At 40.5% G+C, this 72,089-nt stretch overlaps 1 protein-coding gene, 1 non-coding gene and 2 pseudogenes across 3 annotated transcripts; all 4 read right to left on the bottom strand.

Annotated features, from left to right (window-relative positions):
* Window positions 1–28,248: 28,248 nt before the first annotated feature.
* LOC147463302 (callose synthase 11-like) lies at window positions 28,249–36,654 on the bottom strand. 2 transcript variants are annotated; one of them, XM_086487956.1, is made up of 4 exons: window positions 36,330–36,654; window positions 35,990–36,039; window positions 29,248–34,768; window positions 28,249–29,004 (listed from the first exon to the last, which is right to left on the bottom strand). In XM_086487956.1, the coding sequence occupies exons 1-3, from the start codon at window positions 36,648–36,650 to the stop codon at window positions 29,410–29,412; spliced, it is 5,730 nt and encodes a 1,909-aa protein (XP_086344082.1). In that variant the 5' UTR covers window positions 36,651–36,654; the 3' UTR covers window positions 28,249–29,004; window positions 29,248–29,409. The 2 variants fall into 2 exon arrangements, with proteins under 2 accessions (XP_086344082.1, XP_086344075.1); XM_086487949.1 differs by lacking the exon at window positions 36,330–36,654 and having other exon boundaries at window positions 28,249–28,925; window positions 35,990–36,327.
* Window positions 31,674–31,754, bottom strand: LOC147463303 (small nucleolar RNA J33). The gene has a single exon (XR_015186174.1). It is a non-coding gene; the product is annotated as a small nucleolar RNA J33 (small nucleolar RNA).
* A 19,947-nt stretch (window positions 36,655–56,601) lies between the features above and the next one.
* LOC147463301 (uncharacterized) lies at window positions 56,602–58,130 on the bottom strand (annotated as a pseudogene).
* A 2,363-nt stretch (window positions 58,131–60,493) lies between these two features.
* LOC147463300 (uncharacterized) lies at window positions 60,494–61,837 on the bottom strand (annotated as a pseudogene).
* Window positions 61,838–72,089: the final 10,252 nt, after the last annotated feature.

Below are 72,089 nucleotides of genomic sequence, written 5' to 3'. Positions count from 1 at the left end.
TTAGGCCTAGGGTTGGCAATCGTGGAGAGAGAGAGAGAGAGAGAGAGAGAGAGAGACAGAGAATGGAGGAGAGGGAGAGGGTGATGCCAAGAGGGGGGGGGAGGGGTGTTTTGTGGGCGCACGAGTCAAGGAGGGAGGGGTGGTGGCATGTATGAAAAAAAACATTTTTTTGTTTTTTTTCTTGTATTATGCTCCCCCTCAAGTGGGGTTGGTTCCCACAACCATGACTCCAAAAGCCGGCTCTCAGTAGCAATCGAGGCGAATCACCTATATGTCCTTTGCATGCTTCAGCCAACACCTTGATAATGGGGGGATGGCCCCTCTCACTTTTACCATTTCCTTTTGGGTTATATGCGGTAGTGAGAGATGACTTAATACCTACAAGAGCAAACAATTATCTAGCCTCATGAGCATCTAGCTCTCCTCTATCCACAATAATTTTACCAACACATCCATATCTACATATCAAATCTTCAAGTAAAAAAAACTTTCATACCGCACTTGTAGCTTTGGTTCATAAAGCCCCCCCTTCAACCTTGTTTGTCAAATCTTCCTTGGCAAGTACAATATACCTCAGTTTCCATAATCTTGAAGGCATTGCACGATCAAATTGACTACCCATTTGAAATGCATACACACTGGATATGTTGGATGTAACCCATCATGGTGCTTTAAATCTAAGTACATTTGACATGCATTACAAGTTTCAACAAAGTGTACCACATCTTTATACATTCCCTTCCACCAATATCGATCTTTGATTTTAGCAAAAGTGGCCCCAACTCCCCTGTGTCCTGCCCATAATGACTTGTAGAATTCTTTAAGTACTTGGAGTTGTGTCACCCTATCACAAACCACTCGTTGAGGGGTTCCTCTTTGCTTCTTTGGATGTTTCCATAAAAGCCCATCCTGTAAGAAATACACATAAGCCTTCTTATGGATTCGTTTAAACTCTTGTTTGGTCCAATCCGCCTGTCTCTCCAATGTACTCAAATATTTCCCAATTAGTTAGAAAATTCACCTTCATATTTATCCTCTGCAAAAGAGACTGTATTGCAAAAACCATGCTTTTACATTCTACATGCAATTTTGAAGAGGTAAAGAACCTCAAGCCCACGTCTTCATTTTCAAAAGTCATAGTCTCCTCATCCTCAAACCCGGTCCTGGACAGCATTTCAACTACCGGATTATCCTTACCTGCAATGTGATAAAACACATGATTTAATGACTTTATATATGCAATCCAACATAGCATAGCTATATCTGGTGTAGAAAAACTTGTGATCATCCCAAGTAATTGCAAGCAATCTGTCTCCATTATTACATAAGCGCCAATAAAGTACTCCTTGTCGCATCTTAGAACAATTGCTATGTCCCAAAGTTCCCTTTTTACTTGTAGATATGCTCTCTGCCAAGCACTTAATACTTTGGCACAAAATTTGATAGCATACCTTTTCCCCTGCTCGTCATCTTGTTCAATAACCCACCCAATACCTGTGGGACTCATGTCAACATCACAATGATTGGCTTTCCACTTTTGTAGTCTGTTTTCCTTGATGTAGGAGCCTCTTGTAACATCTTCTTCAGTTTACAAATAGCCATTAAGTGTTCTTCTTTCCAAATGAATTTTTGTCCCTTCTTGAGCAATTGGTATAACACCTCTGCAACATGTGAAAAATGGGGTAACCATATCAAGTAAAAAACACATACACCTAAAAATATTTGCACTTTTGTAATTGAATTGCATGTCTATTTTATCTTTTGAATAGCATCCACTTTGACAAGGCTTGCTCTTCTACCAATTGGTCCACGTAAGTGTCCCACAATCGAGACTTATTTTACCCCAAACATAGAATTTTGGCATGAGAGTGTAAGATTGACCTCTTCAATCCTTGATAATATCCTGTCACAATCAACAACATGGTTAGCTACAAACTGTCTACACCCCCTCTTATCTTTGGGCTTCATCTTTTTCACCCTCTTCACACCCTTTTATCGGCACACCATCAATAAAAGGCATGGTAACCTGAGGAATGAAATCCCACAACACTTTATTCATCACATTCATCATGTGAGCAGCTGAATTGGTTGCACCCTGTGGCAAAGTACACATTCTTAATAATCCCAAAGGAGTACGCAGGGTTGTCAGATCCCTACTTTCCATAGCCAGTTGAAACTGATCATAGCCTGAATACAAGTCTCCCATGGAATAGATGTCTCTTGCTGCAAAAGCCTCTACAAAATCATCAATAGACTTATTTTCACACTTTTGATAGTAACCTTGTTTAATGGCTGCATATCCTGTATGAACCTCAATGTACCATTCTTCTTGGGAATCGTAAACTACCTGTTAGAGTAAGGAGCACAAGAGGGCTCCAAAATGCCCATCTTAATCTTCTCCTTCAGCAAATAAACCAACTTAGGAAGATGAGCCTTTGAAATAGGAATAGGCCGTAAATTCCAAGGCAAGTGCGGAATAGTAAATATCACCATGGGAGCTACAACACTAGGATCAACACAACTGATCTCACTTGGTTGGAAAGTCAAAGCCTTTCCATGATTCTTTAACATTTCTCAAAAACATTCTATCTCTTTTTTATTTAGAAAATCTGCATCACAAATCTTTAATCCCTATAGAGTTTCTTCAGTAATGAGTGCCCAATGGATCTCGGAGGATAGGTTGTTGAGATGCTTTCTCCATAACTGTATCACTCTCTTTTGGCAACGGAATGGCCACTCGTCTGACCTTCTTTGCCACTGTTTTGTATTTTGTATTCACTTGTACCTCTCCTGCATCTAACTATTCTTTGAATTGCAAAATAAAATCATCCATGTTAACAAAGTTTACCTTAACCATATCTATCCCAACTTGATCGTTAGATTGTATGATTATATCCAATTCCCCCATTGCATCCGCAAATGCGTATTCTTCAAAAGTACATGAAATTACTTCATTTGGGTCCAGTATTTCACATCCTTGAAGTATGCCTTGGAAATTACAAACATGTTTCCTCTCTCATTTGCACAAATCATTGAATTTTATGTAAGATACCAAACCCTCTGAAGCCAATCCCAAAAATCTTGAAGAAAAAGTATCCTTGTAGGCATCTGCTTTCAGCAAGAACCTATCCTCCAAAGCACCATCGTAGTCTCGCTTTACAATGGCACTTGGAAAAATCCTAAAAACCCTTGTTCTCTTTGAATTCTTTCATCAACCTTGGCAATGGATGATCTCTTAAGGTATCCATGTTCCTGGCATGGTCCACACAAACAATTATAAATTGTACTGCTCTCCTACCATCACGACTTTTGATCCTAGCATACGCAGATCCATCATCCAAAACCTTGGTTTCCATCCGGACCGCTGTATTGTAAGGCTACCCTAAATTAACTAGATATGTAGAGTGATCTTGTATGAAAAAAAAATTGTTCATCACTTACATCCCCTATTGTTAATTTAACATTAGGGCATGCACCATACAAATCCTTTGATTGTGCATTGGAAACTCGGATATGCCACCCATGTTTCACATCAACAGGCCACTTTCCTTTCAAGAATAAGCTCTTTGACATAAGGTTTACTTCTGACCCATGATCTACCAATGCAAAAAACGGCTCTTTTGAATCACCTACCTTTACCAAAGTCTCAGTAGTAACCCTAGCCCAATGATTTTGTGTAAAATGACTGCAAGGTACATATTCTCCATACTCATCCTCATGAAATTTGATGTGCTTTACTCGTCTTGGAAGCTCATTGTTGTCTACTATGCTTCCCCATTCATTTTCACCTAGTTCTTCTTCATTAACACTACCCAATATAGCTTCGATTTGTTCATAAATACTATGCACCCCCTGTGATCTGGTTGGGTCATTTTCAGGCCCGTACAATATTTGGCACTTTCTCTTCAAGCGATCATTGACACTGTCATGGAATTCTTGTTTCCCAATACTTAGGATCTCGCCTAGGGTGAAATCCACCCTACTATTTAGAACATGCTCCTCAAGTACCTTCCTCACATCTGTAGCCCGTTCAATATCACATCTCAGCTTATATGAAGGACCTCGTGATTTTCTCGCCTTTTTCTCCTTCCCAAATTCATCCATTGAGACATCGAGCGGGGTAGGAGGCACTTCTGAGCTAGGCTCTTTTTCCTTTGGTACCTCTAATCTCATTATTCTCTTTCAAGTTCCTGCGAGATCGTCTTCCCTCTTTTGCTTTTCTTCTACAGATGCCTCATTGTTTTGAGATTTATCTATGTCTGGATATACTGAGAGGGAATCTATAGGGTCTTCCCGCCCATTAGTATTTCTAATACAATTTCCCACTTGACACAATGATGATACACAACTTTTCCTTTTTTTGATAGTGTCATAGCATACGGCCAAAAGGTCCCATTCCTGCTAGAACCTTCAATTGGATTTTTTTGCATTTTATCCTCAATATGCACACCGTAAGTCAGTGCTTCAGCACCACTTGCATGGTGTTCTTGCAGCATCTTTTCCATGCTTTTCTTCATACCACCTCTTCCATATTTGGTCTTTAGAGGCAACCCTGTTTCCCTCGAGTGTATCAGGCCATCCTTCGAAAAAACCACATCTTTATGCTTGGCTTTAGCAGACTCCTTGCACTCATTGCTGACATGATCAAGACTGTCACATCACATACAGTTTTGACTCCCACCTCCTCTTTGTGGAACCCTTTGTCTCGATCGGGAGGTTGAACCTTTCTCTTCAAGCTTTGCATATTTCAAATTAACATTCAATTACTAGATCCCCTTCACAAGATCATCCATGAATGACTCCTCTAGCTTTGGATTTTTCTCCTTTATTGGCACAAGAACCTCTTCCTTCTTTTCTCCCACATTTGCATCCATTCCAACTAGCTTATCTAGCCTTTTTTTTGCTTCACCACCATATTGACTAATTCAATCAATTCTTTCCAATCTGATTTCAGCCCTAACTCCCCTTTGGGGTCCTCCAAGAGATCCACTAAGATTTTTTTGCAATTTTGAATTTGTAGCCTGCACAAAAAGTTCAACTTTCTTCAAATTAGTTGCAGATAATTGGGCAAATCTCTTTTCAAATTCTCTTAACAATTCAGGAGCAGATAGCCTTATTATGTTGTTGCACCCACTTCAAAAAACTCTTCTTGTAATGTGCTCCTTACTTTCAAGAAAGTATTCATCTTTGAGAGCTTGTTTAAACGTTGCCCATGTAGCACCATGTGTAATCCGTGATTCCTCAATCCATGCCCGTAATTCAAGCACCACAACGAGTATAAAACTCTCCACTATAGCATGCTCCTCTGGTCCCTTGTCTTCCATAACTTGTTCATATAATTTGCAGAATTTGGAAATGTCACGACGTTCGAAGCACCCTAGTTTATCTATCAGTGCTTGTTTGGCTTCACAAATCCAAGCTTCCACTTCCTTTTCTAAACTTTGAGTCATCATCTGTTGATGGTGCAGATGCTGTTGATGCATAAGTGCAGCAAATGTTGTTGCATTAACTGTTGCATACCATTACCTTGGCCTGCCAACGTTGCTACTTCCATCTACCCCGGTCTTGTTTTTATGTCGGGCTCACCAAATTGTTAGAGTGTGCGCGTCTCTGAGTATTGATCGGGAAAGCATCGGGCTTTTGGCTATAGACGGATAGTCAGTGTAGCCTCAAACCAAGGGAACCCAATACAGATAGGAGTTCTTTAGTGTTAGAAAGAAACTATATTGACGCATAGAGAGCAATCACAAAAGGAAATCATGACTTGAGACACAAATACTAGCTAAAATCAATCTGAGATAGGATATTGACACTTAATTGATGTTGGCAACCAGTAAATACTTCTAATTTTTTATATCTAAAAACATGTTACAAATTGGATGCATACGCCATCATCGATATGCCTGTTGATTTGCAATCCCCTAGTCAAAATTCCCCAACCCGATAGAAGCAATTCGTAATTGCCAAGCAAAAAACCCACCCTGTATTGTTCCTTTGTTCTTGAATCCCATGCTAAATGCTTCCCGAACGAGAAGCTTGTTGATCAAATTCTCTTTTTTCCGTTCCCTTCTCCCTGAGAGAGAGAGAGAGAGAGAGAGAGAGAGAGAGAGAGAGAGAGAGAGAGAGAGAGAGAGAGAGAGAGAGAGAGAGAGAGAGAAAGAGAGAGAGCAATATGGAGTCAAGCTCCCGTCCACACTGCTTCCCCACGACCTGGTCCTTTTGTTGCTTCAAGGTCCACAAAGAGAGAGAGAGAGAGAGAGAGAGAGAGAGAGAGAGAGAGAGAGAGAGAGAGAGAGAGAGAGAGAGAGAGAGAGATCTTTTACGTGACTCAAGAGAGAGACCACCCTTCTCCTCCTCTTCATGCTTGCTCGTTCCTCCCCTTCTTCAACTCCTTACCCTTCCAAAAACAACCTCCTAATGCTAATACAAATCTCCTCCTCGGGTGTGTGTACCCTTCCTTTCCCTATTTTTGTCAAACACCTCCTATTTTTGGCCTCTTGAGACTACATATGAGGGCACCCTTCTTATCTCAACTTGCTTTGAGGCCCACTCCAAAACAAACAACCTCTTATGTGAGGCACCAGCGGCACTGTCGGTGCCCTCACTCTTTGCTCCCAAAAGTATGGGCACGAGAACCCGGCCCTGGTAAGCCGCACATTAGCATCTCTCCATGCAGCCAACGGTCTCCATTGGTGCCCCTCGCCGCACCGTCACCCATCAAAACCTGCAGCATTGCCGCTCACGGCCGCTTGCACTCACCAAGAGCGCCCCCATCCTACGCAAGTAGCACACACTTGATGGAAAAACCTCCATAACCACCCACTGTAAGAGGTTTCCCTCCTCCTTGCTGTACTCCCATGATGCTCACGATATTGTATAAATACCCCTTGAAATTTGTTCATGCCCTTGCACGTGGGAAATTTTGTAGGCCACGTGGCGCTCGCAAAACGAAGGCACCCTTTGGGGTCCCCATTCTCCACAAAACATCTTCTTAAAACCCCCTTTTTTCCCCTTGGCTTGACCTACTACCACAGAATGCTTAGAGCTCCTACTCTTGGACTATAAAGTGCCACCAAAACCTCGCATTACCAACTTTGTCTTGTGAAAACTCCGATGATTTTGGAATTTTTCGAGCCCTGAAACAACGGGCATCAAAATGGGGACAAAACACCAAATCTCTTGTAGTCGACACGATCATCATATTTTAACCTTCAATAACGTCACGCTCCAAGCTCCAATTGACAGCAGTTTCTTCCTGTCCAACCCATATGCTGAGCACTACCCCTGCAAACTTCGTCGAGCTTCAAAAACTCTCTGCTGGCATGGTCTAAAAAACCACATAAAGCATACATCTCCGCCCTCTTGCTGACATAACAGCTATTAACATTGTTCATAAGTTTGGCAAACCTCAAATATGTATGCAAATTTGCATCTTTCACCCATGCCCGCAAAGCGGCACAACAACATACAAGTCCTAGTACTATATGGGGCTTGTACACCTGATTCTATCACCAATGATGGATCATGATTCATGTTCCCAACCCTTTGCAAAATTTGACCTTACACCCTTGATCTAGAGTATTAAGACAAGTCAATTCTATGATCTTTTTATTTTGAAATCCAAAACCCTATCCAAAAGTCAATTCTTGACTTAAAGTCCTTTAAATTACAAAATCTCACCTAAAATCTAAACCAAGGAATCAAATTGAAAAAGTAATGGTCAAATGATCTACTAGCCATGATGATCCTAACCCTATCTTTATAAGCAATTTAAGTGAAAAATGATGGATCGTGTTCCATGACTCCCAACAAACTTCTTTTCACCTTCCAATCATGGATTGTGCTCCATGATTCCCGACAAGCTTATTTTTACCTGCTAGTGGAGAAACTTTTTTATATGGTTAAATGTATTGGTGAAGGTTGGTCAAGTTTATATAAAAATGCTCTAGTTATGTTCAGTTTCCTCTCTTGTCCGTCAACAATTTATGGCCATTGAACAAAAAAGAAGATTTTGGTCACTTGGCTTGCGGTATATTTTATGATATCTAATCACTTGAAAACTATACTCTACAACAAGATTCCTTGATGGAAATAGAGATCTTAGAGAAAGTGAGTGGGGGCACCTTACAAAGTGTCATATTTGATACTTGAAATAGAGATCTTAGAGAAAGTGGGTGGGGGACACCTTACGAAGTGTCATATTTGATACTCGATGAAGAGCTATAAAGGATACTCGAAAACATCTTTGTTGCCAAGTTAAAGGAGTTAAAGAAGACAATATGGTAAGAGCAACAATTTTCCAACAAGATCTGTGGGCCTTAAACATATAGAAGGAAGCATTAGAAGCCATGAAAAGAGTATAATTTAACAAATATTTCAAGTTACTAACATGAGGTACAAACAACCATAGATCCAAGGATTTGATGAGTACAATCTAGTACACAAGGGAAACAATACTAACAGATATAGAAGGAGCCTCAGTCAAAGTGAGAATCACCCCATATGTAATGATGGAGGATTTGCACATACTGGTAGGAAACCGTAAATTTCTCACCCACTACCAATAAAAAATTATCAAGCTTTTGTGAAGTATAAGGGACATGATTTTACGTTCATATATTTTCTCTATTAAGATGGAATTGGTACTTAGACTCATCTCACAAAACTTCCAAGTATCAAATTTTCCCAGATACACATAGCCAATTAGACATATGCAACAGTGATGTCTTTTGGGACTTTCAAAGAATAGAACCATAAAGTGAAACTTTGCAGGTTATTCGCTAGAAAATCTCATTGATGGAAATCTAAAAGAAGTAGCTATGTATAAAGCATGTATGAGCACAACGTTGATGCTGAAAAGGATAGATCATAGAATATCAAACATTGGGCATGATGGACCGTCTACACCTACATGAACATAGCTAGAATTCATGAAAAATAAAAAGAATCATGAAAAGTCACTGAAGGGTTTAGATGCAACACCAACAAAGAAGGTAACAAGAGGGTCACGTTCACAAGCACCTCAAAAGGAAGATAGAGATTCCTCGACTATGCAAACTAAAGAAGAAGGTGAGAAAGATAAAGTACCTTTTGAATATATAGATCTACATACAACGGTGTCGTGTTGTGACACGTACATAGTGGGAACGCATGCTACAAGAGTTATCTTGTAATTTTTTAGATACATAATTATCTTTCCTATAATGTACATATGCATATTTAAGTATAATAATAAGCCTTCTATCTCATCCTATTATTTTTCTCAAGGGTAACCTATTCTTACTTTACCATCAGAAAATACTATGGGAAAAGCATCAATAGCTCCGCCTCTTTAACTTGGGGCAAAAAGCATTGATTATTTATTTCTACTATCTCATTATCATCTCACACCCTAGTTAGATCCTATATTTAGGGTAAACTCCAATATATATATATTCTATGGATTTTTCATATTTTTCTTATATTTCTTTTTGAATAGCTACTAGGAGGGAATCAAATCCTACTGGGACACTAGGTGGCATGATTTCAAAGATACACTTATTTTAATGCATTATTGCAAGCATGATTACAAAACTTTGTCAAGCAGCAATGTCATGCTTTCATATGGCATGAGGTGTCCTTTGGAATCAAATGAAAGTTTAGGCTAAGGGGACCACACGAAGACTTTTGCTGCCAGAAATGGACCATATTTTGATGATTTTTTTACACAAGGTTCCAATTCGAATTGGAAAACAATTTTAAAATGAAAATCGTAGCTAATGAGCTGAATTTTTTGCCCATATTTTTACTTTTTTATTTGGAGCCATGGTTGAGGAGATATGATCAAAATACTAAACCCCAGTCTGCCCGCATCATGCAGGGACAGCTCATTTCCAACTTTTCCAATTTCTGTTCACACTGGCTCCTCTCTTCTTGTGTACACCCTTGGGACCTCTTCTTCCTTGAAAAGAACTCAAGCATTCAAGCCGTTGATGAGAGGAATTCTTGAGGGAGTGAGTAGTAATGCCTAATTGTACTTAGCCATTAACATAAGCCCACGCCTACACTTTCTTAGAGGAAGACTAACCATTCTTGTATGCTATCTTTGGAAGATCAACTCTAATCAAAGAAGGTCTTGCACTTGGCGTATCAATCAACGTTGAATTATCCCCTCTTCTTCTCTCTCCATCGTTAATGGTGTCGAAGGGTTTGTCAAGTAAGATGTGTTCTACATTGATGTTTTCTTGATTTCTTGTTGTTTTCTTTTTCATCTCTAATCCAACATATATATATATATATATATATATATATATATATATATATATATATATATATATATATATATATATATCTAATCTCATCTCCTTAACCAAGTCTATCTCTCTCACTCTTAGTAATTCATCCTCTCTACAAATTTTAGGTTCTCCTTGCTACAGGTACATCTCTCCCCGCAGTATCCTTATTGCCTACGGGCAAGAATAGGGCTTGGGAGGGAAACTCTCTTCTCTTCTCTTCTCTCATATCTACATTTTACACATACTATCGTAGATGAATAATCCACATGATGATAATTTCTATCGCTTTCACTCTGTATGATCTATTAGAATTAACGTATGGATTAGCCGTAAAATACACTTTCAACAACGTATAGTGTTTCTCTTTGGCCCAGAAAGGCTCAATGAAATACTTCTATCACCGGATCCCATTATACTACCTCTCATAGGCTATAACTTTTCTTTTGACGTAAGCGTAGTTATCTTGCTATGAACCAAGAGGTTTTGTACACACAATTAATCCCAATCACTAGACAAAATATATATATTATGGTAAGCACAAAACTACAATTCCAAAGAACAATTCGTAGCCTATTTGGTCAGCCAAGATTGAATGCAATTAACGCATCTATTAACCCTTTCATACTACCCATGATACGATATGACCATAGCCTTGATGTGTTCATCTTTGTGTTGTTTTGACATTCTCTTTTGTGTTCTTTCTTTGTGTGTGTGAGTGCAAGAGAGAAAGAGTGGGTCTTCTTTGATTGCACTTCTTTCCAAACCCCAGTCTTCATGGCATCAATGGTTTAACTCCTTCATATAGTTTTTGTTGAGTTCTCTCACAAAATCTCACAACCATAAACCCGGTGCTTTCCCGGCAAAACCGCAAATTTCTCGACATATTTTTGGTGAACCCGACGCGAACAAGCCGGGGTGAGAGTACGTAAAGATGGCTAGGAAAGTGGAGCAACTATATGCTGAAATGAAAGTCCTTGCAAACAGATGCAAATGGCTTGAAGAAGAAGAACGGATTCAAAAAGCGATTGAAAGCGCTAGGCAATCCGTATATAATGAGCTTAATATATTCGAATGCTATGATCCATAAGGATATCTTGAGTGCTATGTGACAGAGATGAGGCTTCAAGAAATTCCAGAAGCTCGGATGATTGCAGCATTTGTTGAACTTGTGAGTGATGATTTCAAGCACCAAGTTCAAGACTATGCAAGTGTATATGCAAGCAACTGGGGTGAGTTTTCTACAGCTATAACGCAGGTATGCTTTGAACATCAAGACCAAGAGATGGAGTAGAGTGGAAGTGGATGTGACCAGCTAGAGTTGGTGTCTCCTGTAAGCCATGCAAGTGTCAACACATCCATACAGGCTAATTTAGAAGCAGTAATAGATGCATATCCTCTGCAAGATGCAAATTTATTGTATGCAGATGAAGCAGACATAGTGGAATCTATTTATGCACGGTCTTGTAACCTTCGTATCTCAAGATAATGACTCTCATGATGATATCCAAGCGCCTAAAACGGCTCAAAGCGACTTAGAGGATGATGCAAACTCGTCGGCTATGATAGATGATTTGGATGCTCCTTTTGATTCATTTGAAGATGCACATGAGTGTATATACAAGGATGAGGATGCTATGGTTTTGACAGAGGATGTGAAGGGAAAACAGGTGGAAGACGGCTATACTAGTGATGTGCTACAATCTACTTTTGAGCAGATCCAGGAACTTTTACCAAGTTTAGAAGAGCCGGATGCCTATGCTGAAGACATATACCAGGATGAAGAAGTCATTATCAATGCTTTCCTATGCGAGTTTGATGCATGTGGTACTACCCAAATGGATATGCCTAGCTGCGAAAGTGCTAATTTAGAGGGGGTGACTAAAAATATCTTCCTTTGTGAGTATAGGTCTTCTAGTAGCATTGCGGATTGTGAAGTACCTCAGCTAGACGAGGTGGAATAAGAGGAGTGCATTGACAGAGTAATATGTATGTCTTGTATATATGGGGTAGCAGATGTGATGCACATGACTCATGAAATTGTGCCTTATTTAGAGCTAGATGCAGCAAGCTTTCACAATTCCATGGTAGAGGAAGGAATGACAGATGCAGATTCTCTGCATGAGGATTGGGGTTCTGCGGATGAAGCTATGAATCTTCAAGATTCACATATCAAAGATATAGAAATGTTTGGGAATGCTATATAGGTTGAAGTGACATCAGAGGATAGAGTAGAAGAGCAAGAAACCTCTTCGGATATGGTCTGTGATTGGGGTGATATTTTTGATCTGTGTGAAGATGCAAATAAAGATGCTTGCCATAAAGTGCCTACTATACAGGGTTTTAAGAATTTCGGTTGCCTGCAGGTATGCAAACAATATCTGAGGCATAAAAGGGATTTAGGTCTTGTGTCACAGGGTATAAATTGCAAGCAAGTTTGTGAGCATCTATCTGCTATGGATATGAAGGGTATACATGGTGATGCCTTGAAGCAAGAAGAGGATGCTAGCTCTATGCTGACACCAGAGTCATGTAATGAAGAAGGGTTCTCCCTAGATGAGTGGAGACATGATTCAGTTGAAGATAATTTAGGGATGGGTCAAAAAGGAAGAAGGGGTGAAGATATTGTGTCAGAGACTAACTCCAAGGAGGTTTTTGAGCAGTCGGTTACAAGTGACCGGGAGCAAACCTACCATGATGATTTGGAAAGGGAATTAGACACCATATTTGAGAGGTATGCAAAGTTTTATGATGTAAAGCTGGAGAGGTATTTGGTAAAAGGTGAGAGAATTGATGAGAGGTTTACCATGCATATTTTTGAGGTTTCTCTCAATGTTGAGAAAGGCTATCTAGAGGATTCTTTTGAGAATGAAGATGCAGGTTCAGACTTCTATGAGAAAGAGGTACATATGGATTTAGAGAAGGTTGAAGTGCAGTTTCAAAAACCTTTCAAGTATACTACAGGAATCCTGGAAGTGTTTTCTGAAGAGGAGGATGAGGAACTTATGTCTCTACGTCATGAAGATTTTTTGCATAATGGAGATTTGTTACAGATATTTTGGAGACAGATGTATATAACAATTCCTTCTGATCCGAGAGGAATTAAAAGATGCGGACAATCTCAATGCTTAGTACAATACAAGTTTTTGAGTTACCCTTATGATCCTGGAGGAGGTCATGGGGTGACAGGGGATACAATTGCTTTCACAAGTTACCATGAGGCTGGCACATGCCGGAGGATGTGCAGGTTTAGAGGGGGTGGATGTCGTGTTGTGACACGTACATAGTGGGAACGCATGCTACAAGAGCTATCTTGTAATTTTTTAGATACATAATTATCTTTCCTATAATGTACATATGCATATTTAAGTATAATAATAAGCCTTCTATCTCATCCTATTATTTTTCTCAAGGGTAACCTATTCTTACTTTACCATCAGAAAATACTATGGGAAAAGCATCAATAGCTCCGCCTCTTTAACTTGGGGCAAAAAGCATTGATTATTTATTTCTACTATCTCATTATCATCTCACACCCTAGCTAGAACCTATATTTAGGATAAACTCCAATATATATATATATTCTATGGATTTTTCATATTTTTCTCATATATCTTTTTAAATAGCTACTAGGAGGGAATCAAATCCTACTGGGACACTAGGTGGCATGATTTCAAAGATACACTTATTTTAATGCATTATTGCAAGCATGATTACAAAACTTTATCAAGGAGCAATGTCATGCTTATATATGGCATGAGGTGTCCTTTGGAATCAAATGAAAGTTTAGGCTAAGGGGACCACATGAAGACTTTTGCTGCCAGAAATGGACCCTATTTTGATGATTTTTTTACACAAGGTTCCAATCCGAATTGGAAAACAATTTTAAAATGAAAATCGTAGCTAATGAGCTAAATTTTCTGCCCATATTTTTACTTTTTTATTTGGAGCCATGGTTGAGGAGATATGATCAAAATACTGGACCCCAGTCTGCCCACATCATGCAGGGACAGCTCATTTTCAACTTTTCCAATTTCTGTTCACACTGGCTCCTCTCTTCTTGTGTAAACCCTTGGGACCTCTTCTTCCTTGAAAAGAACTCAAGCATTCAAGCCATTGATGAGAGTAATTCTTGAGGGAGTGAGTAGTAATGCCCAATTGTACTTAGCCATTAACATAAGCCCAAGCCTACACTTTCTTAGAGGAAGACTAGCCATTCTTGTATGCTATCTTTGGAAGATCAACTCTAATCAAAGAAGGTCTTGCACTTGGCATATCAATCAACGTTGAATTATCTCCTCTTCTTCTCTCTCCATCAATAATGGTGTCGAAGGGTTTGTCAAGTAAGATGTGTTCTACATTGATGTTTTCTTGATTTCTTGTTGTTTTCTTTTTCATCTCTAATCCAACATATATATATATATATATATATATATATATATATATATATATATATATATATATATATATATATATATATATCTAATCTCATCTCCTTAACCAAATCTATCTCTCTCACTCTTAGTAATTCATCCTCTCTACAAATTTTAGGTTCTTCTTGCTACAGGTACATCCCTCCCCGCAGTATCCTTATTGCCTACGGGCAAGAATAGGGCTTGGGAGGGAAACTCTCTTCTCTTCTCTTCTCTCATATCTACATTTTACACATACTATCATAGATGAATAATCCACATGATGATAATTTCTATCGCTTTCACTCTGTACGATCTATTAGAATTAACGTATGGATTAGCCGTAAAATACACTTTCAACAACATATAGTGTTTCTCTTCGGCCCAGAAAGGCTCAATGAAATACTTCTATCACCGGATCCCATTATACTACCTCTCATAGGCTATAACTTTTCTTTTGACGTAAGCGTAGTTATCTTGCTATGAACCAAGAGGTTTTGTACACACAATTAATCCCAATCACTAGACAAAATACATATATTATGGTAAGCACAAAACTACAATTCCAAAGAACAATTCGTAGCCTATTTGGTCAGCCAAGATTGAATGCCATTAACTCATCTATTAACCCTTTCATACTACCCATGATACGATATGACCATAGCCTTGATGTTTTCATCTTTGTGTTGTTTTGACATTCTCTTTTGTGTTCTTTCTTTGTGTGTGTGAGTGCAAGAGAGAAAGAGTGGGTCTTCTTTGATTGCACTTCTTTCCAAACCCTAGTCTTCATGGCATCAATGGTTTAACTCTTTCATATAGTTTTTGTTGAGTTCTCTCACAAACTCTCACAGCCATAAGCCCGGTGCTTTCCCGACAAGAACGCCAATTTCTCGACAACGGACAAGAAACTCTACAACCAACCATCACAAGAAGGTTTTGAGGAAGTGAAAAAAAGAAGCTATATGAGAAAGAGCTATAGATGGTTCAAGACTATAATATGGAAAAAACACTTGAAATGCTGGTATTAAATTTCTCAGCCACAAATCTCATCCAAACCAGAGAAAAAGAGCTAGTCAAAGTTAAAGCGAGATATGAAGACAAGGTATGTGTAGAACAAAGTTTGAAGACTAGAGTGCATGAGTTAAGATTACAAATGCAAGAGCTTTGGTGAGAAAAAGTTGGGCTAGAAAAATACTTACATCTCACCTATGGAGACTTTTAGTCATTTATTGCCAAAAACAACCAGAACCATGAGGAGATCAAAAGGGTAGAAGAGGATAATACAGACCAAAAGAAACAATATGAATGGTTAGTGACCTCCTACTTCTTTGTAGACTATACATTGACAACACTACTGTTAAACCCAGTTTCCAACACATTGATAGAAACTACAAAAAGCTCCACATAGATAAAAAAGTAGAAAAGTTGAAGACGGATCTAGAAGAAGAAACAAAGTGTAAATTGCTATTCAGTGGTATCATGAACACTATGTACAAAACGACTTGAGAATTAAAGAAATGGAAGAGTAGATGTCCAAAGCTAAAGTTGAGATGGATTTTCAAGTGGCACAATACAAAAGAGAATTGTAAGAGAAGGATGACCAACTATGTGTAAAAGACATGCAAATTAAAAGATCTCCAAGCCACCAACCAAGGACTAAATAATACCAAGTACATCTTACATAGACTTTGTAGCGGTAGAGCCATTGGAACTACCAAAATATAAAGGCCGCTCCATAAGTACCCAAGTAGACCCACTATCTGAATTCAACATAGAAGGAACATTAGTAGCATACATGAACCAAGAAATGGACAAATGAATTGAGTACATGCTCAAAGGCACAACAAAAGGATATATGAAGTGGGAGTTTAAGGTAACGTCCATAGCTACGTTTCAATTCAACTAGTCAAATAATCAAGTCCATAGTTTGGGGCATGAAATGATTCCAATGGCATTGCTCAAGTATGGAGAGTGCTTATGAAAAATGGAAATGCTACCTAACTTAGAGCCAAATCCACAACACTTTCTACCTAGAGGGATTGCAAAAAGTCTATGCTTAACTACCCAGTGCCAGCAAGTCCCCAAGAGAAGATTCAGCCATTTGAAACATACATGGTGCAAGCCTTAAAGGCCACCATAACCTTACTTAGAGATGTACCAAGCATAGTCTCTCAAATATTGTGCAAGATAGCAAAGATGATTATCACATCAATTCAAGCCTTCCACAATGTAGAGCAAGTAGGCCACCCCTTGGACTATCTTTATTGAGGGAAGTAGAGGCATATTCTAGGATCTCAGGGATACCCCATCAAAGAATATCCTTTTGGGGATTTACACCAGGATGATGTTCTTGCCCTCTCACTATCAGCAATGAACTTTTGAAGAGTGCTTCATTAAGATTGTGCCAAGAATTTTCAATCCATTGATTAGGGAGCTACATGCTAGGCACATTGTCTACCAAAATACACTCAAAGAAAATTCTCTCAGACAAATCACATTCAAATAAGAGGCCAAGGCAAGGTTAGAAAGGTTCAACTAATCCATCACTTCACTCAAAGAAGACTACTATCGCAAGTAAATAATGGTGAGTATGAACATCATCTGATAGGGGGGAAGTGTTTGCAGATGCCAAGGTGGATGCCCCTTCTAGATCAATTTTCCTATTCTAATTACCAAATCGTAAAAGATACATGGGATTCTTAGAGTTTTGGTGTAATTGTAAAAATCTAAAGATATACATCATTTTATTGGAAGAAAGGAGGAGACTTTTGGATAATCATTTATATGGGTGAAGTTGAAGCTACATAGCCCTTTTGTAATAGGCACTTCTCTCCTTTTGGTAATACAAATTAAAATCTGTAAAGTGAAATATGTCCCTATCCTCTTGCTCTATCTTTTGAGTATAGTCACTTTTATTTGAGAAATTTTACATCTATGTTGTCTGAGTTTTAATCTACTATTTAAGTGAATATTCAAGTTTAATTGCTAATCTTTTGAGAGGAGGTTAATACTAGGTTTGGTGGCTTTCTTGATATCCAATTTCAACTTTGATTGTGTAAGTGTAATGTATAACATAAATCTAATCATTTCCATGGAAGCAATTGGAGTTTTATGTTCAGGCAACACGGTCACGACATCCGTGAAGCTATCCCCTTACTCTACCCTTCCAATTTGCAAAACAAACTTGAAAATAGACAAACTTGAAATGAACAATGCATATGCTTTCAACCATAAGTTTTTCTTTGGTGTGATCTATGCATGGTAAACACAAAAGTTTGGAATGCACCAACTTGCAATCTTAAGACCAATAATTAAGAAACTTTCTTTGAGTGTTCATGTAAGAATGAAACCCTTCCATACATGGTAGTGTAATCTTTAAAAAATGCGAAGTTCCTAAAAGTGGAAATACTAGTATAGTGAAAAAAGCTCATGCAATAGTGTATGAATGATTAAAAAATTCTTCTTTAAGAAGGGATTTTGGCATACCTTTGCTACCGTGGAAAGGATTGATTATGTAGCTAGAAGAGGTTTATGGTTTTGAAACTTTTCAATTGATAAGAGGGGGGATAATCTTAATTGGAATGAAATTTCCACTTCCAAGGAAAAAGTCCTTTGATTTAAGATAGAGGTACCCTTCAAAGCTTAAATCTCCTTGAGAGAATTAGTATTAACTTTATTGGTATCACTAAACAAATCTTACACACATGCTTCTTCTTTTTTAAAGAAGAAAAATCCTATTTCTTAAGTTCAAAGAAAAACTTGTGAACCTTTCATATTAGAGTAAATTATAATGCCACTTTGAATAGAATGGTTAATTCCAAAAAAATTCAATACTTAATTGCCCGTGATTATGTGGCAATTATCTCGTGCATTTTAAAAATTAGGAAAATATATTTCTAGCGAGGTTTAAGGGTACGCATAGATATTAATCATCATCCAACATGCATGCTATTTTAGTATGATCTCCAATCACCTATGGTTAAAGAGAGTGCTTTCTACTCTCTCTATGCCATACTAGTCTGGTAATCTAGAGAATGAAACGAAATATAAGTATGATCTCCAGCCACCTATGGTTAAAAAGAGTGCTTTCTACTCTTTCTATGCCATATTAGTTTGGTAACCTAGAGAACTTGAAACAACAGAACTTGAAATAACATCGGGGTTAGTTGTAGCAACATGGTTAGTTATAGTTAGTAATGAACCATAATTAGAGAGAAACAACAAAATTAAGTAGTTATATCTTCTTCCCAAGAAAAAGGCTTGCTTATGGCTAAATGAGAGCCTAAGCATAAATTTATGTAAGCATGAAAGTAATTCACTTTCAAACAAGTGCAAGTATAAAAGGAACAATAAAACATTACCTTAGTGAGAGTGAATGGTCTAGTCTTCTCCTTGCTTTGGATGTAGTCGGCTTTTCACTTTGCTTGAAGACCCCAATTTGGCTACTTGGAGTGAGAGAATGCTAAGAGGCAAAGGGGATTTAAGCTATGAAATCTTGAGAATTAGGAGAGAGGAGAGGGAGAGGGTAGTGTGAAGAAGAAGATCAAAATTTTGACAAATGTGATTAGGATTTTGGTCATGGCTTCTTTTGGAGAGATGTGTGTGTGTGTGTTCTAGTAACTATATAACATAAACACCAAAGAATCCTTTCAAGTTACAAAAGACACTAGAAACTATGTCAATGAAAAGGTGGTATAATTCCCATTCATAATAGTAGAATAGTCTTTATACACAAGTATAAGAGAATCAACACTCTGAAGATATATAAATCTGTCATCTTCAAGCCAAGGAACTTTGAAAACCATAGTTGAGAAGGTAACCCTCACATTCACCAATGGAAACAACACAACATTTAGTTAGCATTGGCACCGTATGCAGGTGATGCATGTGTATCCCACATATTATAGATGTCACCCTACTAGATTTCTTTCAAAGATAAATAATAAGAAAGGTAAAGCTAATCATATATTTAGAGATGGTTGCATTTGCAAGGGGAAAATTTTTTTGGAGCCCCTTTTGCTTTGCAAGCTCTCATGAGATAAGGCCAGAGACGAGTTTTATGAGGCAAATTAGCCTCGAAGTGGGCCACATATATACATGTTTCTTGACTTTACAAAGTTTGACATTAATTGCCGCCATTTATTTTGGGTCAGTGACAAGGTTCATACATGTAGTCAATCTATACTTTGGAGTCACCTGTAATATAAAAAGATGTTAGTAAGTAAGTCCTACACCTCCCTAGACGAAGTCAAAAACCACATGTAAGGTAGTAAGTATGAGTGCTAATCCCCTAATTCATAATACATATAGATGGGATATTCCATAGTTCCTCATTTGTTCCAAAAGCCAGGGGAGAGTTTCCGTCAAGGCCCATAACATCGATGCAATAAGCAACCATTTACGGCCTCGTGAGCAGCCCATTTACACAACCATATCTACCATATTCCACAACCCTTCATAACCATATTCATACCATTTTCGGCCACAGTCAATATTAACCATGTGCACAACCAACCATTCATAACCATATTCGGTCAATTTGAGCAATTTTGCCAAAGATCCATATAGACAATACCAAAATGGCATAGACCGTATCTGAGCAAGAATGGTAACCTTAATAACAAACCCAGAGGCATATCATCAGTAGAATAACCGTCGTGATGGCCTTAAAGAATATACCAGGCCACATGTCTTACACCCCACAAGTAGGTCAACCCTATCATATAGGGTCATTCACCAAGTATTAAGAAGAACTTCTATCATTACCTTTTAGCTAAAAAAGAAATTCAAAGCAACAATTATCCACAGTATTGAAAGAGGATACCACCTTTCAATGGATTTTTTATACAGGCCTAAGACAAGACCGTAGATATGCATTGACAGGTATCCCTAAACTCGAAAGGGAATTACAAAACCAAAGCCACAAACACCAAATGGGTGCTCATATACATGCTTATGATAAGTCGTTCATAAATTGAAAGCATTTCCTAAACTTGAAAGGCGAGTAAAAGAGCTAGTGTCGTAGATACAAAAGGTTTAGTAGAAGTTGCCATTCATGTACATATTCCGGCATATGCATGAGGAATATTACCATAACAACAAGTGAATCACAACACATCCAAATAGTTGGCCATTCCTCATTTGCAGCAAACAAGTAAATCTATCAGGAGAGATTTTGTGAAACGGTATGAGCGGTTGCTCTTCCCTCACTTGGGAACTTCAGTAGCTCAAACCAAATGGTGGACGTTCCTATACATAAAAAGGGTGACACTTTGGGTTCGGGATCACTTTCGCAAAAATGTCCGCTTGGCTATGGTAATTGAAGCATTGGGTTTGGGTCCTCGATACTACTACGTGATGTGGTCGATATATCATGGGTTCTCCAAGAGAGTCTTTTTGCTTGCACAATTTTTTCCTCATTCAAAAGATATATCTTTACCCTCACTTTGGTCTACCTCTTAGAGGGCCCTTCAACTTCTCACCTCATACTCAAGAGATCAGTGCAACAATTTCACAGCGAATTCTTCTATGGCTAAAAGGCCTAATATGTGTCCCGCTTGTGATAGTTTCTTTTGTGATCATGTGATGGATGGGCTTATTGACTTGTAAAAATCCATCTTCATTGTATCTCTTAGCAAGTTTGTTGTTTATTAAGATCTTGGTTTCTTATCTTAAATCCTTCTTTCTCTGATTTCTCTTGAAAAATACAATTAAATTTGTTCTTAGCTTCCCATGTCTGATATTTTGTAAAATCCCTTGAGAGAAATACAAATGTAGCTTGCTTAGTTACAAAGGATAACACTAATCTTGTTATGATGTAGCAAATAGTCAGGTTACATTGCTTGGGTGACACAATTGTTTAGTAAGATAGAGCTTGTTGTAGTAATTACATGGACTACTGGGGTCCATTTTTATCACAAAATGAGGAAAGTTCTCATCAAAAAGCTGACAAAACTCAAAAGTAAGGCATTCATAGTCCTCTGAGTAGGTATCTTCAGTGAGATAGTACTCCCACTGTACCAAAAACCTCCTAAACTATTCTCTATATCGCAGCTTTGTTTCCTTCGTGTCTAAAATTTTCTCTAACTCCACCCTTATACTCTTCCTTAGACTCGAGAATGCGATATTGCTTATTCTGGTCACTAGCATTCAAGGCAGCATAGACATTGGCTTGTTCATCTATCTCATCCATTACTGAGACAAAGTTTACTGTTCTGATCTAGGTGGATTGACGGTTGGCCTTTGAGAATGAAAATGAGTGGTAGAGGGAGTTCTTGAAGGAACTGGGCCTTGTTATGACCAAATTCCAAGCATTCATAGCACTAAATTTGCCTTCCACTCTGAGTGATTGGAAGAGAATTCACAGGAACAAAGTGCAATGGTGATTGGGGTTGGACAGTACCTGGTCTTGGTATAAATGGTACTTTGGTTGCTAGACAGGGTTGACTAGGGTAGGAAGGAAATTATCGTTTCCTATTGGTTGTAGTGCCTCTCTGAAAATGGCTCTTATGCTTTGACTTGGCTCGGATTAGAACGTCTACAAGTGAGGTAGGTTGAAGGGACTCTACTTTCTCCAAGAACAAGGATAAAGCGACTTAGCTTTTGTTCCTCTGTCATGAGAGGAGCATATCGGGATAGTCGGACAAACTCCTCATAATAAGCTTTGACAGTACTATTCCCCAACTTGCAAGAAAGAGACTCATTCATCCTAGTGGTGGAGTAGTCAAGGGGGAGATATCTCTCCTTGAGATGATGACGTAGCTCTTCCCAAGTCTGGGTCACCTCTGCTACTTGACAAGATTGGCAATTGAGCTTCCACCATGATTTCATTGGTCCTTCCAGTTTGGCACTCCCCATTATCCCTTGAGCTATTGAATTGTAGCCAACAAGAGCAAAGTAGTCCTCCATTTGAATTATCCATTCATCTAGTAAAGTAGGCACATCATCACCCGTGCCTAGAAATGGATGTGGTTGAGCAGTTTTGAGAAGGTCCTTGAGATCCTTGTCACGTCCAAAATCTTCTATGAGTGTTGTAGCAAGCGACATCTGATTTGGTATATGGACGACTTGAGGTGTTGGTGGTGCTTGTGTATCAAGAAGCACCAAATCTAAAGTGTTAGCTACAGGTGAGTCCCGAGACGCTCTATCTCTTGGGAGTTTACGTGGCATAATTTATGGTTTTGGCAAACAAAATTAGTTCCTCTTAGCGATAGGTTCATAAATATCATAAATACACACTCTTAAAAAGTCAGACATTTCAAAAGATGGATTCTGTAAATCACAAAACCAATATTCCAGTCATTTCGATCTCTAGTCACCTATGGTTAAAGAGAGTGCTTTCTACTCTCTCTCTCTCTCTCTCTCTCTCTCTCTCTCTCTCTCTCTCTATGTCATATTAGTCTGGTAATCTAGAGAACTTAAAACAACGGAACTTGAAATAAAGTCGGGGTTAGTTGTTAGCAACATGGTTAGTTATGATTAGTAATGAACCATAATTAGAGGGAAACAACAAAATTAAGTAGTTATTTCTTCTTCCCAAGTAAAAGGATTGCTTATGGAAAAATGAGAGCTTAAGCATAAATTTATGTAAGCATGAAAGTAATTCACTTTCAAGCAAGAGCAATAGCATAAAAAGAACAATAAAACATTACCTTAGTGTGTGTATGGTCTAGTCTTCTCCTTGCTTTGGATGTAGTCAGTTCTTCACTTTGGATGTAGTCAGCTCTTCACTTTACTTGAAGACCCCCAATTTGGCTACTTGGAATGAGAGAATGCTAAGAGGAAAAGGGGATTTAAGCTATGGAAATCTTGAGAATTAGGAGAGAGGAGAGGTAAAAGGTAGTGTGAAGAAGAAGATCAAGTTTTTGACAAACTTGATTAGGGCTTTGGCCATGGCTTCTCTTGGAGAGATGTGTGTGTGTGTGTGTGTGTGTGTGTGTGTGTGTTCCAGTAACTATATAACATAAACACCAGAGAATCCTTTCAAATTACAAAAGACACTAGAAACTATGTCAATGAAAAGGTGGTATAATTCCCATTCATAGTACAGCACAGTCTTTATACACAAGTAAAGAGAATCAAGAGCTTGAAGATTAGCATGCCCAAGCGGTCTTGAGTTCTGTGTAATCTCAAACAATAATAAAAAATTGTGTGGTTCTTTTATGGCTTAATGGCCCTTAAGATAGAGCGATGAAGACCGAAGTGCGCCTAGTGGGCGATGTACTAAGCCCGTGGAGTGGTAATAAGTTCAAGGCAGGGACACAAATATTCTTTGAGAAAATAAATTTGAGAGAGGTACTTTAGGTTCTTTTCTTGAGTAATGATATCGACATTGCCAAATGTTAGAAAATAAGACGTAGCTAAATAGATTTTTGAGTAGATTACTTAATGGAGAGAGATAGATTTCACACACAAGAGATTATAGAGTAGAGAGAGAGAGAGTACACACGATATACGTGGTTCACCCAATGTGGGCTACGTCCACGGAAAAGCAGCCACTCAATGGCTTTAGCACTTCAAAAGAAGAAGTAGTTTACAAAGGGATTAAACCCTTGATAGAGCTCCCGCCTTGCTTCACTCTCACCACCTCACACTCACCTTGTTGCATCAACTTCACACACTATGAAATGTGTGTAGAAATGGCCTCCTTTTATAGGCCAAAAGGGCTGCCCTCTCTTATGAGAGGCAGCCATGTGTAGCCGCCCTTATGCGAATAAGTCCAAATCGGACCCTCCAATCCGTCCATGTGTGGCCACCCTTGAGAAGACAAGTCCGCTTTTGAATTTGGCCACCGGCCACCGGCCATTGACTACCGGCCACCGGCCAACCGACTGGTTGTTTTCCGACCACTTTCCGGCTGCCATCCGGCCATAATATTCCGGCGGAAAAAAAAGTCTCGGGGGCCTCCGCCCCTGAGGCCTCTAAAGTTGCCCCTGATTCTTGTCCGTGAAAATTTTGGTTTCCGGTGAGTGATTTTCCTTCACGCACGATGGCTTCTCCTCATAATGGGGGCCTTACAAATGTGCGCTTTTACCACAAAAAATTACAAGGGTAAATCAGGTTCCATACTTAACAATCTCCCACTTGGAGACTGATCTCCAAACCAAACCTGTGACTGCTTTCCATTCTGGCTTCTTATCCTTGAATGCCGATTGAAGATGAGCAAAAGCTCAACTTCTCCTTGTTGACCACCTTTGTAAACATGTCTGCAGGATTTTCACTTGTATGCACCTTTCCTAGCTTTCGCTGTCCCTCTTCCAAAAGAGTGCGTATGAAGTGATATCTCACCTCAATGTGCTTTGTCCTTGAATGAAAGGCTGAGTTCTTCGCAAGATGGATAGCGCTTTGGCTATCACTGTACAAGACACAATTGTCTTGTTTGAATCCAAACTCTTCTAAGAATCTGTGAAGCCACAGAATTTCTTTGCTTGCCTCCGTCATTGCTACATACTCTGCTTCCATGGTAGAAAGTGAAACCACTTTCTGCAGCTTTGAAGCCCAGCTTACTGTTGTGCCTCCAACCATGAACACATAACCATTAGTGCTCCTTCGAGTATCTTTGTCACCTGCCATATCTGCATCAGCATACCCTTCTAGAAAAATATCAGTTCCTCCAAAATACAAAGCATTTTTTGTTGTCCCTTTTAGATACCTAAGTATCCACTTCACAGCTTGCCAATGCTCTTTACCTGGGTTGTCCATGAACCTACTCACAACTCCCACTGCATGTGCAATGTCTGGCCTTGTCCAGACCATAGCATACATTAGAGAACCTACCGCTGCAGCATATGGAACTTTAGACATATAGGCTATCTCCTCTTGTGTCTTTGGACACATATCCTTCGTTAGTTTAAAATGACCAGCCAAAGGTGTAGAAACTAGTTTTGCATTTTGCATTGCAAACCTTTCTAGTACCTTCTTGATGTAATCTTCTTGAGATAGCTTTATTGTCTTCTTCGTCCTGTCCCTTGATATTTTCATACCAAGTATCCTCTTTGCAGCACCTAAATCTTTCATTGAAAAAGATTTGGACAGCTCCTCTTTTAGGTCTTTGATGTCCTGCATGTTAGCACTTGCAATCAACATGTCATCAACATACAACATTAGGATGATGAATTTCCCATCTCCCAAATTCTTCATGTAGACGCAGTGATCCGAGTTGCATCTTGTGAATCCATGATCCAACATCCATCGATCAAACTTCAAGTACCATTGTCTTGATGCTTGCTTTAAACCATACAAGCTCTTCTTTAATCTGCAAACCATTTTCTCCTTACCTTTTACTTCATACCCCTTTGGTTGAAGCATGTAGATTTCCTCCTCTAAGTCACCGTGAGGGAATGCCGTATTTACATCCATTTGCTCGAGATTTAGATCATGAGCAGCCACAAGGCTTAAGACAAGCCTAATTGAGTTCATTTTTACAACAGGAGAAAATATTTCATTGAAGTCAATACCTTTCTTTGGAGAAAAACCTTTTACCACAAGCCTAGACTTGTACCTTTTCTTCCCACCTTCTTCTTCCTTCAGCTTGTACACCCATTTGTTTTGAAGTGCCCGCTTACCTTTAGGCAACTCAACCAACTCCCATGTTTGGTTGCGATGTAGTGAGTCCATCTCCACTTGCATGCTCTTCGTCCATTCTTCTTTGGATTCATGTTGCATAGCTTCTTCGTATGATTCAGGCTCTCCAGAATCTAAGATCAAGAGATGGTTGAAGGAAGGAACAAACCTTTCTGTAGGTCTACTTGCTCTTGTAGATCTTCGGGGAATAGGTTGAGGCTCCTCATTTGGTTGACGTTGTTGCACATTGTCACCATTTGTAGTCCTTGAGTCTTCACCGTCCTCAAGCTCCATGTACTCATCACCTGTTTCTTTTGTTTGTTTTCTTTCCAAGTAATCTTTGTACGTATTTTGTTCGTTAAAAATTACATCCCTACTCCTTAAGATTTTACCATCTTCAGGATTCCATAGGCGATACCCAAAGTCTCCTTCTCCATAGCCAATGAAGAAACACTTTTTGGACTTTGCATCTAGCTTTGATCTTAGGCTTCTATCTATGTGCATGAAAGCCTCACACCCAAACACTTTGAGAAATACATAATTCACCGATTTACCTGTCCATGCCTCTTCTGGAACTCCCCCATCCAATGCCGTTGAGGGTGACTGATTGATTAAGTACACAGACGTACTTACAGCTTCCACCCAAAGCTCAAGCGGTAGGCCTGCATGTATCCGCATGCTTCGTGCTCGTTCCATGATTGTCCTGTTCATCCTTTCCAAAATCCCATTTTGTTGAGGTGTCCTTGGGGTTTTCCTTTGCCTCCGAATGCCATTGCTAGCACAAAAGCTTTCAAAAGCTTGGCTGCAATATTTGACTCCATTGTCGAATCTAAGGCATTTAACCTTGGTACCTGTTTCATTCTCCACAAAGGCTTTCCACCTTTGAAATATGGAAATACATCGGATTTATTCTTCATGACATAAACCCATGTTTTTCTAGTCGCATCGTCTATGAATGTTACATAGTACAATGAGCCACCAAGTGATGGTGTACTTGCAGGACCCCAAACATCAGAATGAACCAACTCAAGTTTTTTATTTTTTCTTTCATTTCTTGATTTTTGAAATTTTACCCTCTTTTGTTTACCATAAACACAATCTTCACAGAACTCTAAGTCCACTTCTTTCAAACCTGGTAGAAGCTTCTTTGTTTGAAGGATTTGCATTCCTTTGGCACTCATATGCCCAAGTCGGTAGTGCCACACCGCACTGTCAACTTCTGTAGTTGCTGCACAAGCCGGTTTAAGATACGTGGAGGCCAAGGGATGTTGCTCTGATACGTGGAGGCCAAGGGATGTTGCTCTGATACGTGGATCCTGCGCCCAAGATACGTGGAGGCCAAGGGATGTTGCTCTGATATGCTGTACAGAACGAGTGGAGACCAAGTTCTTGGACACGCACTGCTCCCTGCCCAAGCTCAGGTGGGGGTTGAGCGTCTGCCAGCTTACCCAGTGTCAGACGGCAAGCCAATACGATGGATGCGTCTCTTGAAAATCCTTTTTCTTTTGGAGAATATATTGCAGCTAATGTGTAATGCATGCCCACCCATCGCCAAAAAAGTGACGAGCAGGCGCATAGGCAGTGTGTATTTAGCCCAAGTGTGTCTGTCTTCCGGTGAGTGCGTGCTAATGTACAAGTCTGATTTAGCAGGTCATGGAAAACATCATTCTGCAGCGCTTGCGCGTGCACACACACACAAAGAGAAGCCTTTATACACGCTTTCGGCATGGTATGAACAGCACCTCCCTCGAGAAACCTTTCAAAAGAATAGTCTTGAAGGGGTCTGCTAGACTAACAATGGCTACACCTCTTTTGTAGGTGGATTGCTTTTTTCTTGTAGTTTTGACCTTGAGATCTCAGCAATCAAGGTGCTTAGTAAGAGTATAGGAGATATTTTGTGAGAGAGATCAGTTGTATATCACAGTGATTCCCTCTTTTTATTCCTTTTCTGTTAGCCACTCCAAAACAAGCACACATACATAAACGAGTAATGATCCCACAAGAGAGGTTAAAATGATGGATAGATCATGTACAAAGGATACATAGATGTGCATCTGAAACAGAAAAAGATTGGCTTTGAAGTACCAGTATCAAGTAGCTACATTTGTGTTCTCGACTCCATGGAAAATATACAAAAATTTGCTGTTATAGATTGTTTCTTCAAGAAAAGGGATATGTATAAACTCAATGAGTGACCTTGCATGCCAGATCCGATGGTCATATGCAGATTGCCTGTAGCTCTAGGCCCCGGCCGGCCGCACACATCACATACTTCATCATCTGCATTATCTTCAGCACCACAGCTTCTTCTCTATGCCCCCTTGACATCTACCAATCATCCGTTCCAGCTCATCGTTGACTTCAGCTCCCACATAGTCTCCATCACCACACACAAGCCGAAGATCCCACAGGTCCTGCCTGGATGTCACAACTGCTTGCATACTCTCCGCACGATGAAAGCAATAACTACCCTATAGTTTTACCTTGCGCACAACACTGCCAGCTTCATCCAACTCAAGCCAAAATGGCTCATAAGGAACTATTCTCAATTTCTTCACAACAGTTGTTCACCATCATCACCTACTACCAGTGCTGACCTTCAACTTCACCAGACTAACACTCAGCTCCACTTCCCTAACAGGCATTCGAACCACATCGCAAGAACAAGTTCTAAAATGATCTGCAAAGAGCTAGGCATGGCGGTCATTCCGACCATATTCTTGGTAAATGGAGCATTAGGAGAAGACAAAACAAAGTTCCTACAGTTACCAACACAAATAAAAAGACTGAGGACATAATTTACAGAAAAACAACAAATGCATAACTTCACGAGGTCAGCAAGATCTAAACGAGCCATTAGAAGCATCACAGAAAAACTGAAGCAAAAACAACTACAAAAAAGAAAATTAATAAACAGAGCGATATAGTAGGTAGTAAGTAAATTAAGAATAAAAATTGAGAATGGATTGCACAATCAAAATCATCAGCAAGGGACTACTTACAAATTTTGCATTTTGGACAATGGACCGAGATGAGAAAGGTTGGACATCAGTGGAAGTAAACAATTGCATGCCTTTGATGACATCAAAAGCCCATTCAAGAGCTGAAAGAGAGGAGTTGTTCCTTCCTTGCCTGCATCCTTCAATCTTTGCTGCTCAACTGTTCTAAGTCTGCTTCTTCACTGTCAAGATACGAGAGATCTGAAGGCCACGGCTGAAAGCTTGGTTGAACAGAATGCGGGTTTGCATTGCTTGAAAACCAGGAAACCATGAAAGTATTGCCAGTGGAACAATCACCACGCCAGCGATTGCTAATTCATACAGCCGTGCGGCCCCTACAATCACGGGCCAAGCCATAGTGTTCACCAAAAAGGGCTTCAATACCAAGGATATAGAAATCATCCCCCACCCTGTGGGTATAAAAGCTAGCACACTCAAAAGGAGATCCACAATCTCGAACTCTGTCAACTCCAGCAGCATTACAATGACCGCTCCAATGAAAACTGCTACCAACAATTGAATGGCTCGGTAATAAAGATGATTCTTAGCAGCATACTTCTCTCCAGCAAGGGCCAATATCATGTACAGAACCATAGCACAAACTATGTATACCCAAGACACAAAATACACCAGAACACTCTTGTTATTGGCTGCAATGTGCAATCTGTACACCATGCCATAATGAATGAGAAAGAAGCGTATGTTAAGAACTATCTCAATCACTCTTCCCCAAAAATCTGTTGTCCTCAGGTGATCATGCTCCTCATTCCACCACACCTCCCAGCTTTGATCAGCTTTCATCAACACACCTCCTTTGTACCATAGCCAGCTTTGAAAGTCTTCTAGATCATAGACTGTCTGTAGCCAATCGAATCCGGTTGGGTTGAACAAAAAGGGCCCTATAATCCACGTCAGCGCCAAAAACCAGCTTGAGAATGTAAGAAGAATGTACACAGCAGTACTGCTGGCAGTGCCCCCATAAGCCTCATATATAATCAGCAGTATAATCAGCTCTACGCCTTTCACAAAATGGCTTCTAGCATAGAGCCTGTAATTTTCTGCAAACCTCTCATGCCTCACCACAAACCCACGACCAGTAGCTCGATACTTTGCCCCTCCATGCAGCAAAGTCCTCCCAAAGTAGTGGCATTTTGTACCCAATGAAAAAGTGAAGAAAACTGAGCACAACTCTAGCTGCATGGTGACAAAATCCCACACCGCTCTGCTGAAGCCAAGCTCAAGAGAATTTTCCACAATCATTGGCAATGCTGTGAATAGCCCCAGCTGAACGATAAACTGTTGATTAAGTGAGGCGGTAAGTGCCATGTTAATTGAACTATTTTTTATCACATTTTCTATTCCGCTAAGGGCAAGGTAGACACGGCCCCACAAAAAAGCATAAACTGTCAAGACAACAAGCATATTGTTAATGTAGAACCCTACTGTGGTGTGGTAGAATGACAGCATGCGAAAGAAATCAAGACGATGACCAAGCCGATAGACATCCCTGCTCAAAATCTGTTCACCATTTCCACTAGAGACCTTAGCTTCAAAAAGGGCTATCTGATTTAAACCCACATCCCTGCCTTTTCCCACTTGGATGTACTCATGATGCGTGACATTGCCCCCTCTAAGAGTACAATTGAAGCCTGCAAAGATGTCCTCACTGATATTGATAACTCGTGAGGCCTTGCTAATACCCCCTCTAGTCAAGAACCACAGCCTGTCAAACACATCTGGATGCCCATAATGCATTCTGACTTTGAGAGGATTTGCAAGCACGCGCTGACCCAGAGTGACAAAACTCGTCTCTTGAGCAGACATAAACCATGCAAGCGAAGAGACAGAGCCCGTGAAAACATGCTCTCTGACCCCCAGTATCTGTGGCCGCCTTATCCCATAGTGCTTGTTGAATTCTTCCAGTAAATTCCTCATTTTCAGAGCCTCCTCAAAGTAATTGTCCTGATTCATATCGATGGTTTGGACGGCATCTCCTCGAGTGAAAATGATGGCATGGTTTTGATTTTCAGGCTTTCCCTCTCCAAGCTTGAGAGGACCTGGAAGTTGAATTCTGTAGATCTCCACCTCTTTTTCCAAATATGTGTCATACTTGACCAACACAGAGTAATATTGTACGTCCTGACCCGTCAAAACTTCATCAACATATGCTACCCTCATGGCAGGATAAGTTTTCATAAGAAACAGAATGTCATCTGCCCTCACATCCCTCTTGGCTTTATGAGCTCCATATATCTGACATGCAACAACATATGTGAACTTCAGCCCAGCCACCGCTTTCCTAATCTTTACTTTTTTGGCTAATCTGGCCCTAGGCATTGCCCCCTTTGCAGAGGCACCAGTCGCGCTACGCTTACTTGAGGACTTATGGCTGCCACTTAAGCTCTCTAATCGTGCATTGGCTTGCCCATCTTTGAAATCAGCTTCTGATTCAGCATCATGTAGTGCAAGTATGTCCAGAGCACGCTGGTAATACATCATTCCTCTGACAGTCCTGGATAATGTTTGACCCCTATGGGAAGCCCACATCCTTAGCTGCCTCGCCATGTCTTTGCCATCCCAAAGATCATCCTCAGGCTGGGTACTTTCTTTCAAGCCCATCCTCTCCAGGAAGTTCCTCCACTCATCTGGATAAATGCTCTGTAGGTAGTAAAGAATTGTTACCCCATCTTCATTTGGGATTCTCAACTGATCTTTGGTGTACACGACATCCTCACTGTAGTATGGAGTAAGCACACTAAAAGCAAGCATTCGCTCTACTGAAGGGGCATGGGGCATATTCATGAAAAGGGAGTTGCTGAAAAATGCTATTCGTCTCTTCGCATCCAGATTTTTAGGAACATCATTCAAAGCTTCCCGAGTGCTCAATGTAGTGTGCAGCCTTCTCAACTTATGAAAAAACACCTCATCAGTGGGATCAGGCAAATCAACTGCCTCAACAAACAAAAGTTTATTGTGCTCGGTCACCAATCCAGCCACTCTTAGGGACTCATAGTGGCGATTATGTGATGGAAAATCTCTTATCACCACATCATACAAATTTTGAAGAGCATCCACCACTTTCTGCATATCCTTCAAGCCTGGCTTGTTCAACAGAACTTCGACAACACCCACAGCACGTGAATGAACCTCGACAAGTTCATTCACCTTGTAAGTTTCACAGAAATGTTTCAACTCAATGTCTGTTTCAATCTCCTTAAACAGGTGTTGAACAATGGTGTACTCCTTACTATCTTCTTTGAGAATCAACAACAAGAAGTTTTTGAAACTATCATAGGACTCCAGAACAGCACACTTCCTGTATTCATTCTTTGAAATCTTCTCCCACAACTTCTGATCATCCGAGCCCTGCCAATCCCGGGCAAACCCCAAGGCAACAAGGACCTCATTGGACAGAAGCACAGAGGGCCATTGCATGACACTCACATTCCAAGAGACAGGGGGTATGGGTATCTCTAGTAGCTCTACCTCATGGTCACTTACCAGATCTTCTTGTCTAAAATGGTATATGATCTCATTCCAGAGTCGAGCAAACTTCCAAGACTCTAAAGAGCTTCTCTCATACTTTGTGTACCCTTTCGCAAGCCCATAACGAAGCTTCACCCTCTTTACCATGTCTCTGTACAAAGCAACAAGGCGATGATGTGGTAAGGCCTCACTCACAAGCCGTCCAGCTTCTGGCATTAGATTGAAAGCAACTGCACTTGCAAAGAATGGAAACCTCAACTTGAGCTGTTCAATATTCCGAATTTCCCCAATGTGTGCAAAGAGCCCAACAGCTGCCCCTACCAAGGAAGAGGCAATGGAGTACCAAATTTGCAAATCCATTGCATATATCGAGACAACTGGTGCCCAAAGCACAACCACAACAAATCTGTTGTGATTCCTGAAAAATTCATGCCACTCAAATTCTTCTACATGGAGATTCAAGAGCTGTCGAGTAGGTTCTACCAAGGGCCTAACTTGCAGAAAGTAACTGAAGGAGAATTTTGCAAAGAGGACAACCAGCCAGAAGATCGTATACTTCAAATTGTCGATAACACCTTCACGCAAGCCGCGAGCGACAAATAGCCTTATCTGGAACCACCATGTAAGAGCATGAAAGACCCCAAATTCTGATTTCTCTATGAAATTCCTTATCCAAGGCAGGGCAAATAGAGTGATTGCAAGAACCTCAGGTAATATGAACAATGAAGCTGCTTCAAGAAACTGAATCATTCGCAAATTTGCTTCTGCAGACCAAGACCGATCCTTCTCCCTTTGCATCCAAATACGAGCAAGCAATACAGAAAATGCAGTGGTCCACCCAGACGCTACCACTATCTTTAGAAGCATCCGGATACCAATAAGTTTTGTTTCTGAGGAGATTAAACTGTATTGCATCCCTGCATCCAGCACCGCCTGCATTAATCGTAAACTGGACCATGTGATAAATACAGTCAGCAGAGCTGCTAAGACATCTTTGTCATATAAAACATGCCATGGCAATCCATCTCCATTAAAAGCAAGAATCATCATGGCCTGTAGCATGAGAATAAGGCCAATCCACAGGTGATCAAAGCTTCGAAATATATTCCAGAATGAACGCTGCTCAACAAAGCCCGTCTTCCCCACCTTCTTCTGCTGGCCTGGAAGTAGAGGAACCCTCCTGCTGCTCTTCTTCGGAGCCACCATGTAGCTAGAAAACTGCTTTAATGGCCACGACAGCTGCTTGAAACATCTCTTCGACCAGAAATACTCATTCATATCATCATAATTTCGCCAAGCGGAATGAGGGGATTTTCCATCATTAGAAGCTTCAGCCTCTGCTTTTAAAACTCTGTAAATGGGCTCAACAACCTTATTAAGGAATCCATTTGGGCCATAGGAAGACGGAAGAAATGGATCTCCTGTTTCCGCATCCATAGGAGACTCAATAATGTGGTTCAGCTCTCTAGCCATGTTGTGAAAAAGAAAGCAGAGGCATTCGGGCATGAATCGGAGATTGGCAGCTTCGCCCCATATAAGAAGGTATAAACAAGAGTAGAGAAGCTCTCTGCGATCATCTATGGTATGAGCCGTCTTGGGAAGCCAGAGGTTGGGTTTCTTGTGGAAGAAAGAGCACCACATTGTGTAATTCTTGAGCAATTTCTTCCTTAGCAACTGAACTGCACTGCAGTCCAGCCGATCCATGGGCTCTGGAGGAGGTTGCGTGCGCATTTGATAGTTAGCAAGCAAAAGTACCACATGCTCACGTTGATTTCTGACATTGTCAGCCTGAAAGCCAAAAAAAGCACCCAGCCAATCAAGCATGTCAGTGCCTTCTTCTACTATTAAGATCTCTGCTGGTGGGCTCCCCTTCAGTTCCTTGACTCTCTTTAAAGCTTGTGTGGCTGCCCTTACTGCTGGAAATCGCAGAGCATCATCATCTGCTATCATATCCTCATTAAGCTGTAAGATATTGTAGGTGTATACATCTTCAAAGTCCCCTTTGCTTGCCATAGCCAAAGTTCGAGGGATTGTGTCCCTGTAGCAAATTGAGATTTAGTAAGGAAATAATGAGAAATCTACATACACTTCCATGCATGCACACATTGCACAGTAAAAAGCTCCCATACACTCACAAAAACACAAGCACATACAATGGTTAGGTGAACACATGTATATGTGCATAAAATTGCATTTTTGTGCTCCTTTGAGGTGCTTGTACATCACAGTGCTGCCCTTCCTCATTGTTTACAATACATTCCGTTCTTCTGAGTCCCACCTCAAAAGCCATACCTAGGTGGTAGGCAACTGTCCCTAGAAAATGGGGAGCCACTTTGCCCCAGCTCAGAGTGAATCACTCAATGGGCACACCAGAGCCTCATTTTTCCAGCCACTTTGAACTATCTCTGGCCATTGGATGCTTAAGTAAAGTCTATTGTTACGTACAGGGGTTATCTCCTACTCGTTATCTTCAATTTAAGTGCTTCCGTTCTGTGGATTACGCATGTGATTGAGCTGACTACAGAACTAAGCATGCCTTCGAGAAGCATGAACATAACAACAGAATTTCGGGTCTATTAGCATTTAGAGTGACGGCATGCATATCTACTGCTCTCCTGAAAATTAGCTGTTCTTGGCACAGTATGAGGGAATTAATTGCTGAGAATTGAACCCTGAATAAACACTTTCAATGCAGTCCTTTCATCATATAGGTCAAGCATAGTCGCTTGCGATCACAAAAACCACAAGCACTCTGTACATGGATCCTCGACTATTACATAGTATATGAGACACTATTGCGTATAAGCAACAGACAGCCTTTAGGTTTGCACATCCTATCTACAAATTCATGTTTGGGACTTGCAAGTCATTGAGCTCCTACTTGCACTTAGTAAAAGATGAGCAAAACCGAAGTGGACATGGCACAGTGCAGAGCCGAACGTAATTAGGAAATACCATCGGCAGGCACGTACTCACTCATTAATGCAGACACATGTAGAAGGAAGTTTCAAGAAAATTAAGTGCATCAGAAACTTATCAGAAAACGCATCAACATATTATGAGGTCAGGAGGGTGGAAAACAGACATAAAAATGTGCAGGTACTCTTGAGCGCCAAAGAAACATCACATGTACAGAAGAGGGTAAGTGAGGATGGGAACACTAGTGGACTACTTCTATTGGGATGAAAAAGCTCGCTCTCTCTCTCTCTCTCTCTCTCTCTCTCTCTCTCTCTCTCTCTCCACATAAAATAAGGCATACCTTATTACTTCAAGTAAACGGTGATGGCGTCGAGGGCCAGAGGGGAGAAGCTGATGGAATCAAGTCATTGAGTGCATGCAAGAGAAAAAGATGAAGCGAATAGAATAGTGGGCATGGTGGGGAAAAGCCCTACTGCGAACTTGGAGAGAAGGGAGTTTGGCCATGGAGAGCGCAAAATCCCCTGTTTCACAATGGTAAGATTTCGGGAAATGGAGACCTCAGACTCTTAGTGTCCCCTGCTTTGCAATTATGAGCTTTCGGGCGATGGAAGCCTTCGGACTCTTTGGGTTCCCTGCTTCACAATATCTGTGAGTTTTTGGGTGATTGAGCGTTCTCAGACTCTCAGGCTCCCCTGCTTTGCAATTGCAAGCTTTTGGGCGATCATCGATGAAGTTCGCTGCTTCACATTTCTGAGCTTTTGTGTGATGAGCGGTCTTGGGCAACTCTCAGAAACCCGTACTACTTCGCATTTCTGAGCTTTTGAGCGATGGCGGACGAAGGCTTTCAGAGTCCCCTGTTTCTCAAGCTGAGTCAAGGGGCGATGGCGGGCTGAAGGCTGAAGCATGAAGAGACGGCTGCTGACGTTTTCGGCTGTTCGAGCTGAGCACGGCAGAAAGCGTCTCCGACATCGCTGACTCCACCAGACTGGCACCAGTCTCATTTTTCCATCATTTTTAAAATGAAGAATAAATTATCTATTATATAATTTAACACCCTACAAATACGTTCGGTAGTTCCATTCCTATTATTTCTTTTAAAAATTCATTTTTAATTACCGATAACTAATAGTAAAAATGTGACTTACTACTCTATTTTCCAACTTTCCATAAAGTGCTGTTTTACTGGGCAGTGGGCTTTCTACATTGTTGTAGATAAAGGCTTATGATTCACATGTCAATTATTTGGCATTTGGCAAAGCCACCTTTAGATATTGATGGTGGTTGAAACACTTTGGATTCTTTAGGTTTCGTTCACGACATGGACTCTGGAGTCCTATATGGAGTCTCGACTCTCGAATTCTCCTCTGTTTGTCAGCATCATTCATATCTCTCTGGAGGCTTGAGCCATAAAAATTCTCCACAGTAAAACATCTTGTAGAGCACATTCGTGCACATAGGCGAGGGTAAGAGCCCCGTCTCACCCAGCATCTGCAGCGGTTACAGCAGCTCAGATTCTCAAAAAATAGCCGTCACACCAATCCTCTTGCAGGACTTACAGGACATGAAGAAAATGCTGCAAGTGCTGCTAATATTCTGAAAATAGCTAAAACTTGCAGCGCAGCCAGCACATACTAAAAGGTAGGAGACCTTTGAGCCAGAAATGGAGAAAATTATGGCTTCTCACCAAGATTATCGAGTAGCAGACTGGCATTTGTAGAGCGTAGACTGATTGTCCTGTAAGTCCTGCAAACCCTTGGCGGAACGAGGCTCTAAGTTGCGGTCAACAATTTTGTACGTTGTGAGCTGGAAAAGCTACGACAACCTGCGAGACTTTTCCTCCAAAACGTTGTTGATGAGAACTAAGCTTGCCGTTTTTGGTAGAGTTAGCTTTAGAAAGGCTAAGTTTCCACAAAAGGACAAAGCAGCCTAACATGAGCAAAACTCTAGCTTAGAGGGCGTGCAAAACGTACCTTAGGATCCATTTGCACGCTACAACTTCGCAAGCCATTTTAGATGTCAGTCACACCATGTCACTAGTCAACGGTTTAGGTGTTGATACACTATGTATCACTTCAGTTTTAGTGTCGCTTACTACTGATCGTCAATGTCTATGACATACATTAGGCTAACATTAGGTTTGTGTTTAAACCATTTAAGTGGTTTGACCCTCGATAGAACTATTGATGTCAATGTTTATGACACACATTAGCATTAGGTTTGTATTTAAACCATTCAAGTGGTTTGACCCTTGGTTTGGTACCTCATTCTATAAAATTGACTCTAAGATTAATTAAGCCATGAACATAGGATATCATTGAAGTCCTATCACATAGAGGAACAATTTTGGATACCATTATCTCATAAAAGTAAAATTTAAAAATTTGTGTTTTTTCTAAATAGTACAAAGCCTCAAAGTTGGCTTTAAATATGACACCATGCATGTTTTTGAAGCCTAAAACAAGTTAACGGTCTTTTTCCTAAAAATAGTATATGAATAGATTCTCATTGTATACATACACAAGTATTATTGAAAAAAGTTTCAATCTACTTTACAGATTCTGAAGGGGTCTACATGGGTTATCAAAACTTTTAAGCGATTTTTGTTCGATTGTACCTAAAAGGTGAATGAAAATTGGTATTTTTATATGAGATAACTTATTTCGATTTTTTACTAACTCCCTACATGGTTTGAGAACAAATCCTCAAAAGGTTTTGATGAGTGTGTGTTTTGATGAGGTTTTCTATGGTTCATGAGAACAAGAATTTACACAAAAGTTACTACAAAGTGGCTTCTTTTCACACAACCCTAGTGTTAAGGCCCATGTAAACAAATAGACATGAGGACCTTGCCAAGCTAAACTCGGCACCACTTTTCCCGCCAATTTTGGAAACAAGTATGAAAATCCCTTACTTCTCTAGGCTTGGCCTTCTTGAAAGAGGTATACTCCCCCTCATGATTTCTCTTTAAGTTTTCCTAACTTGAAATCCCAAGGTGATTTAAATGCAAAGTTTCTATTTAGCTTTTAATTCATTAGGATGGTGATGAGATTGGGTCACAATTGTTACTATCGGGATGGATTGTGTGGGGCTTGGGCGAGTGCATGTAGGAATGGGGAAGGAGAAATGAGAGCAGGCACAATTTCGGGGAAACACACACTGAAGGAGTTCATTTGTGTGTATCCTTTATTCATATGTAGAGGGTCAATGAAGGGTTAGTATACAAGGGGGTTAATGAGTTAGGGTCACATGGGCACCGGCCATAAGGCCTTTACCCAACAATCTCTCACTTTAAAGCTAATGTGGTCGTAAGTGGCAACTAAACATAGTATGTACAAAAGTGAAGCATGACAGATTCACCCTTGTATAAGTCTATTCATCCTACACCCATTAATTGTTAGTGATGTGTGTGAACACACTTATGACCTCCGGGGCATTTTTTCTATAAGATCCAGGGGACTGACTCCAAGATCCACCTCCCTACCACCCTATATATATGCTCTACTAGCCTTCTTTAGGATCCCCAATCTGCATGAGTAGTCAAGGCTCTTGGCCTAGATCCGTGACCCCTTGGTTTGCCCTTGGCCTTACATTACTCCACCCTTGGAGGATTGTTTTCATCCTCGAAAATAAAAGTAGTGATATCTTCATAAGAACATAATGTTTTCTGTAGTGGTATCCTTCATGGATCCAGCTGTTCATTTGACCAAAACACGGTTCAGTAGGAGGTTGAATGAAATCAAGAAGAGCATTTTGTGCAACCGTCTTGTGTAACCGGCCCATAACCGCCAACATAGCATATAGATTCCATTTAGAACTCACTTGAGTATGCTAAACGAAGTAAGATATATCTAAAAAAGTACCTCTTTTAACTTTCCATGAAAGCAACTGGCTGACATAACTCATCAGCAAAGTACAATTCTTGATTTAATATCATTTGTCATCAATAAACAACTCCACCATCTCCGGCATTCAAGGGTGAGAACCTGATTTAAACATGAAGAGGCTAAACTTAGTCACAACATGGTTTATCTCATATAAGCAAATTCCAACTAGAATGATAATCACTTTTGGATTTCTTGGTGCTAGCGTACACGCTTAGCACAAAATTAACACTTGTTCTCTCTGGATAATTGACAATATTGAAGTGTGTTTCCCCACCTTTTACAATTCTCCAAACTAACTAGTAAACATTATTGTTGACTAATGAATAATTTTAGGAACAACCATCTTGGTTAACTGTAGTGAGTTGATATACAAGCATCCAAACTGAGCCATGACCTCTATTGGTAATTGGTAATCTACAATTAATCTCATAGAGAGATTGCACATATATAGCAATTTTTTTAGAAGCTACTAATGTCATGAATGTGCATGTTGCTCCAAATCATCCCTTACTAAACACTAGGGCCCATAACACCTAGTGTGCATGCATTTAGCAAAAGACGGATCCGGACCTGCATATCCATAACCATACTTGCCAATGCTTATGGATAACATTATGCTCACAGCTCACGGGAAAGGAACTAAATACTTTCCACGCGAAAATCGTGCTAACATATTTGGGCCATAATAGAATGTAAAAATCCATCACATCTAGGTACCAAATGAACTAGTTCATTAATAGAACATAACTTTGTTGCATGTGTAAGCAACTATCTGTTAAAGTTGTTTAATTGTACTTGTAATCTTAACAAGTCTTACTAGGTATTCAAAAATTTATGGCCACTAAAATTGTTCTTGATACGACGTGCAACAGATTTGACAATCACATGGGGACTTAGCCGCAACACATAATTGAAATGACATGTGCCAGTGTCAGTCCCAGAGACTCATATTCTCCACATGTGGAATATGTCTCAGATAAAGCTGTCCAAAAAAAGAACATCCTACAAGTACGAGATGTACTTGTGTGTGTAAACACTCTACAACATGAGTGAGAGGGACCCTCATTATTCTTGCTCCACACTGGCTAAACCAAACTCCATGAGTTCCTAAACCATGTTGCTCCTATTATGATAACATGTGCCAAAAAAAACTCTATCATGGAGGTCCTTAACTGCATAATGTAGAAATGTATCTAGGACACTACATCCCAAAATTATTTGCTTCCACATGACCTCGTCATGTCTCTAAAGAGTAAAGTGGATGCAAGAATTGAAGCTTATACATCCTACTTAGAAAAATCAATCAAAGCATCTTCAAATATGAATAAACCAAATCAAATGTGTACCTGGTTGAACATAATGTTCGCTTACCCGTAGTCAAATGCACATGACCAAATCGTCCACGTGAAAAGGCATAGTAACACTAATTGAAAGATTAGTGAAAAATGAGTAGTATTGCATTGGTAGCCCTTGGTGTTGCCTTTGCAATCCAAACCCCTTGGTTAAAATCTGGGATGTCAAACCCGTTGGTTAGACTCTTTATGAAAACTGCTCAAACTAGCAGGCAACGGTGACCAACACAGTCTATTGTGTCTAATAGTGATTGAAATCAACTTTGGATGTTGAACTTGTCCACTACCCTTTGGCAGATTCCAAACTTATTTCCTTGATAGTATAATTATGATGAGATTAAATTGTGACCCTCAACACCTATGGAGTGAATTGGTATTGGATAGGTCATACCCCTAGAAAGACCGCTCCTATAGCCACAAGTAGTGCTATAAATTCAACAACAGATCTTGTAAGTTGAAATCGTGTTCACAACTAGAGTTTGAAAGAATCATATCCCTTCAGGAAGAGAAGAGAAAGATTCTCAACACCCCAAATAAGAGATCACTTGCTTTGAAGCTCTCTTTATCTATTCATGTCGTTCCATGAATTATTTGCTTGATAGCGAGGCCATGCCTACTTGCTATCCAGGGATATCGTCTTCTATATTGTCAGCACCTCTTGTGCACAAAATTTGCACGTCGTTGTAGTCATATACAATGATCAGAAGAAAATATATAGCAATCAGAAGCAAATATACGATCCCCAACTCTTCCAGAACAAAGTAGCTGATGTTAGAAACATAAACTATGTTGGAGTGGAAGGAGTCCACCCAACTGGCATGTCATGCATGCATATCAAAAAAATAGTGTGATAAGCCTTTGGCTTCAACGATGGTCTCAATAGTTTGAGCTGATGGCATATGTGCATTGCATGATTTGTATTGGCATGGATACATCACAGTTGGTCATTGCCAACCATAACTATGAGATTATATTCTATATTTTCCCATTTACTAAACATGGGTGTCGTTATCCCTGATCCTAAGTCGATGGATATGACTTTGCATGGAATAGAAGCCTCGCTTCCCATGAAAATTGTCAAAGCATGTCCAATTTAAAGGTTAAACACAAAAAACAAGAACTTGAAAGTGTCTAACCTTGTCACCCTCCATGGCCCGTGATCATGAAATTCAAAAGGAGATGCTTATTTGAGAGGGAATTTCAGTCTGTGTTTGTCATCCTTGTGCTTAAAGTTGGCTTGTAGCCTTCTATGTTGATGAATATGGTTCATAGCCATGTATACTAAGAATTTTAGAGCTATCGGATGTACCTTGTATTCCTTTGGGGCTTGGTTCATACTAACCTAAAAGCAGGTATACATGTTGCCAAGTTTTCTCAAGTTCGTATGCTACTAGCATATTCCAAACTTTGGAAGCTTCTAGGCAAAATGCCCCAAAGTGAAGCCTTGCTTCTCATAAGTTCATTGAGGAGATGAGACATGATCAAGCGTGATTGATCTTAGCTAACAGGTGCTCAGATTAACATACAAATGTTAAAGCAAAACAAGAATCGCCTTTGTCAACCTTTCATAGATGTACGGCCTTGCCGAATCATGCAGCTTATTGAGAATCATGAGATTTCCCAATATTAAAGAGATATCTCTTGAAGTTTAGCTATCAAATGTCATCAAAATCCCAAATTTTGCTTGACCGAAGCAACATTTTCTTGTCAAGTTGGCATTGCAAAAAATCCTACAAAATGGAATAAGTTCAAAATTGAAGCTTAAATTTAAGGTACTTACCAATTTTTGTAACTACCACCCTTGGCATCAAAAAACTTAGCATCATGTGACATGATTGTGCTTTCAATGTACTTCATGTGCTTATTTTGTATGCACTTTGGCAAGCTGTAATTGCTTTGGAGCGATTATGCACCCAATGCATATACATAGATATGGAGTTGTGCTCTTGGAAGTCTTGAATTTCCCCTCCGTGTGATAGAAGAAAGAGGACATATAAAAGAGATAATGACCAAGTTAATACACAAGCTGGGTCTATGAGCATCCTTGTACAGAGGCTTGCTCCCTAGTTAAAACATGACCGATGTATCCTATCGACGATTATTGACCTTGTCGAGTCAGATATCATATCGGAAGCATACAATATCTACAATACTTGCAGAGACAAAGCATACCTGAGTTGTGCCCTTGAAAACCCGTTAGAGCCGGCTTACCGACAATGGGCTGATTATGACCATTCTAACTTCATTGAGTTTAGATAGCTTGCTTAGGAGCCATTCCCTAGCAAATCCGAAACTCCGAACCAAAGAGAAAGATGCATGCCAGTATCTTTAATTGCAATAAATAGTCAGTCCTGCCACATATCTTGACCTTACAAGTCGCAGGTCGTGCCTGGCTTGCCTTTGTTGCCATGCAACCTTGCCTACATTCATTAGCTATGATTAATCAACTGGGAAAAAAGTAAAAGAGATCACCTTGTTCAAGGTTGAGGAGCGTCATAGAAACCAACTTTGGACTTGTCAGTTTTCCCTGTCTTATAGCCCATATGGTGGCTTGATTCGAGGAAAATTGCTATTGAGCAATGTTATATGGAGCCATGCCCCTGCGACCATGTCGATTCGTGTAAAAAGTCGGTAAAAATGCCTTGCTTGAGCTTCAATGGTCTAGGGTTGTTCAAAGCCAAAGCCCTAGGCCGGAGATGAAATTGATAAGGTAGTCCTTCCCGTAGAGTTGTTTGTATGATCCTGATGTCGGAATCCGTGATCTCAAAGATAGTTTCATAACCATAATGGTCTACTTTTGACCATTTGCCTGGTAGTTGTTTTGTCAAACATGCAGAAGATCGACACTACAATCGAATCCCCATCAGTTCTTTCCGTGGATTGCGAAGCTATCTGATGCCTTACATGGCTTTCATTTTGCTTTTATGCCCAAGAGGATTAATAGCCCAACTTTAATTTGAGTTTGCTATCGAACAAGACTAATCAATGATTTCCTATGTATGTGCAAATTTAGTAGACCTTAAAGATCCAGAAGATGTTAGAGTTTGAAGCCCTCCAGTTGAAGATCGAGGAGGCGTTTGATCCATATACACTCAAATGTAGATGTGAAGACTGCCCTATACTCAACCTCACAACTTGAAGTGGCCGCAATAGGTTGCTTCTTGCTCAACCATGGTATGCATGAATTTTCGAGCATGAAATAAAAGCCACCCATGGACATTTGCATGTCATAACAACCAAGTGTGAAAAAGCATGTAATTTGGTGGCAATGATCTCCCCTTGGGATAAAAGAAGCCAAGAGGAAAAGTGTCACTCAAGTAGAAAAAAATACCTCTTGACAGTCTGCCAATGCTTAGACCATGGGCTATGTATAAATTTGCTAACCTATGAGACTGCAAACTGAATATCAGGCCTCGTGTTGCATACATAAATAAAAGAATATGGCTTACCATTTCCTCTTTCTCAGCCATTGTCTTGGGAGAATCTTCCTTGCTAAGTTTGGAGTATGTTTGCATTGGGGTACTCACTGACTTCCCCCCCTACATACTAAAACGTTGCACTTTGTGAATGTACTTTTCTCGAGATAATTCAAGAATTCCACGTTGCTTGTCTCTCTTGAAGTGCATACCAAGAAAGTGATTGGCATCTCCCAAATCCTTCATGGAAAACTGAGTGCTTAGCATCTTTTTCAATTGATTGATCTCATCAATTGATTCGACTGCGATAAGCATAACATCTACATACAAGATCAAGATGATTAAAGAACCATCGTTCAATAATTTTGTGTATAAGCAGTGATCCTCTTGACTTCTTATGTAACCTTGAGACTGCATGAATTTGTCAAATTCTAGATACCACTGCCTTGAACCTTGCTTGAGGCCATAGAGTGCCTTTTTAAGTCTACAAACCAATTCTACCCTTGTTGGCTTTTGGGTTTCACATACGAAGCCCTAGACATCTTCATCTAGATCCCCGTGAAGAAATGCTGCGTCCCTTTGGACAAGTTCCATGTCTTGGATAGAAACCAAGCCAAGCACAGTGCGAAGTGTTGCATCTTGACTACTGGAGAGAAAATCTCATTGAAATCCACACCTTTTTACTGCTTGAAACCCTTGGCAACTAGACGAGCCTTGTATCTAGGCTCGGGATCTTCTGCTATATACTTCTTCTTGTATATCCACTTGCAAGGTAAAACATTTTTGCATTTTGGTAATTCAACCAAATTCCATGTCTCATTATCCACAATCAAAGTGTATTTTGATTGCATAGCCTGCTCCCACTTAACGCTATCATCCATTTGTATAGCTTCTTTGTAGTAGGTTGGCTCTCCACTGTCAGTGACCAATATGTGGTGTATACTCGGCTCAAATCGTTCGAGCGCACGTGATACTCTTACAGAGTGTCTCAGTGCCTGATTGCTGCACTCTGTTCTCTCCGGAGCAATAGTCGTATCTTGCACTTGAGGATTAGGTGCAACCCTACCGAATTGAGTTGGTTCGGAGACTACATCCTCAAAATGAACGTGTCTGTACTCAACTTCTTTAATGGGCTTCTTGTGCATTTTTTATTTCATTGAAAATCACATGTGAGCTATGAACGACTTTGTTGGGTTCTGAATGCCAGAGACGATAGCCCATCTCTCCATTTGCACCATAGCCGATAAAAATGCATTTGTGTGACCTGGGACCTAACTTGCGACGAAGTTCTTTGGGCTCATGTGCATATGCCTCACATCCAAATACACGGAAATGCTCAGATGACTCCTCCTAAAACCTTGGGACTGCATAAATGTTAGGGTCATCCCAACTTGGGCGATCATCCATGTGTGAACCTCTTATTGTAAAGCCTTTATAAGGCTCAAGAAAACCCTAAATGAACTCTCTCTCTCTCTCTCTCTCTCTCTCTCTCTCTCTCTCTCTGTGTGTGTGGGCGCGCGCGCGCCATGTCTATACGTGACTCTGTCCGCTTTCACGCCAAGCTCAACAAGTGGTATCAGAAATGGGCTTGCCGCTCCCCACTTTCCCCATCGCACGTAGCTCCCCTCGGAGCCTTGAAGTTTTCTTTTTCTGTTTTTTTGAGCTTGAATCCGCAAAAGAAAACGAGCAGCAGAAATCAAGCAGTGCTGTATTGAGATTGAGCAGCTGGCAGTACTGAGGCAAGTCGTTGCAAAAATTGCAGCACTTCAGAGTCCAGGAGAAGTGAATGCAATAAAAGGGGGCGTTTTTGCGTCCAAATCGAGCAAGGCAGAGGCAAACAAGCCCCCATTTTCTTCTTGGTGGATGTGCGCATGAAGGCACTGCAGGGTTCCAAGTTGAGAGTCTCCAAGCTCTGTTCTAGAGTGTCTGGCGCGGGTTTCTGCTCCTTCTTGACTATGGGTTGGAGGGCAGGCTTGAGCTTTGTAGAAAATAAGGTTTCTCCTGGCCTCGCTGACATAGTCCTTGTAGTAGCAATGATGCTCGGAGGAATGGATGCCATGGCTTGCTCAAACGGAGTGCACATGTACACATCATCCAAGATCAGGCTACTCAATCGATAGGTGCAGTGGCAACACCTTCAGAGAATTACGTGGGCAAAGATAGAAGTCAGTCATGATGCCATTGTAAGAAAGAGGTGGTGGCCGATCGACGGGCAAGAGGGAGCTCTACAGTGAGCTCGCATGGTGTCATAAGGTAGAGCAGGGGGGTGCCGTGCTTGGGCAAACAGAGCCGTGTTGGGGCCGATGAGCCCTCCAAGGGCAAGGAGATGGAGCCTACATGCTACGGGCTGTAGACGACAGTGATGCTCAGTTTCCACACACACACACAAAAAGGCGGTGACACGGCGCGTCAGCACTTACGTATTTATAGAAATAAGATGTTCAAGCCATGACGTGTTTTGTTTTTTAAAATATTTAATAAAGTTTATTCGACCTTTTAACTTCAAGAGGTTGCTCACACGATTGCTATATGAATTTCATTTGGGAATGAACGTACATATGATATGTATTATACACGATGTTTTGGTCAAACCCCACTCCCCTTCATCTTTATGATTATGATGTACGGAACTAGACACTGCCCCGACAAGTGAGTGTAGTCGGCGGTAACACCTTCCCAATGCGAAGCCCTTTTTTTTGTGAGTCACGTCTCATGAGGTTACTGGGTAAACCTAAACCCAAGGTTAGCTAGAGTTACCCAAAAACTCTAGGGTTTGGGAGTAAACCAAAAACTCCATGTTTGGCGGCTACGTTTACCTCCACCCATGAGGAAGGGGAGGCTCTTGGTAGGGCCAGGTTCTGGGTACACCTAAAACCTTTGGTTGAGAGTAAACCTAAAACTTTGTGTGTCATGAGAGTGACGAGTTTAGTTCTAGGGGGCGTTGAGATGACAATTATGCCAAGTTTGGCTGAAGGGTGCGATTGTTGGGGTTAGCCCAATTTGGGGGATCATCCATGTGTAAACCTCTTATTGTAAAGCCTTTATAAGGCTCAAGAAAAGCCTAAATGAACTCTCTTTCATTTGTAAAGTTTCTCTCTCTCTCTCTCTCTCTCTCTCTCTCTCTCTCTCTCTCTCTCTCTGCCATGTCTATACGCGACTCTGTCCACTTCCGTGCCAAGCTCAACAATAAAAACGTCACAGTTTTGACACCACCACTTTGAACCCTGCCTTAAGCCATAAAGTGCTTTCTTGAGTTTCCATACAAGCTCCTCCTTGCTAGGATGTTCAAACCCTTCAAGTTGATTCATGTAAACATCCTCTTCTAGATCCCTATGAAGAAAGGTTGTCTTCACATCCATTTGGACAATCTCCATGTCCTATGTGGCTACTAGGCCAAGCACTGTACACAGTGTAGTCATCGTCACCAAGAGTGAGAAGATTTCATCAAAATCAACTCCCTTTCTGCTACTTGAATCCATTAACAACCAACCAAAGCTTGCACTTTGGTTGTGGATCATCAGATGTAAATTTATTTTTGTGAGCCCATTTGCAAGGTAAAGCCTTGTTGCCTTCTTAAAATTCAACCAAGTTCCATGTCTCATTACTATTGATCGAGTTGTACTCAAATTGCATGGCCTGCTCCCACTTGACCTTGTCATCCATTTGCATGGCTTCTTTGTAGCCAGATGGCTCACCACAATGAGTCAGCATGACATAGTCCAACCTTGGCTAAAACTGCTCGAGTGGATGTGAGGATCTAGTAGATCATCTCAAAGCATGACTACTGCCCTTTGCCTTGTCAATTGGGCCACTGCTTGGAAGGTATATCATTAGGCTTTTAAGTTTCCATATATTCTAAAGGAATGTCCTCGAATGTGATTTTTCTACGCTCAACCTCTTTGATATGTTTCTTGTGCATCTTCGACTCATTGAAGATAACATGTGAATTGCAAATTGAGATTTTGTGTGCCAGAGATGATATCCCTTCTCTCCATCTTCACCATAACCAAGGAAAATGCACTTGTGTGACTTTGGGTCTAGATTTTCCAAAGCTCCTTGGGCACATGTGCATATGCCTCACATCCACCAAAGACATGCAAATGAACATAATGTGGCTTCTTTCCGAACCACAGCTCCTATGGAATCTAGTAATTCAATGGCATACTAGGTGACTAATTGATTATATGTACTATTGTAAGTACTACCTCTACCCAAAAGGTTTGAGTCAGATTTACCATAGAAGGCATGGTTGTGACTCACTTCTGAATCATACAATTTATCCTTTCTGCAATTCCATTCTGATTAGGTGTGTAAGGTGCAATAAGCTACCTCTTAATACCTCTCTTGCTACAAACATTCTTGAACTCCTTGGAGACATATTCTCCACCATTACATGTCCTCAAGCTTTTGATCTTCTTGCCATACTGATTCTCTACCAATGCTAAGAATTTTTGGAAAGTAGAGAAGATATGATTCTTATGTCTCAAAGGATACACCCACACCATTCTAGTGGAATCGTCTACGAAAGTCACAAAGTAGTTAGCTTCCCTCAAAGAGTTGGTTAGCATAGGACTACACACATCATTATGGACAAGCTCTAGTGGCTGTAAATGCTTCCTATTCAATGGCGATGAGGTGCTCCTAATGTTTTTTTACCATAAATGCAGTGTTCACACATAGAAAAGTATAAATAATTCAACATAGGCAAGTAACTAAAATGAGCTATTGATTTCATTCTCTTTTGGATCATATAGCCTATCTAGCTATGCCACAACTCAATAGGCAACAGCTCGGCTATGGATATGCAATTCTCTTTTGCACACAAAACAAACATAAAGTAAAGTGTTCCATGTTTTTGACCTCCTGAGAATCACAAGATTTCCCTTTTGAATCGACCATGAACTATTCCAAAAGGTGATGGTGTAACCCTAGTCATTAAGCAAACAAGTGGATATCAAAGATCACCTATCCGTGGGAAATCACCTATCCATAAAGTTTGGCCTTATCTCCATACTGCTCAAGTTTTGCAAACATGGCATCCTTTACTGAGAAAAACATTTATAGTATTAGAAAGTTCGACGGCACAAATTTCTCTATATAGAAGCAGCAAATCCAAGATTTGCTGACCCAAAAAAGGTCAATTAGGGCCGATCTTTGAGCATGCATAGGGGAAATCACCTATCCATGAGAACGCCAGTGTCAGAGGAAAAAAAAATTGTCTACAGGAATGTGAGTTCATGGGAATTCCGTCAAGAAGTGTCACCAATGTGGAGAAAACTGCCAATGTCGATGCCAAACGTCGATATTCAGCACCGAGAAAACCAATGCTCTCTCTCTCTCTCTCTCTCTCTCTCTATGTTGGAATTAGGGTTGCAGAGAAACACACACAGCTCGGAGAAGACAAAGGAAGCTCAAGGCACACAATAGAGAGTGTGTTACTTAGTGTGCAATGGAAAGATAGATAGCCCTAGAGTGATGGGCGTATATACAATGCACGGGGGAAAAAACCTCCTAAAGAGGGAAAAAATGCCCCGACGGTCCTAGTGTGTTCACACACATCACTACCACATGTATATGGTAACAAATCCCCCCTGGAGTGATGCGGTGAACGAGAGCTGGCACATGAGTAAAGGGAAGTGCCATGCCCTGAGGACAGGATCAATCCACAAAGGGGAGTAAGCCCAAAGCTTTGCGGAAAGCTTCAAGCTTCTCATGAGACAATGCCTTTGTGAAAAGATCTGCAAGGTTGTCCTGTGTTGGCACATAAGCCAAGCTGATCTCTCCTGCTGAGAGACTCTCCCTGACATAGTGGTAATGCACCTCAATGTGCTTTGTGCGAGCATGAAAAACTGGGTTCCTCGCAACTGCCAATGCGCTCTGACTGTCAGCGTAGATAGTGTTGGCAGTGTCCTGTCCAACACCCAAATCAGCCATAAGGCGTCTGAGCCATACACACTCAACCGTAGCTGTGAAGACTGCCCTGTACTCAGCCTCACAACTCGAAGTGGCCACAGTAGGTTGCTTCTTGCTCAACCATGATATACATGAACTGCCAAGCATGAAACAAAAACCACTTGTGGACACTCGCGTGTCAGAACAACCAGCCCAATCTGAGTCCGAAAAAGCATGTAAGTCTGGCGGCAATGATCCCCCCTTGGGATAAAACAAGCGAAGATGTAAAGTGCCACTAAGGTAGCGGAAAATCCTCTTGACAGCCTACCAATGCTTAGACCCTGGGCTATGCATAAATCTGTTGACCTGTGAGACTGCAAACTGAATATCCGGCCTCGTGTTGCATACATAAATGAGGCAGCCAACAACAGTTTGGTAAAGAGTGACATCAGCAGGATCGCCGGCATCATGTAGACTCAACTTCAAACCTGTTTCCATGGGAGTGGCAATAGGTTTGCAATCCTCAAGTCCAAACTTACATAGCAATGTCTGTATGTAACTTTTCTGACACAAGGCAATACCACCATCACACTGCTTAAACTGTATACCCAAGTAATGATGCAACAGACCCAAATCTTTCATCTTGAAAGTAGCATTCAAATCAGCCTTAAATTCAGCAATATGTCTCTCATTTGGTCCAGTGATCAGCAAATCATCAACATAAAGAACCACGATGAGAAATACATCACCCTCACGCTTTACATACAATGTGCTTTCTGTTGGACTATTACGAAAGCCTTGTTTGACCAAATGAGTGTCAGCTTTCTCATACCAAGCACGAGGAGATTGCTTCAACCCATACAAAGCCTTGTTACATTTGCACACTTTGTCCTCTTGTCCTTTTATGACAAAACCGCGAGGCTGCGTTACATAAACTTCCTCAAATATGTCACCATTCAAGAAAGCAATAACAATGTCTGATTGATATACATCCCAACCAAAATGAGCTGCCAATGCACATAGAAAACGCACAGTAGTCATACGACAAGTGGGAGCAAAAGTCTCTTCATAATCTATGCCTTTTTGCTGTGCATAACCCTTTGCAACAAGTCGAGCCTTATGGCGATCAATCTCACCATCCGGCTTGCGTTTCAACTTGTAAACCCACTTTGTACCAATGGCCTTTTTGCCAGGAGGCAAATCACATAAAGTCCATGTGTCATTTTCTATAAGTGCATCATATTCTGATTGCATGGCAGCCATCCAATTTTTTGAATTCTGTGCTTCATCAAAAGTCAGAGGCTCCTCAACATCATGTAAGCTAGACACAGCCAAAGCATAACAATCTGATGCATAAGATGCATGTCGAGAGCCTGAACGAATACGACTAGACAAAGGTGCATCCAATTTTCTATCACGCAAAGTGTGCACCAGCCATTTTGGCATACCTCTAGCCTGCTCATTTTCAACCCTTTCCTCATCAAGTACATCATGTACATCTGCATCAGTAATAGGCTGATCTAAAACATTTTCAGAAACCCCCATAGGGTGTACATTTGCCTCATTGGAACTTACATTCGTATTTCCACCACTGAAAAGAGGCAACAAAGTGTCATAAATGTCCTGTGAGCTTACATTACTGTCTCTAGTACATGACAGCAAGGGCTGAACAGAATCTTCCACAAACACTACATCCCGTGAAACCAGAATACGTTTTTTTTGCGGATGATACAACCTGTAACCTTTGCTTTCAACACTATAACCAACAAAAATACATTTGACACACTTATCATCCAATTTTCTGCACTGCACTTGTGGCACCAAAGCATATGCCAAACAACCAAAAACACACATGTGCTCAATAGAAGGCTTTCTATCATGCCATGCTTCATATGGAGTAATAGATTGCAAAGCTTTCGTAGGACACCTGTTAAGTACATAAGTGGCACACATGATGGACTCAAGCCAAAAAGAATGCGACAAAGCTTGACTTTTGACCATACATCGTGCCATTTCCGTCAGTGACTTGTTTTTCCTCTCAGCAACACCATTTTGCTGAGGTGTATAAGGCACTGTACATTGGTGTTTTATCCCACAACTAGCCAGAAATGCATTAAATTCATGAGACATATACTCCCCTCCTCGATCGGAACGGAGGGTGCCCATAGTACATTTCGAGACATTTTCAGCCATAGCCAGAAATTGTTTGAAGCACATAAAAACTTCGGACTTTGCTTTAAGCGGAAATACCCATGCATGCCTGGAGTAATCATCAATGAAAGTCACGAAGTACAGGTAATTTCCCAAGGACGGAGTTTGCATGGGCCCACAAACATCACTATACACAAGCTGCAACCTGCATGTGGCCCGAACTGAACCATCCTTTGGAAACTTAGAACGCTGCATCTTACCCAAAATACAGCCTTCACAAATATGTTTGACAGGTGCTTCAAGAGGCGGCAAAGAAGCAACCATATCAGATTTCTGCAAACACAGCAAACTGGCAAAATTCAGATGACCAAAACGTGCATGCCAAAGTTTTTCATCTGAAATAGCCCTTGAATCTGCAACAGAATTTGCAAAATTTTGTCCACACTTGTCATACAAAGTGAGCTTATACAACCCACGACACAAAAGCCCAGATGCAACAATTTCATCACCAAAACTGAGATCATGAACTGTACATCTGTCATCCACAAATTTGACTACAAGTCCAAGTCTAGCAAGTGCGGATACAGACAAGAGATTCTTCTTGATCCCATGTACATAAAGTGCATCAACAAGTGTGAAGGAACTGCCATTAGCAGCAGTGAGCACAATCTTTCCAACTCCCTGAACTGGATAAGAGGCGTTGTTGGCACAAGTGACTGAATTCCCATGAGGGAAAGACTCGAGAGAGGTAAACAATTCACGATGTGAGGTAATGTGCTTTGTAGCACCACTGTCGAAATACCACACATGTGAATCTGCAGCAACTGACAAGCATGCATCATGGACAGGAGGATTGTAAGTGCACTCTACGCTAAAAGCCCATTCTGCATCAACATCAGCAACACAGTCTCCTTTCACAGAAGACTCAACAATGGCTGCATTTGTAGTGGAACCAGCATTCGCAGTGGAACCACCCTCTTTCTTCTTAGCCTCTTTGGCCTTCAACTTAGGACACGACTTGATCAAGTGATCATTGGCTTTACAATAATGGCAACGCATCTTCTTTTTGCCCTTATCACCAGAATTGCCAGATGAAGTACTGCCAGCAGAAGCATTAGGAACATAATTTTTGCCACTCGCAGCAGAACCATAAGAAGTGGCTGCATTGCTGTTACCACCCTTTCTTTGAGAAGCAATAAAAGCCTGTTCAACTGCACGCTGTCTAGTCCTGTTTTTTCTGGACAGTGACTCTTGCAACAACAATGTGCATAATGCATCAAACTTGACAACTTCTGGATTTCCTTGGGTCATCAGTCTCCAAGTACTAGCAAATGTCTGGTAGGAATCTGGTAAGGCATCAAGAACAGTCTGCACAAGGGAACTGTCTGAAATGACTTCACCTGCAGAAATAAGCTGCTCATTGATATCCTTGACACTAGCAAGGAAAGTGTCCATATCATCTTCCTCATGCATAATCTTCGACTCCAGCTCTTTACGCAGCAAAGCAATTTTAGCCTCATTGCGGCTTGCATAAAGACCTGCTAAAATATCCCAAGCCTGTTTTGCAGATTTTGCTGAACGGATGTGAGGAACAATGGTGCGCTTCACAGAAAACGCAATTAATGCATGAGCTTGCGCATCCTTAACATCCCAACGAGCTTGTTCTGCCGTAGGCAAAACAACTCTAACAGCTGCAATCCTTGCAGCAAGACCTGCAACATCCTCAACATCGCCTACATCCTCAGAACCAGGACGTACATCAATGCCCTGCACAATGTTCCAGACACCTTTTGACACAAGAACATGTTGCATCATATAAGCCCACATAGGGTAGTTGTCCCCATCCAACCTATCCTCAGCAACAAACATCTTGAACACATCTGTGTTGTTGTTGTCAGCCATGGTAAATGCTGCACCTGATGTGAAAACTGCCCGAAAATAGGAGAAACGGAGCGGGAACAACCTGTGCTATATAGCACAAACCGTAGAAGACTATAAGGCACCTGTTATGCAGAAATTGGCACTGACAAAAATTCAGCACAAAATGACGAAATAGCATGTGCAGTACTGCCTGTAGTGAAAACGGAGGCCGAAATGAGCCCAAATCAAAATTCTGAGCAGACCGAGCTATTCGATTCGTTCCAAAATATTTGTTGACCTGCGAACGCTCGCAAAAGCTCACTGAAATCGGAGAAAGTGAGCAGGCGTGTGCTGGAGCAGCTGGCGACTAAGCCCGGGAGGACGTGACCTGCTCTGATACCAATTGTTGGAATTAGGGTTGCAGAGAAACACACACAGCTTGGAGAAGACGAAGGAAGCTCAAGGCACACAATAGAGAGTGTGTTACTTAGTGTGCAATGGAAAGATAGATAGCCCTAGAGTGATGGGCGTATATACAATGCACGGGGGGAAAAACCTCCTAAAGAGGGAAAAAATGCCCCGGCGGTCCTAGTGTGTTCACACACATCACTACCACATGTATATGGTAACACTCTATGCACCAAAGTCATGAAAATCCATCGCCAAAGTCATCAAGATGCCATCAAGGCCGGGGAGAGCTATATTCACATACCAGGCTCCCATTTGGAGAGAATCTATTTCTCTCACTCTCTCTATGCCAGGCACAAGCGTTGATGGAGAGCCATTGAGTGTGTGTGTGTGTGTGTGTGTGTGTGAACACACCCTTAAAGAGAAGAAAAAATTGCTTAATTTTTCACTTCTTTGCCAAATTTCTCTGTGGTTGCTTTTGATATTGTGTGTGTGTGTGTGTGTGTGTGTGTGTGTCTGCGCACACAAGCACAAGCACCCAAAGCCTTTCTCCATGCTATTGGATTTGGTTTCAACTTGCTCAACATTTCACTTTTCAAGCTTGTTTGACTCCTACAGATCCCCAAGCTCTCCCTCCTTGCAATGTTTTCAATTCCCCTCCTCAAGTCTTCTTGATGCCTTCAATTTGCTCTTGACCTGCACAATTCACTGCTTCTGATCCCTGCTCAATGCTCTTCTCCAAACCAGGACTACCCAGAATTGACTATCCCTCTCTTGCTTACCTTGCTAGAGTTTGATTTCACCTACTCTCTTTGCCTTCCAAAGTTTCTCTAAGGCACGATTCCTTCAAGCTCTCCAATGCTCTCAAGTTTACTACCCATGAGCATTGTCTAGCAAACACTTGCTCTCACGAGCGTCTTCAGGATTCTACAACACTTCAAAATTTGAGGTTTTGCTGCTCGACTTCAAAACTGTTGTTCCTCACCGACTGTGGGTTGCTTGATCCTTTTCTACTCCCACAAGGAACTTTAATTCAATTCCTACATAGCAAAAAAAAAGACTTTCCTATCAAACTAGTAAAAACGAAACCTTTTATTATATATATATATGCGGTAAAAATGACCCACATAATAAACTATGTAGCTTTTTGACCAACACGCACAAAAAAAAACTATATAGCTTTTTGACCAACATATGCACAAGAAAAACTACATAGTAATTGGAACGGAAGAAAATCTATATAGTAATATTCATGTTAGTTTTATTTACACAATCTAATACAATAGCTAGACAAAAAGAGTCACATAAGTGAATAACATAAATTTAACTTTTGTATTATAAACAAATTTATTGACTTTATAATTAAAATAATAATATTATAATAACAAATCTCACAAATGTATCGTAGATCTTGCATCAAAGAAATTAAATCTTTGCATCAAACTCATTATGCATGGGTATTTGGAATAGAGACTAGCTCATAAGAAAAGAACGATGTATAAGAGTAACTCACAATAGCTTTTTGAAGAATTCAATCTAAGTCATAAATTTAATAATTGAAAATAGTTGACGCTAGAATGTTCACCCTTTCTTTGGGTTTCAAGGTTACATTAAAATAAACAAATCAGCATAGAATCACTCAACCACAATTACATCATCCACACTTAGTGGAGAAGAGTCGCATTTGGAAATTCTAACTTTGTTTGTGGCCAAAAGGTACACCACAAATGATGAGTGCATGCCATCCATACTTTGCTCTTGACGATCTCCTGTGAAATCCGTACTACGCTTTGCTAGATTGAAACTATCCTTTAGTGTAAGATACAATGCATCAACTATTGGAACCTCTAAAAACTTGATTAAAATCGTCTCTTGGTCGTCTTTATCGAAAGTTCATATCCTAAATAAAAGTTCAATTGTAAAAAGTCACTACTTAATTGAAAAAGCTTAATCGATGCCAAAAGATGAGTACAACTAAAGTCAATCTCCTTACATATTCATGCAGCCCATTTGAGAGTTCATTGAAGGCTTTTGTGTTTTGAAGAGTAACACTCTCATCAAGAACGTTCTTCAATACACTCTGCATGCATAGAAAATTGAAAGCATAAAAGTTCAGTTAGAGCTCTAGACTATGAACATTTGGGCAATTGATAACAACTACCTTTTTCTTGGTGCAATCTTTTTTTGCCTTTTTAGTCTGCATCATATCCATCATCTTTTGATTCCACTGCATCAAAAAACTTAAGTTAAAGCTCAAAGCATACAAGGATATGAAATATATATAAGGTAAAATATGTGAGTAAACCTTAGGTGCACGCTTGCTCTTTCTAGAGCTCACATCCACTTGATTTTCCTCATGAGAGCTCTCAAAATCCATTTGTTCTTTAATGAGTCCAACCTTTGCATGTTCTCAAAATAAAACACATTAATTCTATATCTAGTTTAATTATTGTAAAGGGCAATCACATAGACATACATTTGGGACATCTCGAATAAGAGCCAAGAAAGAACCATTTGAAGCCAAAGCCTCTTCCTCTCCTTCTACATCCTAATAATAAATAACTACATTCAAGAAAGTGTACAAAATAATTCGAGATAGTATAAGTTGTGTAAACATACATCTAGAAGGGCTTCAACTTGCACGCCAGTGAAAATTTCCTTTGAATAGTTCTAGTCTTTCTCAAAGTCAATATGAGGATGATACACATCCTCATTGATAGGTTGTAAATGATTTTCCTCAATCTGCAATTGTATAACATTTCTAAGTAACTTTAACTAAAAAAAAATAAAAAATTAAAAGATGTAGAAACTCCCACAAGTTGTTTTTCTTTGTCTTCCGCCTTTGCATTCACTAAGTCGGTTCCCTACAATGCACAACTTCACATAATCAATCTTACTATGATAGCTAAAAACTATGAAAAATTAATGATAATGTGGCTTATAGATATTAAATTTGTGGTATTGACCAGCGTTGATTTTTTCTTTTCATTCTTTCGCTTTGCTTGCCTGTGACGCAAGCAGAATGTGTAGATGTCCTCCACTTTCCAAAGGTACTCTGCACCACAGAACCTCATCTCCTCAATTTCATCATGGTGCTCTTGAATGAAGCTCACAAGTTCATCCTTCCCCTCTAGATTGTGTCGTAGGTCACAAAGCTTGGAATCAAATGCTTTCATCCAACCTCTAACAGTTCTCAGATTGGAGCAATGAACTGCATGTACACTGTCAGCATAATACTTTGCAAGGAACTCTTTTCCATAAAAGAGTGTTGGATCTCTATCACTTTTCTTGAGTGGGAAGCGAAAGAGTTGCTCGTATGTCGGAACTGGTTTTTCAACTGTGTCTTCCTTTGCAACTTGTATAGCCTTGCTATGCCTTTGAGACAATCTTCTAGCTGCCATACTATTCTTATGATCAGCCTTAGAGGACTCTCCACCACTTGATTCTAGCTCTTTTACCCTTTTCTCTAGCATTGCTATTGTCTCTTTGAGAGACATTGTTTCAGATGGAGAAGCCATGTAATAGCTACAATGTCACAAGTTAAACCTTAAATCATATAAAGTGTGAACAAAACTTAAAAACAAGAACAAAACATTTTTTCCAATCAATTAAAGTATTCAAATGTTAGATACATCAAAGGCTAAGCACTTGTGCATCTCCAAACTACTGGCAAATTTAATTGTGCACCACTTCTTGAAGACATGCACCTCCTACTAACTACAATAAAGTCATGTATCACTACTTTGCATGAGTTCCAATCCCTCTCTTCGTACTGCTGGCTTTGTATCCTCCATGTACAATGATTAGAACTATCACGTACTAGCCAGGCTAATTTGCATTTTTTGCCCTGCTGGTCAATCTCTCTAACAACTGCATGTACAAGATCATCTTCACCATCACTTTTGGTTGCTAGAACGATATCACCAACCTCTAACCAAGGGGGTGCATGTCCGATCTCTCCGAGAGTCGTAAGCCGCTTTCTTTGAATCAAATCCTTCACCTCATACGCTACTAGCCTGTTACCTGTCAACGAAAGAGGTATGAACTTATGCATCAAAGATGAGATTGGTCTTACACAATCCCAAGTGTATGGCATACTTTGTTGTTGTACAATGCTCATTCCAGTTGCATGATGAACTATTAGTTTGTTAACCCCATTCTGTGAGGATATGCATTGTCTATAATACTCTGCCCCAAAATACAAATAATAGTAACCATTGTGCTCAATAGAGAACAATGTTTTTATTTTGGCCTTCCAATGCCCTACAGGAAGAGCATCAATATCACCATTGTCTTGCTTTACAGTCACATGGTCACCAACTTTAAAAGCCTCACCCTGGTAAAGTATCTTTTGGTAGGTTGTGACAAGAGTATTTTCACCTTCGCTAACTGTCATTGCCCATAGTTGCTGAAAGTACCTTTTCTCCTCATCTGAAAGGCATCTCTTTGTGCGTTTCTTCTTGGTTATACCAATCCCTTTCTCTCTAATCATGTTGTGGCAGTAAGCCGGTTCATAATCTGCCAAAATCTTATGCCATAGCTCCCTGGGCTCTTGTTAGAGATGAGAGTTCCAAGAGCCTCTTTTCATGGAAGATAGAGCATTGTGGACTCATAGGATGCAGTAGAGTGAAATCATATGGGAGTATCAACCTTTGGTGTAAGAATGACAAATTCCTCTCGTGTGGCAGGAATCCATCCTTCTCCTCTTGAAGCATGCGAGTAACCCATGTAAACAAAACATGCTTGTAAAAGTGGACATAAGTTATCTCATTTTTTTAAAAAAATTGTCTTTACTCCCATATATATGGAGACCATCCTTTCAAAAATGTGACACCAATATACATCATGAGATCCATGCCTGATAATGTCATCAAGCAATTCCCCATTCCTAGCAACATGCTCCAATGGTGAAGAGTTTGGACCAAAGAATTCCTTGCTCCTTACTCGCCAAGATGAGAACAATGATCGCATCATCTCGATAATCTCCTTTGTCCAGCCCTTCTCACGACTAAAATTGTAAAATGTGTGGGCAATGTCTATTAGGAGAAGACCAAGCTCATACATGGGTCTTGATACCTCGTGATGACACTCAATACATATGGCAGACACCACTGAACAAATTTTTGACTTTCCTCTGCCTTAAAACCTTCAAAGTGCTTGCTAGGAGTGTGTGGCCACCTGCCATTGCGAATTGATGGTGGTGCAAGCTTGTATACAAGCTTGCAACATTCATCCACCTTCCTTTTCGATTCATTTTGCAATCCTCGCATGACATTTGATGTATATTTACTAAACAAATTCAATGGAAGAACATGCATTGTATCATACACCAAGTCACGTGACAAGTCAAATCCATATAAGTCAAAGAACTTCCATAGCACTGACTCTCCAGATAGTCCTGCATGTGCAAGATTAGTCTCTCTTTGAGTTTGAGAGGTTGCTCTTCTGGCCTGAGTTACTGCATTGGACATTTCCAAAATGGAGCGTTTTGTTGGTGGATATCTTGCTTGTCGTCTATTACCATCATAAACATATTGCCCTCTATACATTGGATTACTAGCATCAAGAGTTGCTTTGGGCTTGTCTCTTCGACAACCCTCCTTGCCACCATCCTTGAAGAGTCCTATTTTGCATTGGGCAGGTTGGTCTCCACTTACCATCATAAGCATCCCGCGTAATATGCATGTTTGTTGCCATTCAGTTCCCATGCCAAAGATTTTGTTGACATCGTAGTTGTAGTGTACTTTTATTCCTGACATGAACAAGTCTTGCAATTCCTCCATAAGAGGATGTAGAAAAGCACCAAATAGACCACTATTGTTTCGGGCCACTTTCTTGGAGCTAAATGGGAGTACACTAACGCTGTAAGACTTTCCCATGTTCAAATTTTGATCTCTACAACCCCACTGTCTTTCTTTGTGGTACGAGAGGACTGGAACCCATCCCAATGCAGCAGAAGTGCCAGGTTACGGGGATCTCCCTGGAAAATTATTATGCCATATGAAAATACACAAAAAATGAGAAAAGAAAGCAAATAAAAATACCATGCCAGTAATTCTAAAACCATACCTCAATCGATTTCTTACTAGAGACTCTACGTCTGCGACAATCTCTACACACGAAAATATATTCTTGAGTTTGCTCATTCCACCCTTGTTGAATCTCCGGCGAACGGGATGAAGGGGGAAACGTTGTGTACACCTTATTACACCCTGGGGTTGTACAGATAACTGGAAGCTCAAATGTCTGCTGTGGGTCCCAAAAGTGTTGGACTATACGACACTTTGCGCCATCCCAAAAATCATGGATAGACTCCGGTTGTAGTTCAGGTGGCTTTCCCAACCATTTGTCTTGGTTTCTCCACATGGAGAGCATGCCATGGCACAAAGAATGACTTTTCAACATAAGCTCAATTTGTCTTCCAATTGGGAGATAATCAAAGGCTAGTGTCTCCTTGCGAGGCTTGAGACAACTTGGGCACCTTTCACAACATGCCAAGCAATCACGCTTTGCTTTCCTTTTTCTAATGTTATTAATGCATGCACAAATTTCCACACTACATCCTTCATAGTTGTCCTCCTTGCTTGGATGTAAGAGCTCTGGCTCATGGCGATTCCCTTCTTCACCCATGCAGACTCTGTATCAAAGAGGTTGTACCATACCAAGCCCTTGAAATAGCGACTGCAACTGCTCCCAGCTAGCAGGCACCCTATAATTATCAAAACAAAAAACCATCCCAATCTTCTTCAAGTCGAACCAAGATTTTGCTCAAACTTGGATCTTCTCTAGTGGAGTCATGCTTGCCTATTCTAGCCCCTCCCATGTCACTGAATAGTAGACGAAGCATTTCATCTTGACCGCTAATGGGAACTTGATATTCATCCCACAATGTCTGAAACTGAATGATCTTTGATAAAATCGCAATTCCAAGTGGTGCATGATTTGGACCAGTAGGTTGTTGGCAATCTTCACCTGCTCTAGTTGTATTTGTTGATCTCAAATCTATGCCCTCTTGAAAGCCCTCTTCCACATTCAAAGAGGCATTTGATGCTTCCATGTCTGGTACATTGTCATCAAAGTGCCTTACCTCCACATCTTCTCCATTTACAAACCCAAGCTCACTTGCTAGACTGCCTGCAACACTCCTTAGTTGTGCATGCATGAAAAATGTCGTTTTCCCAACATATTTTCCACCCTGGCAAAATGTAGAACATGTACACCACATTCTTCGTGTGGTGTCATTGTTGAATGCACTCTGGAGAGGTGGTGTACTATCAGGATCATTCACGTTAGGTGATTGACCCTGAAGGGCTTCAAGATTTCTGTTATGATTGAAATCTGGGTGAATTTTATGGAGTGTCTCCTGCTTTCTATGTTGAAAAAATGTGCTTCTACTCAGCATTTGATATCCTTCCGGTGTAAATAAACATTATACGTACATGTACACTTGAAGGTCTTGGAGGTGGAAGCCATGTATGCCTGTTTCACCTATTTGTCATTAGCCATGGTTACAAGGACTATAGTGGCCCAAAAACCACATCAACACTTGATGCTAGTGTAAAAGGCTATAGTACCACATACTTTAAGTCGCAGATACAAATTAGATAAAACTTTGCAGCATTGTGCAACTTTAATAATTAAAGAGCGACATACATTAAAAGACTAATCTGAACACGCTTGTAGAGTCTTTTAACATAGATGATGTATACATTCATGCAAGACACAATTTCTTGCTCGGAACAAGGCTTTTAATCACAGCAAGCCTATCACTTAAAATCCTTGGAGATATGGAATTTACATCATGGAAAACTACTTTGTAATAATCAACTGGATTTAAGGTTTCCTTCAGAAGCACTAAAGCCATATTCTCGGGCCACCAATTGGTGTCATCTATAACTATTCTTGAAATGCGTATCGGTGGCCTTTCTCTCCCAAAGACATAAAAGTGTTTCTCTGGCCAAACGATCATCCCTTCAAGATGATAGGCTATCTCAGCAACTAGTTCTTCTACTACTTCCTGTCGAGCCATAACCTACATATGCATGTTGACAAGAATGAGCACCGTGCATTCAAACCTAATTTATTACTAACATGCGTGTGTCAGTATGGGAATGACCCACTCAAAGGCGGCAGTAGAATGAGTACTCGTACTTAGTCTCAGCAAAATCTAAGCATGACATAAACCTCTTCAAGAGTCATGACTATGCCACGGCTAGACGTCGCTCTTATGTAAAGGATATGTAATTAATTGTGTAAATTTTAAAAAATGTTCATATTTGTTTTTATTTCTGAGTTACGTACATGTGTACACGTGCTTCATGATTCACAATAACCTAGCACCGAAGATGCTTATAATATAAAATCCTTTTTGCTTTGTATCTAAGAGACACGAGCATGGTTCAAATTGAATTGACAAAACATAACATTGTCAAATTAAGAGATCGAGCTATTGTTCAAATATCTTTTTGCTAGCTCGTTTTTTTAACTATACGTTTGTGTGTGTGAGATCCACAACAACCAACCCTAAATAAAAAGGCACATGAAAGACTTGTTGAAACAAAGTTTTTTTTAAAACAATCTCTTTGATTTTAATTTAAGCCTTTTGGCAGATATTTGTACGCATACATGGATGTGAATTTATCTGAATTTCTATGTGAGAATGATTTGCAAACTATGTGCGTGAGTGCAAAAGAGAGAGCCATGGTGCAAAGTAGACAGTTAAGTTGTACCTACTTGAGAAAAAAAAGACGCAAAAGAGCTTGTCTTTGTCGACGACACCCCGCTCACGGTCGAGAACTTCGAGAATCGTTGTCGTTTCACTCAATTCGAAAAATGCATGTAGGGTGCGTAGGTCGATTCTCTGCATACAAAAATTTGAACTCCAATGAGAACACAGTGGATATTTTTCTCACATTACGATTAAAAAAAAAACTAAATTAGTAAAGATTTATACGAATGGTTATGTATGTAAATTACCCAAGGTATAAAGACTTGCTATGCTCGTTCAGCTAGAAGGTCGCTGGATCCGATTTGCTGGGGATTCTACACAAAGGCAGAAGTTTCGATAGATATGGAGTGGCTTTATATTGAAGCGGTGTACACTAAACAGTTTTAAAATTATCAGTTGTACCTTTCGATGAGCGAGACAGTCGATTCCCAGCACTGGATGAGCGCGCTGCACTAGTGATAATGTGGCGCCGTAGAACAAATATATTCACTGCATGAGCATTAATGTGGTCAGGAGACTACGGAGGCTGGGACGAGGCTGGGACAAGGGTCGATCAGCTCAGCATATTTGGTGGGGAGGAAAGAAAAGGCTAGCAGCCACAGTGGAGGAACCATCAAGGGGGAGTGGAGGCTCACAAGGGCACTTTCTGCAAGCAAGCGCTAGTAGGTACAGTCACGAATTAAGCATTAAGCAGCTTGTTGTATATAATCCTGCACAGGATACATATTCGGGGACATAGGTGCTACTTCAACCGCGCGCAGCTAGCCAAGACCTCCAGATCAGTGCGCAACACTCTTTCTGATGAGCGATGAGAGAGTTCGTGCAGATGGAACTCATGAAGATTAGAGAAGTAGAAGCGGGAGAGATTGACCTACTGTGCAAAAATAAATTTATTCGAGTTCGCAGTTTGCGCGCCAAACAAAAAGGTACATCTGCTTATAGTTTTGTAGGTACTCCATTCACGCCTTGGCTATGGTACGCTTAATTCCATTCACACATTCACATCTTTGCTAGGGTTCACACCTCACATCTTCGCTAGGGTTCCAAGGTGTGATGAGGTATACGAAATTGAGAAAATCTCCCGCCATATGTAGAATTTTTCGAGCCAGAGGGAAACCTCAAAGACTCATCTTGTTATGCATGGGTGTGTGTACGTGTGCGAGTTCACGTGTGTTTGCACATTCTCGCTTGTGTATGCTTGTGTGTGTGTGTGTGTGTGTGTGTGTGTGTGTGTGTGTGTGTGAGAGAGAGAGAGAGAGAGATGAAACGTTATATTAAAAGTCTTCAAAAGGCCAACACTTGAAACGAGACCAATCCGATGCAATCTTGGTGGATAGGATACAATGTATAGGTACAAAAAAAGAATGGTACAAAAATGATCATCATCGACATTCTCAATGTCTCAGAAAAAAACTAGCACGACAAAGTCTCTATCCTAAAGAAATCAATGCTCTCTCTCTATTTGTGTGTGTGTGTGTGTGTGTGTGTGTGACAAATAATAGTTTCAATATCGAGAAAGTCAAGAGAGATGTCTTAGACTAAGACATATGTTTGGCCAAGACTCATATGTTTCCTAATTTGGAAGGTCAAGCCTTTTAGAAATGCTACAATCTAACCTTGTCATTATCCCCTCCTTGTATGAATCATTTGGCATATCATGTTGCCTAATGATAGTGAAAATAACTAGTATCATTGTAGCATTATGAGAGAGAGAGAGAGAGAGAGAGAGAGAGAGAGAGAGCCTTTTATAATAGACAATTTTTCAGTAGTGCATAAAGATTGTGAATATGAATTGAGCCCATGCTTTTATTGGCCGCAACAACGCACGGGTCACATACTAGTCGTCATTCTAAATGTCTCGGCTCTCTATTATATGAATTTCACCCACTGTCTAATCTTTTCAAGAGACTCCTCCTGTTGTTTCCTCAGTCTTTGAGGTCTCTTGGGAGTGTCCCTGCGGCATAAGAAACTCGTTTTACAATGCATGTGTGTGTGTGTGTGTGTGTGTGTGTGAGAGAGAGAGAGAGAGAGAGAGAGAGAGAGTAGTAAATATGTCTCTAGTATAGGTGGACTCTTACATTTGTTGTGAGGCTTGTTCACTAGAAAGACGCCAGCATAGGTGGACTTTTACGTTTGTTGTGAGGCTTTTTCATTTGACTACAAAGACGACTCCCTATGTGTGTCAATGCTCTATGTACAATGAATGTCACCCAATGTCGATTCTCTGCAAGATACTTAATTCCTATTTTTTCCTCAAGAGTTTCATTTTCGTGTTAGTGAAAGGTTCTCAAGTATTATTGGTTTGTTGGCACTTGTGAAGGTTGAAAATGTTATCATGTAATATTGGTTTGCTGGCCCATGTGGAGGTTGAAAACGACACTATAAATAATCTCTGTAGCGGTTGTACAAGGACTTTTAGTGGGAAACAATAAATTATATCAATGCCAATGCGAGAAGAACCGAAAACATAATATTGTTCCATACCTCAAATGATTGTAGTCCATGTCTATAGTTATTTGGCACACTTCTCTATATCAACTATCTCCCTCCACTACTCCTATTTTCCGATATAGCACTACCTTACTAGGTCATTGATATCCTTTGCCTAGAATGAGCAGGTTGACAAGAATGAGCTATAGATGACGAACACCTCTCTCTCTCTCTCTCTCTCTCTCTCTCTCTCTCTCTCTCTCTCTCTCTCTCTCACCATCCCCTCAGATCCGTGACACAGAGAGCGTTGTAACAGATATCAAAATCCTCTCTCTCTCTCTGACCCACGATGTACCGCATCTCTCTCTCTCTCTCTCTCTCTCTCTCTCTCTCTCTCTCTCTCTCTCTCTCTCTCTCTCGCATGAAAACCATAGAACATTGAAAACTCTCTCTGACCCATGACATAGAGGGTGTTGTAATAGATATCAAAATCCTCTCTCTCTCTCTGACCCATGATGTACCGCATCTCTCTCTCTCTCTCTCTAGGATGTACATGCACATTCGTGACATGTGGCAACGCTCACAGCTAGAGAATATATTGAGCTCTATAAAGTAGTAGTATAGATTGCAAGAAAACCATAGAACATTGCATCTTTATGAATTAATTAATTGCAGTATATTTGTTTCATGGTTCACAAACTGTAGATCTCTATTAGGCTCATCCAAAATGTCATTTAAACATGAGTTGTTTCCTACTCTTTGATAATGTAACGTCAATAAATAAAAGTGCTACATTTTAGCATTCACTCTATTCTTCTTAGTTTCGCATCTTGCTTTCCTCTTGAGCTGTGCTCAAACTTTGTTTAATGAAGCTTGCAAAGGGAAGATGTCGAGCACCAAGATAGCCCTGAAAAATCAACATAATTCAATCATCATCACTGTTATCCTCATAGGTCTTCTCTACCATCTATGCAACCTGCAATCCAGCGGGCACCATAGCCTCCCTTCCTAATTTCACCTTCAGAGATGGCCATCATACTCAAAGTGTTGCTCACCTTACGTTTCAAAACTATCTCTCTCTCTCTCTCTCTCTCTCTCTCTCTCACACACACACACACACACACACACACACACACACACACACACACACACACACACACACACACACACACACACACACACACACACACACACACGCTTGGCCATGACGAAACCCCCCCCCCCCCCCCCCTCTCTCTCTCTCTCTCTCTCAGACCCGTGACACAGAAAGCGTTGTAACAGATATGGAAATCCTCTTTCTATGATCCATGATGTACCGCATCTCTCTCTCTCTCTCTCTCTCTCTCTCTCTCTCTCTCTAGGAGGTGTACGCAGATTCGTGACATGGCAACGCTCACAACTCGATTATTTTAAAGCTATATAAAGTAGTATAGATGGTGCTTTTTTTTCATTGCTGAACAACTATGGCAAATTTTTTTAACGGATAATAAAAGTTTGGACATTAACTACATTGTAATTAAATACGTGTTTACATTTCCTATATAGAGAATATTGTTTAATAAAAGTGTGCTAGTTAACCCTATATAGGAAATAGTAGGTACGATCATTTTCTTATATTGAATAGCATGTTACCTAGATAATCCACTTGTTTTCCTATATAGAATCGTCGTGTTATGTAGACATTTCCTTTTCCTAGATATATATAGGAAAACCAGCTTGGTATAACTAGTAGAACACATACATTGTACAAGATACATAGGTTTTTCCTATGTAGGAATTGATTTAAAGTTCCTTGTGTCCCGCTTGCTTCCCTTGCTTAATCAATTGCCTGCTGAGATCTTAATTTCCTGCACATGCCCAATTCCTTCTCAAGGTTCCAAGGAATCTCCAAGGGGAACTGCACATGAACGATTGCGGTTGGTGCTGATGCCAGTGCTTTAATACCAATTGTGGGGCTTGTTAGCTCGTGGAGGAGAGTCTGTAGGAAGGGGGAAGGAGAAGATGAGAGGAGGCACAATTTGAGGGAAACACACATAAAAGGAGTTTGTTTGTGTGTATCCTTTATTCATATGTATAGGGTCTATGAAGGTTAGTATACAAGGGGGTTAACATGTTAGGGTCACATGGGAACCAGCCAAAGGGCCTTTACCCAACAGATTGTCCCTTGTGCAAATTTTCATCATCCTCAATGGTCTAACCTAGTGCCATTTGGTTTGGGAAAGAGGCTTAGCAGGTGGGATGCTTGGGCCATGATTCCTATTGTTGCAATGTATTTCCCCTCATGCACCTCATCACACATTTGTTGCATTAAGTATTTTTCCTCATCCTCAAATGGTCTATCCTAGTGCCATTTGGTCTAGGGAGGAGCCCTTGCTAAAGATGTATAGTAGGTGAGTTGCGTAGGTGGAGGGGCTACGACCTGGGACTTGGCATTTAACCTAATAACTCCTTAAAGAACGATGTGCCTTTAAGTAAGTTATGGACATATATACAAAGCATGCAAAGTTGGATCTCTATCCCATGCCCATAATTGACCAACAATGTGCAAATCTCTTGAAGGGATGTCATTTTGTATGCATCCTAACAACTTTAACATAAAGATTTGGGAGAACTATCATCTATGAGAATCTTAATAAGCTTGATGTGCTTATCCTCAAGAACCTCGTAAATTTGGAGTGATACTTTAAATAAATATTATCTTTCTTTGCATAAAACATTGTACTTGGTGCTAGGTGGATAGCGCTCTGACTATCACGCTGCAAATGCCAAAGATACAACAAATGACTAAGCCACCTACTTACCTTTCTAGCCTCTAATGCAACAAAATACTTGAATTTTGTGCTCAACTAAGACATACGATCTTGCAAACAAGATCTCCATGAAACTACAGCACGACTGATGGTAAAGACATATCTCAATGTAGAACTTCTATTGCCTACATTTCTTGTATATTTCCATTTGTGTCACAAAATACACATGCATCTTTGCTTCTAAGGGAAATGTGCAACTCATTTGTAACAGTTCAATACCACATCACACTTTTCACTACCTTCGGTTGATGATGGATGCACATATTTGGATGTGCAGAGCATCAGAGCGCGGAGGTTTGAGAAAGGAAGAGTGCATCTTAGAATGCCTGGTATAAGACAATACTATGTGAAAGAGCCATTTCTAGAGGAGTTATATTGAACCGTTTGGATGGGTGCAAATACTGGCAACCCTAGATGTTTGCATAAACGAGGTAGCCACTACTACAATTTGCGACAAAGATGGTTACAACGACATAATGCCCTTCCAAATGGTGAATGCTATCTTGGAACCAAAAGAGAAAACAAAAACAATAAAAACAACAAAACAATCGATGCAACAAATAGTGGACAAAGTTTTTGTTCGAGATCTTAGTGACAATGACGAGGATGACTTCCATGATTTGCATAGTAATGACTTTGGGAATGAGGCTCAAGACGAGCTCTCTAGTGGCTCAGAGAACAAAAATGCACCAAAACCAGATGAGCCAATCTTCTACGAGTTTCCTAACAAAAAAATGAGGAGACAAAAGAGATATCAAATGACAAACAAGAAAACAACAGAACAAATCTGAGAAGCCAATGCCAAGATTGATGATCGAAATACAGTATCTCATGCTCGCTGGGTGAGCGTGTCCGAGACAAAATCACAAGCAAACCCTTGAAATTGATAACTTTTCAAGCAAATCCAAAGAAGCAGAGCAAAAAAAAACCAAGGACACAGCTGAAGAATCAATTAAAATTTCCAAAACTAAAATGCAAAAGTTCATACCAAAAACTAAAACGGACGCTACAAGAGATTTGGATGACTAAGATGGAAAGTGAAGAGGATTTCGACACGAAAAAATTTGATGCACCCTCTCGCTATAAAAAATACACCATTCAAGACCTATAAGACTATGATGCCAGATCCACTGCCCTACCACCCTATGTATAGACCGGCTCCTAGCCCTAGCCATCATATGGATCCCCAGTCCACACTGGTCTAGTCCGAGCCCCTGGCTTAGGTCCCTGACCCCCTAGGCTTAGGACACTTGTCCTAACATTACTCCCCCCTTGGAGAAGCATTTTCATCCTTGAAAACACAAATGGTAGTATCTTCGTAAGAACACTGATTTTTTCCGTGTTGGTATCCCATACGCGAACCAACTGATACTTTATGCTGTGAGGAGGTTCAATGAAACCAAGAACAACATCTTGATTTTTAACATTGTTGTCCTTTTGCAAGCAATTGGGTCTAAATGGTAACTCCATTTATAACTCACTTGAGTACTGTTAAGGAGTAACCACAACTAAGAGTTGTCCAAAGGCATAACCAGTTTTCAGATCTTCTGAAGGTACTGGAATAATGCAAGAAACCTTTGGTGCAACTTCCCATGAAGTTGTGAGCCAGATTTCCAACTCGCGTGAGTATCTTAAAAAGCTCATAGCTACTAAGAAGTAGAATAGGGTGTGTCCTTATGTCAGACTTCTGAATATTTTGGAACACACAAAACTACATGTTCACCCCTAATGAACGTTACCTGCCAACATACTTTGTCAGCACACCTATTAAGTCCTTGACTTATGAAACTATGGACATGATATCCAACCCCACCACAACAAGTGTTCAAAGTTGAAAATCTTACGTAAGAAAACTCTAGAATAGGGAGAGAATCGCCCATTCTAAATGAGTTGTGCTAATGTATGCTCATAGCAGATCCTTTAGCAAAAAATAACAGCAGTAAGACCGAGGTGCTTTTCCCCAATTACTTACAGACAGTCTTCCACGACTGATGATAAACTAGGATTCAACCATTGAGTATCCAGCCATATATTTGATATGGACTGGAGACAACCAACTAGGTTGAAAGCGGGTTGGAGTGGAGTAAGCTCATATAGTGTAGACTATCCAATGCCAGGCACCCATACTGAACCATTGCCTTGTATGGCAGGGTGTAAACGCATACTAAATCTGCAAGAGAGATTGCACGGGCAGTGCAAAAGGGTGCAAAAGAATAAAGTCGATGAATGCGCATGCCGTTCCAAATAAATTTGTGTTAAACACTAGGGCCCATAATACCTAGTGTGCATGCATTTAACACAAACATATCCGAACCGCAATTCCATGACGAGACTTTCCACGGTACACACAGAAAAGCCTGGCAACAAAAGTTGAACCATAACAGAATGTGACAACCCAGTCACACCTAGCTACCAAGCATGAAACATTCTCATGAACATAGCATACTTGGCTATATGTAGAAACGACCCTCCGTTAAGGTGGTTTCACAACACTTGTAATCGGAACAAGTCTGTACTTAGTACTCGACAATTTCTGGCCACTGAAATTGTTCCTGATACGGTGTGCTCCAAATGGTCTAATAAACAGATGCGACCAGCACGTAGGGACCTCGTCGTGACACATCATTAGGAATTTGGCGTCAGTGTCAGTCCTAGAGACTCATATTCTCCACATGTGGAATATGTCTCAAATAAGGATGGCCAAAAAAGAGACATCCATCAAGTACAAGATGTACTTGTGTGTGGAGATAACTACAAAACACTCCGCGACAAGAGTGAGAGGGACCCTCATTATCATTGCTCCACATTGGCTAAACTGAACTCCTTGAGTTCCTAGACCATGTTGTATCCCATGTGACAACATGTGCCAAATCGAACCCGACAAGTGGGTTCATAACAACATAATGTATCTTGGACACTACGGCCCAAAATACTTTGTTCCGACATGCCCTTGGCATGGCTCAAAAATATTCAAGCAAATTTATATGACTTGAAGAAACCAAGCAAAGTATACTAATAAATGGAGTAACGCCAAATCAATAGATGCGTACCTGGAGATTTGAACTTAATGGTCACTTACCCGTATTCAAACGCAGAGGAGCACGTCGCCCACTTGAGAAAAAACCAAGCAACATTGCACTGGAAACCCTGGGTGTTGCCTTCGCAACTCAAACCCGTTGGCTAGAATCTACGTAGTCCAACCCCGTGGTAAGACCCTTTGTAGAAACTGCTCAACGAGCAGGTTGAAGTCGCGGAGCGGAGCTTAGATCGACTCACACACACACACACACACACACACACACACACACACATAGAGATACACAGACAGAGAGCTTACACAGTACGCAGAGAATTCATTGAAGGGTTATCTCCCAAATCTTATTATTCACACAAGTATAAGTGAGTATATACAAAGAGTTAGTGATAAGCGAGTTAGGTGGGCGGGCGGCCATATCCGTATAAGAGGCCACTTGGGCTTTAATCCCAACAACCTCCCACTTAAAGTCCAA

Source organism: Adiantum capillus-veneris, chromosome 2, assembly GCF_014529385.1.
Source record: "Adiantum capillus-veneris isolate H3 chromosome 2, ASM1452938v2, whole genome shotgun sequence".
In the NCBI taxonomy this organism is placed as follows: domain Eukaryota; kingdom Viridiplantae; phylum Streptophyta; class Polypodiopsida; order Polypodiales; family Pteridaceae; genus Adiantum; species Adiantum capillus-veneris.
The sequence above is the reverse complement of the archived record's forward strand: the minus strand, read 5'-3'. Positions and strand labels throughout refer to the sequence as shown.

Coding starts and splice junctions, on each gene's coding strand:
- LOC147463302 (XM_086487956.1), bottom strand. CDS start 36,650: ATGAGACTGGTGCCAGTCTGGTGGAGTCAGCGATGTCGGAGACGCTTT. Junction 36,040..36,329: donor CAAAGCAGGGGAGCCTGAGA/GTCTGAGAACGC, acceptor TGATTCCATCAG/CTTCTCCCCTCTGGCCCTCG. Junction 34,769..35,989: donor CGTTTACTTGAAGTAATAAG/GTATGCCTTATT, acceptor AATTTGCTACAG/GGACACAATCCCTCGAACTT.